This window comes from Diplotaxodon limnothrissa, linkage group LG3, assembly GCF_057381915.1.
Source record: "Diplotaxodon limnothrissa isolate DT_005_m linkage group LG3, D_limnothrissa_male_GT1.1, whole genome shotgun sequence".
Lineage (NCBI taxonomy): Eukaryota > Metazoa > Chordata > Actinopteri > Cichliformes > Cichlidae > Diplotaxodon > Diplotaxodon limnothrissa.
The window spans coordinates 33,374,653-33,446,000 of NC_140598.1; the positions used below are offsets into that span (position 1 = coordinate 33,374,653).

General features: G+C 40.5%; 3 protein-coding genes, 1 long non-coding RNA gene and 6 other non-coding genes across 11 annotated transcripts; 1 reads left to right on the plus strand and 9 right to left on the minus strand.

Annotated features, from left to right (window-relative positions):
- Positions 1-25,838: 25,838 nt before the first annotated feature.
- On the minus strand, positions 25,839-28,152 carry LOC146635458 (serine protease FAM111A-like). Its single transcript, XM_085350566.1, has 3 exons — positions 28,096-28,152; positions 27,675-27,728; positions 25,839-27,587 (listed from the first exon to the last, which is right to left on the minus strand). The coding sequence occupies exons 1-3, from the start codon at positions 28,123-28,125 to the stop codon at positions 25,839-25,841; spliced, it is 1,833 nt and encodes a 610-aa protein (XP_085206692.1). The 5' UTR covers positions 28,126-28,152.
- Positions 28,153-32,702: 4,550 nt separating this feature from the next.
- Positions 32,703-38,943, minus strand: LOC146635459 (RING finger protein 175-like). Of its 2 annotated transcripts, none has more exons than XM_085350573.1 (9): positions 38,864-38,943; positions 38,494-38,531; positions 38,169-38,310; positions 37,366-37,520; positions 35,807-35,914; positions 34,384-34,504; positions 33,949-34,082; positions 33,384-33,485; positions 32,703-33,054 (listed from the first exon to the last, which is right to left on the minus strand). In XM_085350573.1, exons 1-9 carry the CDS (start codon positions 38,882-38,884, stop codon positions 32,979-32,981), a joined length of 897 nt encoding a protein of 298 aa, XP_085206699.1. In that variant the 5' UTR covers positions 38,885-38,943; the 3' UTR covers positions 32,703-32,978. The 2 variants fall into 2 exon arrangements, with proteins under 2 accessions (XP_085206699.1, XP_085206698.1); XM_085350572.1 differs by having other exon boundaries at positions 32,703-33,064.
- A 1,189-nt stretch (positions 38,944-40,132) lies between these two features.
- Positions 40,133-43,823, minus strand: LOC146635460 (uncharacterized). Its single transcript, XR_014905474.1, has 8 exons — positions 43,788-43,823; positions 42,579-42,654; positions 42,259-42,369; positions 41,560-41,683; positions 41,245-41,306; positions 40,960-41,037; positions 40,408-40,466; positions 40,133-40,195 (listed from the first exon to the last, which is right to left on the minus strand). It is a non-coding gene; the product is annotated as an uncharacterized LOC146635460 (long non-coding RNA).
- Positions 40,270-40,362, minus strand: LOC146635461 (small nucleolar RNA SNORD14). The gene has a single exon (XR_014905854.1). It is a non-coding gene; the product is annotated as a small nucleolar RNA SNORD14 (small nucleolar RNA).
- Positions 40,537-40,628, minus strand: LOC146635462 (small nucleolar RNA SNORD14). The gene has a single exon (XR_014906076.1). It is a non-coding gene; the product is annotated as a small nucleolar RNA SNORD14 (small nucleolar RNA).
- Positions 41,108-41,200, minus strand: LOC146635463 (small nucleolar RNA SNORD14). Its single transcript, XR_014905743.1, has one exon. It is a non-coding gene; the product is annotated as a small nucleolar RNA SNORD14 (small nucleolar RNA).
- Positions 41,413-41,504, minus strand: LOC146635464 (small nucleolar RNA SNORD14). Its single transcript, XR_014905641.1, has one exon. It is a non-coding gene; the product is annotated as a small nucleolar RNA SNORD14 (small nucleolar RNA).
- On the minus strand, positions 41,855-41,947 carry LOC146635465 (small nucleolar RNA SNORD14). The gene has a single exon (XR_014905965.1). It is a non-coding gene; the product is annotated as a small nucleolar RNA SNORD14 (small nucleolar RNA).
- On the minus strand, positions 42,439-42,531 carry LOC146635466 (small nucleolar RNA SNORD14). Its single transcript, XR_014905545.1, has one exon. It is a non-coding gene; the product is annotated as a small nucleolar RNA SNORD14 (small nucleolar RNA).
- A 16,350-nt stretch (positions 43,824-60,173) lies between the features above and the next one.
- LOC146635467 (tripartite motif-containing protein 2-like) lies at positions 60,174-69,682 on the plus strand. The gene is made up of 13 exons (XM_085350567.1): positions 60,174-60,272; positions 62,468-62,616; positions 63,727-63,907; positions 64,051-64,310; positions 65,474-65,612; positions 65,708-65,893; positions 66,482-66,677; positions 67,540-67,643; positions 67,724-67,891; positions 68,015-68,183; positions 69,069-69,139; positions 69,277-69,417; positions 69,530-69,682. Exons 1-13 carry the CDS (start codon positions 60,174-60,176, stop codon positions 69,680-69,682), a joined length of 2,016 nt encoding a protein of 671 aa, XP_085206693.1.
- Positions 69,683-71,348: the final 1,666 nt, after the last annotated feature.

The window sequence follows — 71,348 nt, forward strand, 5'->3', positions numbered from 1 at the left end:
GGTTGGGGACTCCTGCTGTACAGTACAGAATGCGTTTAGCTTGTCGAATTTACATAAATCTTCGATCACTAGCAGTGTAACTCTGAAGTGCTGTACTGTATGTTTGGAAGTTTTCTCCCAAACAAACACAACAATGCCGACGAAACGTTTTGCACCCTCAAATGCACCTTTAGGTTTCATTCCATAATACTGGACTTATGTTTCTACGAAGGTTTGAACTCTAAGAGCGTTTAAACAAAAGAGAAAAGTGTGAAAATGTTCATGCCTGTCTGAGAAAAGTGTATAAAGCATGTAGTGAGGGGTTTTACAGTCTTAACATCTATAATAATTGTAAAAAATAAAGTTGGCTACTTCATGGATTTCACCTACCGCGAGTTATTTTTAGAATGTAACACCAGCGATAAACGAGGGGCTGCTGTATTATTAATAGTAGAGTCTGGGACATCTAATTGATTAACATCAACATTGATTATTATGCACTAATATTTTTGTTCAAGGAGAGCTAAAAATATAAAACTCTCTCAGCTTGTTTGTTGCCAAAAATGGCCACTTTTTGTGTATGTTCACAAAATGCTATAAAATGTAGATTTCTTAAAACATTTTTCTACTTTTAACGACGTGACTCTTTAAAATAGCACCAGTCCTTTTCATCAAAATCAAAACTGTATCTAAATGTTTTACTCTTTATAGCCAGTTAGGTTATATATTACCATTAACTTTTCAGATAAAACGGTGATAAAGTTCTAATGTTTTCATGAAACTTCCTTTTTTTCCCCCATCTGAACATCGGGGAAAAGGCTGTCTTGCAATTGTTGAGGTCACTAGTGTGTGCCCCATTTCTTCCAGGATCACTCTCTTTATAGGTTTTAGTGGACTCCTAGTACTGCGAAGTGGTTTCATGGTACAAAGGGATTGTATTCCAAGATTTGGGAGACTGTAGAACTGAGCAGTGATGCCTTTCCTACCATCTTTCCAGAAAAATAAGTGATCTGGAAGCTGTTAGGCTTATTTACAGCAGCAGCACTTTCTGCACCTGCAGAAACTCCAGGACACATTTACTAACGGTGTTTGTTGCTGTATGTGCAGCTTTGAATTTTTTAATAATATATATTTTGTTAATATTTTGGCTATGGTGTCTTGTTATGAAATGTAAAAGAGTAAAAGTGTTGTTAGCAGGTGCTTCAAAGCTAAGTTTGACTGGGAAACTCAAAGCTCAATAGTCTGTATCAACAGAAATTCACTGCAGCCTATGTAATATTTCATGCGTCATAATTTATTCTACTCTATCTTGCAAATACATATTTGTGTGGCAATGTAATGCACAACACACACAACTATTAGATCCTTAAGATCAAACACGTGTCATTGTTTTGGTCCACTGCAGTGCAGTAGTCAAAAAAAAGAATAAGTGAAGTGTCCACAAATGGCCAGGATAGAGCCCAGAGTGTTAATGTTTAAAATGTATAAAAATATTATTGATTACAATTCTTTACTGCTAATATCAACAATAAGCTTTTTATTTTGAAATTACAAGTTCAAAAAAAATGCTGTTACATTTACATTTAATGCTGTTTCACTGTAATCCTTTATTATAAGTATGGACACAGAATAAAGTGAACAACATTTTGAAATAAGTTTAATTGGAATTTTGTACTATGTAAAAAACAAAACAAAAAAACAACAACAACGACATATTAAACAAACAAACAAACACAGCCAGTGCCTTCATTTGTCCATTACATGTCATAGCACTGACCCTTAGTCCCTGCTCATCAGCACATGCTTTCAAAAAGAGCTCCATGTCCTCTGCAAACTGAAAAACAAAGAGGAACAAGTCCCTTGCTCCAGTGTCTTCTTCCTCTGACATGTCTCTTAAGACCCTCTGCTGGTCCCCTTGATTTAAGGACAGATATTTGGGCATTGTTACGTGTAATTTAAATGTAGTTGTATAGAATGCAATCAATTTGTCTAGCAATCAGATTGTACATGTTAACAAAAACATCCAAGCCAACCTCAATAATGAATTCAAATTCAAATTCAAATTTTTATTTGTCACGTACACAGTCATACACAGTACGATATGTAGTGAAATGCTTTGACAACTGCTCGTGACCTAAAGAAAACAAAAAAGGAAAAGGCTATGAATAAGATAGAAATAAATATGAAAAATTAAAAAGGGTAAATTTAACTAGGAAGGAATAAAATATAAATTAAGGTTAAAAATGAAATAACTGTACAACACACTGGGAAAGAATAAGATAAAATATATAAATTAAATTGAAAATAAAATAACTGTACAACAAAATACACAATATAGAACTATATAAGAATGTATGAACAAAATACACAAGAAGTATAAATAAATATATACACAATAACAGCAGCAGTGATTTAAGTGATGAAGTGAAACCAAAGTCCAGAATGTCCAGTGTGTGTGTAACAACTGTATGTGTGGGTCAGTACTGTGTGGTGGTGTGATTGTGATTGAGAGACCGTATCGCCTGCGGGAAGAAGCTCCTCCTCAGTCTCTCTGTGTTGGTCTTCAGGGAGCGGAATCGCTTTCCTGACCTCAGCAGAGAGAACAGTCTGTTGTTGGGATGGCTGAGGTCTTTCACGATCTTCCTGGCCTTGGTCCAGCACCGCCTGCTGTAGACTGAGTGCAGGTCAGGGAGCTTGGAGCGGATGGTGCGCTCAGCTGATCGCACAACCCTCTGTAGAGCTCGTCTGTCCTGCATGGTGCTGTTCCCGAACCAGGTTAAGATGTTTCCCGTCAGGATGCTCTCTATGGTGCACGAGTAAAAGTTCCTGAGCACCTTGGAGGGCAGTTGGAAGTCTCTCAAGCGTCTGAGGTGGTAGAGACGCTGACGGGCCTTTTTCACCACGGTGTTGATGTGACAGGACCATGACAGGTCCTGCGTGATGTGAACTCCAAGGTATTTGAAGCTGTCCACTCTCTCCACTGGGCACTCGTTGATGACGGGGGTCTGGTAGTTCCTCTCCTGCTTAGTGCTGAAGTCCACTATCAGCTCCTTTGTCTTACTGACGTTTAGAAGGAGGTTGTTCCTCTGGCACCAGTTCTCCAGATTCCTAATCTCCTTCAGGTAGGCCGTCTCGTTGTTATCAGAGATCAGGCCCACCACGACGGTGTCGTCAGCAAACTTGATGATGGTGGTGGAGCTGGTAGTGGCCACACAGTCATATGTGTACAAAGAGTACAGCAGGGGGCTCAGAACACACCCCTGGGGGGCTCCAGTGCTGAGAGCTGAGCTGAAAGCAAAATGGTATGGATCACAAAAGTTATGTCAAGAAAAGTGGTGAAAAGTAAATAAAAATATATTTTATAAAAACACTATTTTTGTTGCAGATGAATGCACTGAACTGTACAATATCAACAGCAACTTTTAAGTCAACAAAGATACTGCAGAAGTGCTTAAAAAAGTGCATATTTATAACTATAAAGTATATTTAATACAAACATACCTTTGAAAGGCAAAGCATTTTTTATATGCACACTTAGATGCTCCTCAATCTTTGCCCTGACAGTAGGGCTGAAAGTGGGGCACAGAGGGCAGTGAAAGAGTCCTCTGCAACACGTGTTGCATTCCTGCAATTCTGGCTTTAAGCCCGAATTCCAGATTGATATGTGCATCTAAAACAGAGAGAGAAACAGATAGACATATAACAGTCAATTGAACAGGGGCTAACTAAAATCTGGGCAATAAAAAAGCTGTACAGAATAGAATGACGAATAGAAGTATTGATAAATATATAAATCTGTTTGTGACGAAATTTACAGTGTTGACGCTAACCAAAGGTGTCACAAGTACACACGTTCCTTACTACAGTTTAGATACCTCTGTTTAAAAAGCACTGACTCGACTTTTTAGTTAAGTCGAAGTAAGAAGTACAGGGTCTAAAATATAATTTATGTACAAAATTTTGAAGTAATCTTACGTCCAAAGCACGCGTGCTGATTTACAAATGTACGGATTACAAAGTACAGATACGCGTGCTAAAATGTGAGAAGTAGAAGTATAAAGAAGTATACAGTAGGCACAAAAAAGTACAGCAGTAAAGTAAAGATACCAGAAAATTCTACGTAAGTACAGTATTGAAGTATTCGTTATTTTGCATCTCTGACGCCAACAATAAATCATACTCTAATGCAAAATGTGTTTTTTGCTTCTTCTCGCCCACAGAAGCCGTTAATCCAGCTCTCTTACTTAAACCAGGCCCAGGAAAAAGCATATCTGTGTGTTTCTCTGCCATGGAGCACGATGAAAAAACATTAAAATAAGGAGGAATGTTGTTGTAACGCAAAAAAGTGGCAACATGATCATTGTAAGAAAACTAGACGATTCCTAGAATTATGAAATCACTAACGGAAAATTTATTTAAGAAAGACTTAACCAACCTTTGCGATCAACTTGCAAGACTTCCACGGTATCCATGCGTGTTTACGGCTAGTGTGGAGGTCACGTGCTTCCGGCTACTGTGGAGGTCACGTGCTTCCGGCTACTGTGGAGGTCACGTGTTTCCGGTTAGTGTGGAGGTCACGTGCTTCCGGCTACTGTGGAGGTCACGTGTTTCCGGTTAGTGTGGAGGTCACGTGTATCCGGTTACTGTGGAGCTCCACAGTGGCTGCAGCCAGACCCTTCTCGTCCTAGCGCACTGGTTAGCATGTTTTGGTTCGTGCAGCTGGTCCGTAGGGTTATTGTCTCCCCAGGAACATTTCCGTTGTCTTTTTTCCTATTTCTGTTGTGCTTTGTGTGCAAAATGAAGCAAAATGTGTTAAAGGAAAAAGAAATAAACTGGCGTTTACTGGAACTGTGCTGATGTTGCTCTAAGAAAGGTGTGGTTGACGTTGTTGCTGTAGGTGTAGCTGTGAAACCTCTTTCAGGAACTGGGTTTTTAGCTGTGTAACTGGGTTTACATTGCATATTTTTGTAATTTAACTGGTGGTACAAGGCCAGACACCAGCAGGGATTTGACTAAGATGCTGGTTGGGGAGATGTATACTGGTTCCCTCCTCACTTTGTGGGTTGTAAAGAGTAGGTTCTTTGTGTGCTGTGTTACTATTTGCATGTATTTGTTTTGCATTGCATATATTCCTTTGGGGTGTGGTGTGTAGTTTATACTGTATGACTGGTATGGACAGACTTGTCATCTTCCAGGCATTACAGGTTGCCCTGAATCTCTATTCAAAATCCATATTTTAAAATGTTTGTTGTAAAATAAAGTTAAGCTGATCTGTGTTTTCTGCAACACTGTGTTATTTTCTGTTGTCTAACATGTCTCATCATCATTATTACTTTTTGTTCGATATGACATTGCTAATTGCATTATGTGTTCATGTTATAGATAGTAGCTGTAGCTATAAGAGTATCTGAGCATCGCTCACTTGCTTACCTATAGCTTACCCGTAGATGTCACAGGTAGGAGTCACCTTTTCTACAGATTGCCTTTGGATTCTTATTATCTCAGGCAAGTGTTGTGTCAGAGGTTTTCCGTCCTTGGATTGCTGATTTGTCATTTAGTCTTTTGAGACTTTTGAGATCTGTACATCATCAGTGTGACACAACCCCCCCCCCCCCCCCCCCCCCACCCCAAAACAAAAAAAACAAAAAACAAAAACAAAGAAAAGATAAATAAATGGATAAATAAATCGGACAATAAATTTATAAGCACTAAAATAATAGAATTAATATATATCAAAGTTATTATTTGAGTTCTCTTTTGTTAAATTAATCGGAAGGTTAAATAAAGACTCCATTTTCAAAACCTTTGAGTTGGCACTAGTTAGTGAGAGATTTGCTACCTCATTTTGCTCTGCTCTGCCAACTGAAGAACCTGACACCAACTCATTTGCATACTAACTGCCGAGTGCTGTGTGAGCCTGTGCACAAACAGAGCACAGAGGGAAAGAGTGAACGAGAGGTGAAACCATCTCATTTGTTCCTTTTCAGCTACTGTAGAATACGTACAGTAAACTGTCCATATTCAGTTTGTGGGTAATCTATTATTATCTTTCTCTACGTCTTCAAGTTTGACTTAAGGGGGCAGGATATTTATTTAAGGAGATGCTGCCCCCTCTTGCACCAGCGTAGAGCCGGCCTCGTTTTGTATAAAAGTATTGTAATGGTTAAACACAGAATCATAATTCATATGTAATTTTTTTTGATGGTTTATTATTATTAACACCGATGAGTATAGAATGTGATGCATTAAAAATAAGTATGTTTAAGTTTAACCTGTATTACAATTACAAAAGTATAATCTATGAAAGGATTCTAATAACAGGACTCACTGAGAGTTTGACATTGGTATGTATGAACGTATTTGTGTTGTGTTATTTATATAGCGCTTTACTAGTCCCTACGGACCCCAAAGCGCTTTACATATCCAGTCATCGACCCATTCACACACACATTCACACACTGGTGATGGCAAGCTACATTGTAGCCACAGCCACCCTGGGGCGCACTGACAGAGGCGAGGCTGCCGGACACTCCCACTGCTCCTTATTGGGAGCAGTGGGAGTGGATTTAGTTTGAAACAGAAGCATGGAAGTAACAAAGCATGGCAATACAGAGGACCAAACTAATATTTTAGGCATTTTTCAGATATCATGCTATTTAAATAAAGACATTTTGCCCAGTTAATTCAGCGCTTCCCTGGATGTGAATTACAGCGATTCCTCATTTACCATATTCACCATATTTGAATATAAAACCAGCTTTATCATAAAATAGAAATTTGGCCTCTAAGTAAGGAAAAGGATAAAATAAGAAAGTGATTCAGACTATAAAAACAGCAGTGACACTTTCGTGTTTTCTTCTGAGGTTGTTGCTGGAATGAACGCCTCCTCTGGCTGTAAACAATACACCACCGGCTCCCCCTGGTGACCATTTCTCCACACTACAAGCAACAACCCTCATAATAAAACAATAAAATCTGATGTCTTGATGCATTCTCAATCGTCCAGGAAAAATCTTTTAGAGAATAAAATCAGATCTTTTTGGGGTTCATTGCCATCAAAACTTAAACCCCAGATCTAAGCAGTACCTACTGACCAATCTGTTCTCTTTTCTTTGATCTTGGATCATCTGTGGTTAATGAAAGGACTTAATGCTTTTGGATATTCACTCGAAAAAATGTTCTCATTGTAAGCAATCAAAGCTATTTCACTGCCCTCTGTGCCTTTATATTGTTACATAATACTAAAAGAGAAAGCACGAAAACATTGTAAATTTATTTTTTTATTAAATACTAAATATTATAAATAATATTAAATACATTCTAACAACAGCTGATCAAGCTTAAACGTGCTGCTGTTGTTTAACGTGACATCAGCTGGTTTCCTCTTTCTGGTGCAAAATGGGCGATAAACAAACAAGAGAGACAAGACTTGCATCAGAAAAGCTGATCAGCTGATCATTGATCAGTTTCATGATTGAAGTAGCAACAGGAGAGAGAGGGGGAGAGAATGAGACAAGAAGAGACAGCTGTGCAGTGTAATGACAGAATAACTCCAGCTTTGTGTCTTTTTGAGACTTGACGCTGAGGTGCGGGACAAACTGTGTTCCTTTTCAGCTCAATACAAAACACGTAAAATTTTCTCTGAATACGGAATGATTCCACTTTTTACGGGAAGGTTGGCATCTCTGCTAACTAACCTTATGAATAAAATAAAGTTCATTATCAGTAACATCATAGCACCCAACCAGCTGCATAGAAACTCTGTTATGCTAGCTAATACAAGTTATTGTAACTGACTGTAAAAAGTCAGCACACGAAAATAAACCACACCTTAACTTGGTTTATATCTGACTCAGACAGACTGCAGTCATAACTTCTTACCTGAAGTTCAGTTCACCTGACACTCGGACCGGTGGCCAACTCGGGTCTCTCCTCCTCCTGCCTCCCCTTTGCCTCATCCACCTGCTGCTTTGTGTGGAACCACCAAACAAAGAAGTTAATTTGAAACATCTGGCCAATCCACTACCTTTCACTGTTTATTCCCTTACAAGGAAAAAACAAAAAAAAAAAAAAAAAAAAAAAAAAAACCCATCGGCCCACCAGGAAAATGCCCAGTATGCCTGATGGCCAGTCCAGCTATGGTCGTGCCGTCAGTTATCCCTTCATGTGCCATCTGTGGCACACGTGCCCACGGTTGCTGACCACTGTTCTTTAGAGATGTTATGTGTTTGTATACTTTCTGCCCAGTTTGACCCATTTAGCAGAAGTCAGCCTGTTTAAGGCTCTGATATCTATTCTGTGTGACTTAAAGCAGTTATGACATGGTCTGATTTTCTCACCCAATAAAGGAATATTTCATATATCAGTCTACTTTTCATTTTATCAGAAACAGTTATCACAGCTCGTACATTTTTTTAAACATATATGTAAGGACTGAGACAAATTTAGTAATGGCAACATAATAAAAGAACAATATTAGTCTCTTATATATAATACATCTACATATACACTGTAATACTTATTTTTGAGTGAAGATTTAAGGTGATAGGAAATATAAATAAATGCAACTTGAATCTTTATTGAAGCTCGAGTTCACTGCTGTAATAGCTAATACTTAGTAATATAATAATAACTTTAATATTGGCCATAATATATTTACATTACCCAAGTGAGAGGATTTTAGTCGCACTGTGACAGAGTTTCTAGAGACAGAGCTGGGTGTTGTAACTGTGCAAGGGAGCAAGTAGTACATTTTGTTCTTTTCCTATTAAGAGTAAAATATGAACATATACTTTAATGCAACATAAAACTCATAAAAGCGTTTCTTCCTTAACATTCCCTCCTGTTGTTAATATTTTACACTTAATCATACTTTATTATCAGCCAACAATCACTTGCTTATAACATTTTCAATTGTAGCATCATTCAGTATGTGTATCATATCCTATACTAAATCTTCTTCCTCGTATTCCTCTTCATGTGGCAATCCAACATAGGTAATCACCGTGGTTTGTACCATTTTGTCAATCATTGATCTGATACAGGGTAAAATGCAAGTTGAGAACATGCAAAGCAATAAAAGAAGAACTCCTATCAAGACAAGTCCTTTGATCACGAGGGTCTTCCAGCTGCCGTTTAACAGCCACGTCAGCCAGTCTTCAGTGGTGTTAGCGTAGTCCTGTTGTTGAGCGTCTCTGAGTTGTCTCAGGATATTTAGGGCAGTGGTCATGTTAAGTGAGTGTACATTGTCTGGGATGTATGTGCAACATGTCGCATTAAACAGTACACACAAACCTCCTTTTTCGGCTAGGGATCATGTCCAGAGCAACCCTGTGTTGCATTACTGCAATGCGCAGAGCATCAATTTCTTGATTCTGTTCGTTATTTATTTTGTGTGATATTTTGTGCACCTGGGAGGCCGGCAGAATAAACTATCCACACTGAATCCTTCCTGACTACGCCTGCACCTGTTCGGGAGAAGTTTAGGAGAGGACCCCGCAACACCAACACTCACGAACAACATTAACTAATTGTTATTTACTTGCTAATTTTGAAATGACTGTTCAGTACAGAAAGGAAGCCCAACTATCATGTTTTTACAATCCTGTCGTCTCAGCCTCAAATGCTAATCAAATCAAACAAAGCTCATATAAAAACAAACAAATGAACAAAGAAATCCTCCTTCATTTCTCATCTGAAATGATGGAGTACTGAGTTTGTACATTGTATTTGTGTAACTGTAGTCAAGTGGAACAATCATGCAATTTTTGTTAGGAACACTTGAAGTCAACAATTGATAGTTATTTACAATCTATATAAGCTTGATGAATGTAACAAACATTTGTGGGTTTTATGAGGAGATTGCAGTTAGCCAGTGGACTTCCTGATGCGCACTTACAAAGGAACCTTCTGACCAACTTTACACAAACATCACATTGGGGAGACATGTCAGAAAGGTAGGCTGACAGGAAAAAAACAACGAAAATACATAACATGAGGTAAGAGGAGGAGAAAAAAATCTCCACTCAGACTGAGCTCCTAGTGGGAGAACAGTTTGATAACAGAAAAAACACCTCAGCACAAAAAGCACATGACTATCAATACACCATAGAAACACAAGACAAGCAACAGGGGCGGGTAAAGGGTAAGAGAGAGCCGGCGTAGACAGCGCATCCGGTTCTGCAGCATGTCTGCGCTGGTCCAGTTGACTGCCATCTTCCCCGGAAGGGCACAAGCATCGAAGGCGTTTGGAAAGGGAGGGGGGATCAGTGTGTGCATATCAGTGTGTTTGTGTGTCCAGAGTTCAGCTGAGACAGTGCCCTTCGCCCCACCAGGCTAAGTAAACAGTCTTCCAGCCAACCCAGGTGGCCTTGCATGGAATGGGGGGAACAGTCTAAACACAGTCGTTATCAGGGTGTTTTGTTCAGCTCCAGCCTTGAGGCCGCAGCTGGTGCCAAAGGGGGTATCCGCATGAAGTGATGATGGTTTTTACTTTAGTACCTGTACAACTCATATGAATTTCAAAGCTGTTCTAACAGTCCAACACTGGTCTCTCAATCTCCCGTTGGAGAGCCGTAAGCTTCTCCATGATGTTATCCAAACTTACGTTCCGTGATGTTGTCATTCTTTTTGCTCAAAGAGCAGGTTCTAATAACTCACGACCGCAGTGCACTTCCCCAAGATGTGATCGAATTTGCGCTCAAAGGTGTTCTCTCTGTCAATTCTCTACAGACCTAGAGCAGAAACACTGGCCGCTGGAGATATCTAGTTTTTGAGTTTCTATACAGCATATTTGAAATAATGACACTCTTACAAATCAAATATTTCTTTGGATTTAGTTTGAAACAGAGGCCAGAAGCATGGAAGTAGCAAAGGATATTAAAATGATAAGAATTTTTATGAATATTGCTCCTAAATTTAATTGCTAAAGCATATAGTTGGAGCTGGACCAGGTGACCCTGAATCCTCCCTTAGTTATGCTACAATAGACGAAGGCTGCCGGAGACTCCCATGATGCATTGAGTTTTTCCTTTCCAGTCACCTTCTATGTGTTAATAGACCTCTGTGCATTGAATCATATTTGTTATTAATCTCTTTCTCTCTTCCACAGCATCCTGTTTTCCTGCTCTCACCCCAACCGGTCGCAGCAGGTGGCTGCCCCTCCCTGAGCCTGGTTCTGCCGGAGGTTTCTTCCTGTTAATGTATCTTTAGTTTTTCTTTTTGCACCCAATACCATTTGAAAGCGTCTGATTTGCAACAGCATTGTTCTTCAGTGTGACAAAAAATCTGTTGGGTCAGTAAAAAATACCCACAATGGGAAAGCAACAGTCCCCATACCTTACCGTTACTCCTCTAAGGGTCATGAGAACAAGATATTCCATGAGTTAAAGTTGTTGTTATTATTTATTATTTATTTATTATTTATTAAAGCTGGCTCTTTTTTGTGTGTAATTAAGTTTGTTGTAAAATAAAAGGTCAGCAATGATAAGAAAGTCTCAGAAAACCATCAAGGCTACTTTACAATAATACTTCAATACTTTATGTCAATACTCGATTGACCTTTATATACCTTGTTGCTAAGATGTTGCTCTAAGAAAGGTGTGGTTGGTGTTGTTGCTGTAGGTGTAGCTGTGAAACCTCTTTCAGGGTTTTTAGCTATGTAGCTGGGTTTACATTAGATATATTTGTAATTTAACTGGTGGTACAAGGCCAGACACCAGCAGGGATTTGACTAAGATCCTGGTAGGGGAGATGTACACTGGTTCCCTCCTCACTTTGTGGGTTGTAAAGAGTAGGTTCTTTGTGTGCTGTGTTACTATTTGCATGTATTTGTTTTGCATTGGGTATATTCCTTGGGGTGTGGTGTGTAGTTTATACTGTATGACTGGTATGGACAGACTAGTCATCTTCCAGGCATTACAGGTTGCCCTGAATTTTGTGGGATTATAATATTATTTTATGCCATGTTGGTTGTGAGATAAAGTTTACCTGATCTGTATTTTCTGCGACACTGTGTTGTTTTCTGTTGTCTGACATGTCTCATCATTGATCATTACATTTTGTTCGATATGACATTGCTAATTGCATTATGTGTTCATGTTATAGATAGTAGCTGTAGCTATAAGAGTATGTGAGCATCGCTCACTTGCTTACCTATAGCTTACCCGTAGATGTCACAGGTAGGAGTCACCTTTTCTACAGATTGCCTTTGGATTCTTATTTTCTCAGGCAAGTGTTGTCTCAGAGGTTTTTATAAGCACTAAAATAATAAAATTAATATTTATCAAAGTTATTATTTGAGTTCTCTTTTTTTAAATTAATCAGAAGGTTAAATAAAGACTCCATTTTCAAAACCTTTGAGTTGGCATTAGTTAGTGAGAGATTTGCTACTTCATTTTGCTCTGCTCTGCCAACTGAAGAACCTGACACCAACTCATTTGCATACTAACTGCCGAGTGCTGTGTGAGCCTGTGCACAAACAGAGCACAGAGGGAAAGAGTGAATGAGAGGTGAAACCATCTCATTCAGCTACTGTTGTTATGTGACAGCTGGGTGCAGGCAGGAATAGGACCCAAAGTGCAGACAGTCAGAGACAAAAGGCGAACTTAAATACAGCTAATAATAATGCTGAACTCAAAAGGGCAAAAAAACTAGGAATTAGTGAGGTAGTGATGGCCCGCTTGAAGCTGGCGCTCCGGAGCGTGTGTCGAAAAAAACAACACACTGGTTCAGAAGCACTGTGTCGAGGCTTGCTTCGTTTGGCAAAAGTCACGTGACCAGTGACGTCCGAAGCTTCATTACGCACGTAACTGCTTCGGTACCTGATTCAAACGGATATAAGGAAGTGAATCATCCACGGGATTCGTGGAGTGTGCTGATGGTGACAGATAGCGATGAGGTGATCATTCCACTGACAGATATGGAGCCAGCGAGGAAGAGAGGACGTTCTGGCGTGTGGGAATATTTTGAGTTGATTTTGCTCAATTCATTTTATCTGCCGAAGTGAAAAACCTGAAATGTCCAAAATCATGTTTTCATAATGTAAATCTCATTACAGCATATGACTTTAGGAACACTTCCATGTGAATTAAAGCTAATGAAGACTACAAAAATGTATTTGACACTATACGTACATTACATTGCTACACAGTTTAGAAAATCATTTTGTTTATTGTTTTTCTCACCAGGACCCAGGAATACCTGCATATCTACACTTGCAGTGTAATTCCTGCACTCCACAGCCTCTTCTGTTCCATGCAGGTGGATTTTCTCCAGGGCAGGAGAAACTATTTCTAAGAAAAGAAACAGACTCAGCCAGCGCACAGTAACACTAATCCTCTTTTTAAATGTAAATAACAAAAGGGCTACCTGACATAGATCATGTTTTTACTTTGCAAGTTCTTGATTAGGGGTGGGTTTTGATTATCGCCTTTCTGATTACAATCCATGCTAAATTGAATAAAGTGATATTGATTCATTACAATCCTGTGTCGATTTGTAAATTAACGTTATTATGCCTGAAACGCCAGCATCTCAGGTTAAACCTCACAACATGTCGTCAAACACCATACAGCTAAAACAGTAACTGGGAGCAGGTTTACGGATTCTGCATACAAACGTAAACACAGAGCGCGGACCCGACGCGTCAGAGTCAGATTTTGATGTGTCGTCGGGTCCGCGCTGTGTTTGCCTCTTTTTTTTTCGCTGGCTTCTGCAGCTGCAGGTTTCATAACTCTCTGTTTACATCTCTAATTAAGTCTCACATGTGTCAGCTTTCTTTTAATAGATACGAAATTATGGATATATACTGATACATGACCAGAATTGTAATATTTCTGACTGAGGCAAAACTTTCCAGATTCCAATCAAATTGAATCGGATCCTGTATCGAATCAAAATGATTCTACAAATCGGTAACGATGCAGCCGTACTCAGCTTCCTAAGCATTTTCCCTTTCCAGTTCACAATCAATCCTACCCCTAGGTCAAAAATATGTATAGGACAATTGGCCTCATCTAATATTTTGTATGAACCTGTCCAGCTGTCCAGTGATTAAATGACAAGTAGATGGAGGCAGGACTCCACAGCAGGGGCATACTGCATAATGTGCTGTGCGTTATCATATGTATATTGTATATATTGCTCACTTATTGTATTTACCAACATCAAGGAGTTATGAGCAAAGAAAGGCCACCATAGTGCATGTTTAAATAGGGAAAGTTTATTGATCAAAATGTATTACGCAAATACGCATTACATTTTTCAGCCCCCCAATCGAGAAAACAAAACCAATTACATGTTCAAAGCAACGGAACGGTGGCCCAATATCAGAGAGGACTCCACTCTTGAGTGAGCAGTGATGATTGAGCAGTCCGTTTTATTTTGCAGATTCAAGCTGCTCTTCAAAATATTCGCCACCAGATGTCACCGGAGAGGACTGTGTTGAAAAGCTTCGAGTAATGAACCGTTTTTCAATACAAGCTTCAGTGCTTCGGAAAGCTTCATTTGGCCATCACTACTAGGAATACAAAATACACTTACGCAGACGGAACACACAGCTAGATAAGGGTAGATCGCGACACGGACACAGAGAAACAGAGAAACTAAAATACACAGGGAGAAATCAGGGAATGGGTAACAGGAGGGAAACACAGCTGGGGCAAATCAGGCCTAACGAGACAAAGGAAGCAAAACCAGACACATTTACATGAGACAAGGACTTTCAAAGTATAACAGGAAACATAACACAGAGACGCGAACTTGACAAGGGGATACGGCTGACAGGGGAGACAAAGCAACTAGAGAACACAGAGACATAAACCATAAGACAGAACTCTTAACAAAGAAACCAAAGACTAGAAATGATAAATAATATAATAAACTCAAAACCCTGGGTCAACGACTCAGGCATCCTAACAACTGTAAAATGTGGACAGTTAACTGAGTAGTGTCACTCATCTGAAGGCATGTTTGACTTCTAAAACATTTGATTTAGTAAAAAGAATTTGCTTTCGGTAAATTGTGATTGACAAACAGGAGACCTGCATGCACACTTATTCCTCCAGACTGGCCCACAATGATGTCATTTTGAACGAAAGGCAAAGATTTTCTTTTGTATGTTATGATGGTCACTGTCTCATATTAGGCCATAGAGTCAGAAAAACAAATTACCCTAGTCATTTTGAAACATGTTGTCATGGTAGCCTTAGTCATCTTCTCCCAATATATGTAGTAGTACATCTGAGAGTTGGTAATGTATTAGAATTTGATGTATTTATGTATTGTCTTAGTAACAATTCTTTTGTGTCACTGACTTAACATGTCTATTTTCACACCTTATTCCCACTGTTAGACAGATGGTGGGGCCTGGTGATTCTATCTTGAGAAATGGGAAGCAGACTTCCACCAGTGTTGGGAAAGATTCTACAGGTGGTGAAGTCTTTTGTTTCTCTTTGAGGATGAGGGGAAGAGACAAGGAGATCAACCTCTGCAAGAGTTGATCAGGGACTGTGAAGTGTTTCTTTGGGGGAGATCAAACAACAGCTGTGTAATGCCTTTTGTTTTGGGGCTGTTTTTAAACCCAGGGCTGTTCTGGGTTTGGGGGAGAGACTGCTGGTCAGTGCCCCGTAATGGCTGCTTTTTCTCATTTGTCATATCATGTAGATCAGAAAAGGTTGAAGGTAAACTTCAAGATTTCAAAATAGTGTAAAAATAGTGCATCCCAAAGAGTTCTATTCTGTCTTCTATCTAGACACACTTTTTTTAAAAATAATGATGTAAAACAGTTCAAGAACCTCTGTGTTTATGGAGAAAAGGGAACAACTGTGGCTGAGGCTCTGAAGAGAGACGGTCGCTTCATTGATGACCTTGGCAACTTTGAGCTGTCTAACAATCGGGATCCAAAACGCATCCCTGTATGCGCACAAAAGGTAGGAAGAAACTACACCAGAAACAATTCAAGATTCACCTTCCAAAAGATAAAAGAAGAACACAATGGAAATTCACAAGAAAGCCCAACAAATAATTCTCAAAGTAAATGTGAAAGAAGATCAGGGTCAGAGATCGTAGTTTAGCACAACAGGAGGGAATCTTTGTAAAAACCGCAGTGATGTTGATACAAACAAGATTTTTGAACTACTGCTTGAGCAGTTTCCAGATCTGAAGCGATGAATGGAGAGTAGATTCCCTGTTGAAGGAGAACTTTGTGAACTTCACTGAAGGACTGTTGGATCTTTCCAGAGTCAGGAAGCTGCTAAAACTGGGAAAGTCAGTTTGCAAAATCAGTGTGGATGTTTGTGTGGGAACAGTCTTTGTGCTGTTTGATACTTTGATGCTGACTAGCGCACATTTGTTTAAAAGTTACGTTGAAGGAAAGAAGCTGCAGCAGGATGTAGTGACATGCAGACCGAGGCTCTGTGTCACCCACAGCGATGGAACACAGACAACACCTGATAAAACAGTCAGGCAGTTTTGCCTATAAGTTCAGTGTGTTTTGAGTTAAGGTGGTCGTCGGTGTGACTTTTCTAATTGCTTCACAAATTGTGAACGTTTACAAAAATGTGTATTGCTGAGTTTCAAACTTTTCTGTATTGCTGATCTGATTAAAAGTAAATAGTGTAAACAGAGTATGCAAATTTCACAGCCATTTGACAAACAATTACTTGTGCACACTCTGCATGGCAGCACTACTGCTTTGTAGGGCGATGCCAGTTCCTGACACGTAAGAAAGCTGTGCATTAGATCCTGACTGCCACAGTAAATATATCAACAACCGTTTGTTAAACAGTACGCTCCTTTGACATTTCTAATTTGCCCAGACACATTATCTGTCATCCTAAATATGATTTTGGGGTCATTATACTTTATTAAGGTATTTTACTAGACCTGAAACATGCTTTGAGCGTATAGAGAATGAATTTGTTCTTTCAGAGCTAAATGTGACTGATTGTTTTGTTTTCCCCAATGACATCACTGATGTGGTGACAGTAAAGATATTGTAAATCCCTTTAGGATGTTTTAAACTGTTGTAAACAAATTGATTACTTTACAACAAAGATCAAAAAGCACTGAGTCGATAGAAAATGCTGATCTTTCAATCTGCTGTAAAATTTAGATCAGAAGTGGGGGGTAAATTATTAGAAAAAGCTGTTTTGTTATTTTAACATATACACAATGCAAATGTGCTCATAACTGAGTTGGCACTCAAAGTACAAGTGTGTAAACAAAGATGGGGAAACATGATGTGTTTGTCCGCTGGAGCTCTCTGCAGAACACAGTCACATGGTTAACTAGTGGAGTGCTTTGATCCCACTCTGTCATCTTGTTGTGTTTTGTGGTTTGAGCATTTGAGATGAAGCACAACAGCTGTTGTTTAAACATCATATATGGAAAATAAACTTAGCTCAACACAAAGACAGTAGATTGACATCAACATGTAGTAGATGTCTGATACCACTGGAGTGGAACCTGCCTCTCATCATATAACAGCTGGGATAAACTCCAGTGCCCCTGTGACCCTGATAAGGATAAGTGAAAGAGAATGAATAGAGAGATGGATGTAAGCACATTGCATCAGGCTCCCTCGTGTGGCCATTTAAAAACACTGCAAGCAACATCCTCCATTAAAAGATAAAGCATGAAATGACAAGATGGGACTACACAGAATGATAACCAAACTGTTTACATTGTGTGGATACAATGTAGGGATGTAAGAAAATATCGATACAACGAAATATCACGATATTTCGTGCAATGATACTGAATTGATATTTAAAATCAGTGCTATCGATTTTTTTTAATTGAAAAATGACATGCATTTACTGTTTATTTCTTTTGTATGTTGGAATTCAAACTCCGGCCACTGGTTTGCAGTTTTCACCGCCTTTACTATGACGTAAAAATGAGGTCTTGCGATAACTGTAGAAGCGTCTAGTTTGCCAAAAGAACGAAGTAGAACAGTGGACGTGTGTGGTTTTAGCTAACTGATGACTGATACAGCCGGCCCCCGCAGCTTTCAAAGCTGATGTGTGGACTCATTTTGGATTTAGGACAAAAGAAGGCAGTAAAGACTATGACAAGAGCTATGCAGTCTGTAAAATCTGCACCACCAGAGTCAAATATTCCGGTAACACAACAAACACGTGTCTAGACACCATAGCGACGTAGCATCAAATGCTAATTTTAAAACGAAACGAGGTGATCCCTCTCAACGGACAATTAAAGAAGTTAACTTTTCGAAACTGCCAGCAACTTCAACTCGTGCAACAAAAATAACGCAGTCAGTACTTGTTTTTATTTGCAAAGACATGCGCCCTCTGAGTGTTGTGGAGAATAAAGGATTTCGTAATATGATTAAAACGCTGGAGCCCCATTACACCGTTCCTTCCTTCCTTTCTCTCCTATCTCAAGACCCTCACGGCCCCCCTCTTGGATCCCCTGCAGTTTGCATACAGAGCCAACAGGTCTGTAGATGACGCCATCAACATGGCCCTACACTTCATCCTGCAGCATCTGGACTCCCCAGGAACCTACGCCAGGATCCTGTTTGTGGACTTCAGCTCAGCCTTCAACACCATCCTTCCAGACCATCTCCGAGGCAAGCTTTCCCAGATGAATGTGCCTGATCCCATCTGCCGGTGGATCACTAACTTCCTGACGGACAGGAAGCAGCACGTGAGGCTGGGAAAGAATGTCTCGGACTCCCGGACCATCAGCACCGGCTCCCCTCAGGGCTGTGTTCTTTCTCCCCTGCTCTTCTCCCTGTACACCAACTGCTGCACCTCCACCCACCAGTCTGTCAAGCTAATCAAGTTTGCAGATGACACCACCGTTATTGGACTCATCTCGGACGGGGATGAGTCTGCCTACAGGAGGGAGGTTGAACGTCTGGTGTCCTGGTGCAGCCACAACAACCTGGTGCTGAATGCCCAGAAGACAGTGGAGATTATTGTGGACTTCAGGAAGCACACAGCTCCACTCCCCCCCATCATCCTGTCTGACACCCCCATCACCTCTGTGGACTCATTCCGCTTCCTGGGTACCACCATCACCCAGGACCTGAAGTGGGAGCCCACCATCACCTCCGTCATTAAGAAAGCCCAGCAGAGGATGTACTTCCTGAGGCAGCTGAAGAAATTCAACCTGCCAACACGGACGATGATGCAATTCTACACCGCAATCATCGAGTCCATCCTCACCTCCTCCATCACCGTGTGGTACGCTGGAGCCACTATTAGGGACAAACAGAGACTGCAGCGTGTTGTGCGCTCTGCTGAGAAGGTGATTGGCTGCAGACTCCCAGCTCTGCAGGACCTGTACACCTCCAGGACACTGGGGCGTGCAGCTCGGATCTCAGCTGACCCTTCTCACCCTGGACACAGTCTGTTTGACCTGCTCTCCTCAGGCAGGAGGCTCCGGTCCATTCGCACCAGAACCTCTCGCCATAAGAACAGTTTCTTCCCCTCTGCTGTCGGACACATGAACAATAACCGTATGACTGTTCCCACCCCTGGCACATGACCCTACGCTGTGTTCACTGCATCATTCCATGTTTGGCACTGATCACCACCTGCACTCATGTATATATCATGTATATATCTATCTACTTAGCACTTTTAATTCTTATTCTTATTTTTATTTTTCTATGACAGTATGTTTGCACTGAAGCACCGCAGCAATTTCCTAATGTTGTAAACCTGCTCAACATTTGGCAATAAAACCCTTTCTGATTCTGATTCTGATTCTGATTCTCGACAACACATCACGGACATCGTTCTGCCAAAGTTGTACCAAGAAGTCAAAGCGACAGTGCTGGACTCTCTCAGCTCGGCTGAGACAGTTGCTCTGACATGCGACGCTTGGACTTCGAGAGCCACTGAATCGTACGTAACTGTTACAGCACATCACATAACGGACCAGTGGAACCTTCAGTCTCATGTACTACAAACCCGAGCCATGCATGACAGTCACACAGGTGAGCACATTGCAGCGTTACTAACTGACGCTGTGGCTGAATGGGGATTGAACGCAAAGGACCTTGTTGTTGTTACCGATAATGCACCAAACATGGCTCTCGCGGCTAGACTTGCAGGCATGACACACATACAATGTTTTGCACACAGTCTGAATCTCGCCTCACAGAAAGCACTGAAAATACAATCCGTGGTGCAACTTCTCGGGAGGATCCGACGTGTAACAGCCTTTTTCAGGCGCAGCACCACAGCCAGCAACCAGTTGAAGCAGAAACAGTGCCTCCTTCAGCTACCAGCTCACAGATTGATCACGGACGTAATTACAAGATGGAACAGCTCCTATGATATGATAGAACAATTTTTAGAACAGCAACCAGCCATCTGTGCGGCTCTGCTTTCTGCAGAAGTTAGGAAGAGTGAAAAAGAAATTTTCACATTAAGTGACTCTGACATCACATGTGCAGAAGAAGTTGTCAGGGCACTCAAGCCTATGAAAGACGCCACCCTGGTGATGTCAGAGGAGAGTATGCCAACCCTGTCCATCATTGCTCCTCTTCATGCCAAGCTTGTGATGGGTGCACAAGAAAGTGTTGATGATACACCGACAGTAAGGGACATTAAGACTGCCATAGCAGAAGATCTGGGAAAGAGATATGTAAATGAGAGGGAGACACTATGGATGGCATCAACTGTTGATCCTCGATTTAAGGACCTGCCCTTCCTGTCTGAAGCAGAGACCAGTGAGACCTATTCCAGACTGTTGGACACTGTGGTGACTGTGATAAAGAAGGAAGAAAATGTAAGTAAATAAATAAATTTATTTGGAAAAATTCAACTGAAGTTATAAGCAAGTGAATAAAGTAAAAAGCAAAAAAAAAAAGCATATTGATGACATTTGTCATCAAATATTAGTGAAAAACAGGGTGAATCTTGGATTTGAATTTTGACTTTCTGACATTAATACTATTTGAATTTAATGTTTTTCAGCAGCAAAAGAATGAGGAGACTGACAAACAGGTGGAGGAAGAGAATGCCACAGAGGAGGCTCATCACCCACATATCAAAGACAACTTTGACTCCATCCCTCGTGGATGATGAGCGGCGATAAACTTGCGAAAAGCAAGTTATGCCCAACTCCACCAGTGGATTCTGACAGCGTGGAAAACAGAGGCGGAGCCAGACATTTGAAACACCCGGGGCTTAGCCCAAAGAGTAGTATGCATGTGGGATTTTTTTTTTCTTTTTTTTTTTTTGGGGGGGGGGGGGGGGGGGGGGGGATAGAAATGACTGAAAGATTAATAGGCTCTGTTTTGAGTTTTGTTCAAAAAAGAATGACTTCATATAGGGAAAAATATATATCACACATGCAGGACACCTTAAACTAGTTTTTTAATTAAGCAGCAAGGCAGAACAAGGTCAGGACTGTATCAAGACACGAGGACTAAACCCCAATTCAACCAGACGCAGAACTGATCCAGAATTAAAACAGGACTACAACAGTTCAAAATCAGGACTACTGAGGACTTAACCAAGACAGAACCACAATCAGAACTAGATGATAGCACTAAAAATCATCATAGACCTGCACTACACTTGTTTTTTAATTCTACCAAAGTCCACTATTTAGATTGAGAAAAGTTTATATAATTATTTATCCTTGTTGTGCAAACAAGCCTGCAGAACTTAATAAATATAGAATTTGAAAAATAACAAACCTAAAAAGAAACACTAGGTACGAGATACATGAGGACCTATGATATGGTGATACTTTTGGTAAACAACCATTTGACTAACATGTGTGTCTCACCTGCTCTTGTTCATCTGTTCTGTCCTCGTTCTCCATCTCCCTCTCTGTTCCTCTTTGTGTTGACAATCATCAAATATACAGTTGAAACCAGATATTTACTCTTCAGATAAAAACACTTTTTTAATTGTAACATCAAATCAGACTAAATGTTTATTTTTTTTAGATTGATAAATATAAAAACATATTTGTTAACTTTGAGAGTAAAGAGAGAAACTATCTGTATTTCTTAATTGCAAATGGCACCAAATTGTATTCAAACTGAGCCACACTTATGGAGCTCCACAGTTCTTTTCCTGGTGTTTTGGTTGACATCTCTTGATTTTCCCATGTCACAGAAACAGGCTCTGTGTTTTGCCTTATATGCATCCACAGCTGTGCCACCAATTTACTCACATGGACTCTACTAACCAATCAGAAGCTTCTTCAGCTCAGAATGGAATCGTCTGGAGTTTTCTTATTAATTAACAATAAACTTAGTGTATATGTACTCCTTAATATGATGAAAGTGATAATAAATAGAAGCTCTGTCTCTCTTTATTCTGACATTAACTAATTCAAAATATATTTCAATATTTATCTAAAACAAAAGTTTACTCTAAATTGATGTTGTACAGTAAAAATGTTTTTTATGTTTTCTCCCTAAAGTGTATGTAAATATCTGGTTACAAATGTAAATATCCTGCTGTGTACTGAAATCCCTCTTGTTTTGCATAGAAATTTATTGAACAACATACAAAGCATAATATATAAAATAACATTTACCTGAGTTTTTTCTTTGAAAGAAGCCTCTAATGTCCATTCTTATATTTCAGTACATAACTTAAACCGATTTAGTCGGGGAGGGTAAGAACTGAAAATATGAAATAAACACAGGTAAGCTAAGACTCTCTAAAAAAAAATAGCATTTGTTCGGCTTTTCATTTCGCCATTTGTTGATTCACTCGAAGAGCAAGTAATGTAATATTGGTCAAGTGATCAGTTTGATATCAATCTTTCGTGATGCACCATCATATTTACATTATTTGTACGGTACGAATGATTTTCTTTGGTACCTGGTCGAACTTAAGCTCTCCTTAGTATGGCTGGCTCCGTTTCTCCAACAGCGCACTCACAGGCGGCAGCTGCCCCGCCCCCTCGCTCAGTCGCTTAGTGCCTGAGCTCGGATCATACCAATATCAGGGGGGATTCACGCACAGTCGTAAATTCCCACAGTGTGCACTATGTGCTTCGAATATTGTGTGTACTTTTTGTTTTATACAGTTGTCAGCCAGGCATCTAACTATGAAAAAATTACACTCCAAAAGAGCCCGGGCTTCTGACAAAACAACACGGGCTTAAGCCCAGTAAGCCACCCCCACGCTCCGCCCCTGGTGGAAAAGTGTGAAAACATCCACGATCACCAACGGATTTCAAAGGGCTGGACTGCTGCATGATGGAGAGGAGTACACCGCCACGGCCCTTCTGAGGGTGTTCGACTCTGACACTGACAACGGGGATTTAGTAAACATACAAGATGTTTGCTTGGATTTAGTTTGAAACAGATTTAGTCGGTGTATCATAGTATTTAGTCAGCCACCGATTGTGCAAGTTCCCCCACTTAAAATGATGACAGAGGTCAGTAATTTGCACCAGAGGTACACTTCAACCGTGAGAGACAGAATGTGAAAAAATAAATCCATGAATTCACATGGTAGGATTTGTAAAGAATTTATCCGTAAATTAGGGTGGAAAATAGGTCACCTCAAACATGGAAAATCTCTGGCTCTCACAGACCTGTAACGTCTTCTGTAAGACGCTTTTCTGTCCCCCACTCGTTACCTGTATGAATGGCACCTGTTTGAACTCATCATCTGTATAAAAGACACCTGTCCACAGCCTCAAACAGTCAGACTCCAAACTCCGCCATGGCCAAGACCAAAGAGCTTTCGAAGGACACCAGGAAAAGTTTTGTAGACCTGCTTGGTGTGAAAAAATCAACTGTGGGAGCAATCATCAGAAAATGGAAGACATACAAGACCACTGATAATCTCCCACGATCTGGGGCTCCACGCAAGATCTCATCCCGTGGGGTCAAAATGATCATGAGAACGGTGAGCAAAGATCCCAGAACCACACGGGGGGACCTGGTGAATGACCTGCAGAGAGCTGGGACCAAAGTAACAAAGGTCACCATCAGTAACACACTACAACGGCAGGGAATCAAATCCCGCAGTGCCAGACGTGTTCCGCTGCTGAAGCCAGTGCATGTCCAGGCCCGTCTGAAGTTTGCCAGAGAGCACATGGATGATACAGCAGAGGATTGGGAGAATGTCATGTGGTCAGATGAAACCAAAGTAGAACTTTTTGGTATAAACTCAACTCGTCGTGTTTGGAGGACGAAGAATACTGAGTTGCATCCCAAGAACACCATACCTACTGTGAAGCATGGGGGTGGAAACATCATGCTATGGAGCTGTTTTTCTGCCAAGGGGACAGGACGACTGATCCGTGTTAAGGACAGAATGAATGGGGCCATGTATCGTGAGATTTTGAGCCAAAACCTCCTTCCATCAGTGAGAACTTTGAAGATGAAACGCGGCTGGGTCTTCCAACATGACAATGATCCAAAACACACCGCCCGGGCAACAAAGGAGTGGCTCCGTAAGAAGCATTTGAAAGTCCTGGAGTGGCCTAGCCAGTCTCCAGACCTCAACCCCATAGAAAATCTGTGGCGGGAGTTGAAAGTCCGTGTTGCTCGGCGACAGCCCCAAAACATCACTGCTCTCGAGAAGATCTGCATGGAGGAATGGGCCAAAATACCAGCTACTGTGTGTGCAAACCTGGTAAAGACCTATAGTAAACGTTTGACCTCTGTTATTGCCAACAAAGGTTATGTTACAAAGTATTGAGTTGTATTTTTGTTTTTGACCAAATACTTATTATCCACCCTGATTTACGAATAAATTCTTTACAAATCCTACCATGTGAATTCATGGATTTTTTTTTTTCACATTCTGTCTCTCACAGTTGAAGTGTACCTCTGGTGCAAATTACTGACCTCTGTCATCATTTTAGGTGGGGGAACTTGCACAATCGGTGGCTGACTAAATACTTTTTTGCCCCACTGTATAAGTATATTCTTATACACTCTAGACCGAAGAAGTCACTTGGATGAAACAAAACGTTTCTCCCACCAGTTTTGAAAAATTGAACCACTCTAACATGAAGGTGAGTTTAGCATTTTTTTTTTAATTTTATTCAGAACTGAAATAATAACAGGAGAAAAGGATTGGTGTTACTCACTATGACACGTTTTATCTTTGGGAAGTTTTGCCAAAAAGACACGTACACCAAACCTCAAAAAATGTGTCTGACAGAAAATCTTTTCCTGTGTGGGTTTTTCAAGAATAGAGTGTAAAGAATCTTGACTTGAAATAAACAAATTTCCTTTTTCAACAGGAAGGAAAGTTTAAAACAAAGAAACATTATAGTTCATAATGACAACACTAAACATGTCACAAACAGGTTAACAGCATATGGTTTGTATTACATTGTACTAAACATACACAGCAATGTTAAAACACAAGGGGTAAAAAACATGATTTTCAAAGGATGGTTTTCATTCCACCAGTAGTTATAAAACAAAAAAGAACAGACATAATAAAAACCCTGGGTAATACATCTGAACAGACAGCTACACACCCACTAAGTAGAAACTTCTACTAAAATCTAAACATTAAACTAAGGCCAGCTACGAGCTTGGTTTTAAAACATCACTTCTATATCATTGTAGTGTGCCTTTAAGGGTAAATACACAGTATCTGTGTTTTTCAGTCGCAAAGTCAGAAATTTTCTTATTATATAAATTATTTTACTCAGCATGAGGTTATGTCTGCAGTATAAGCTTTGACTGTAATCTCTCTCAGTATAGGGCTACAGTAACTTCACTAAGCTTCAAATCCTCCTGTGCCTTATACCACAGGTCCCCAGAGGCACAGGTTCAGGTTACATCTTATGTGTTCAATTCTTTGAAGAATAATGCATTAGAAAAAAAGGAATCTCTGAAATCAGAAATAGTTTGCAACTTGCCCTAATCTGTATACCTAACTGACTTCCATTGGCTCCTCAGCATTGAGTATCTCTTTCAGGTGTGGGTTTCTTTTTGCTGCCTTCTCAACTTTCTTCAACAGCTCCTCATTTTCACTTTCCTTCAGATTTTCCACAAAGTTTTTAAATATAGTAAGAAGAGGAATGGCATATTCAATGACGCTCTCATCACTGTTGACTGAATCACAGACATAACCTGCAGTGTGCAAACCAAAAACTCTGCCAAGTCCATCAAACACTGGAGAACCAGAGGCACCGTGATACATGAAAGTGTGGTAGGTCGCTACCTTTCCTGCTTTACATCCACCTATCAATATGTCATTAATGCCATGCTCTTTGAGCCAATCACTGATTGTTTTGATGATGAGCAGGTTTTTGTACTGATACAAATGTTCATCAATAGCCTGCCCTCTCTTATCTGTCTCAATGATACATGTAGGATCCATTTCTTTCACTCGCCCTGCTGGGTGTCCAATGATGCAGGCTTCACCATTGGCAGGCAGTGGTCCAAACTCACTGAGCAGCCCTGGTGGTACCTTTATGTTCTGTGCTCTTGTTTGCTGGTTTGGTTTTGAGCCTTCAGGGTTGAGCTCCAGAACTGCATAATCTAGATCAGCATCAAAGTCAGTGAATGTATTCTCTGCTCTAAAGTAGTAGACATTTGTTTCTGGCTCAGACTTCTCGTAGTCAAATACAGCAAACACTTCTACATCCTGCTGCAGCGCCTTTCCTTCAACGTAACCATCAAACAAATGTGCGCTAGTCAGGATGAAAGTATCAAACAGCACGAAGCCTGTTCCCATTGAAACATCCTTAACAATGACTTTGCAAACTGACTTTCCCAGTTCTAGCAGCTTCCTGACTCTGTGAACTTCACTGAAGGACTGCTGGATCTTTCCAAAGTTTTCCTTCCTGAGATTCAGTGCTTCCTGATACAAATCACCAGGGAATCTACTCTCCATCCATCGTTTCAGATCTGGAAACTGCTCACGCAGTAGTTCATAAATCTTGTTTCTATCAACATCACTGCTGGTTTCTTTCACTGCGGTTTTTACACGGATTCCCTCCTGTTGTGCTAAATAGACGATCTCTGACCCTGATCTTCTTTCACAATTACTTTGAGAATTATTTGTTGGGCTTTCTTGTGACTTTCCATTGTTTTCTTTTTTATCTTTTGGAAGGCGTATCTTGAATTGTTTCTGGTGTAGTTTTTCTACCTTTTGTGTGCATACAGTGAGGCGTTTGGGATCCTGATTGTTGGACAGCTCAAAGTTACCAAGGTCATCAATGAAGCGACCGTCTCTCTTCAGAGCCTCAGCCACAGTTATTCCCTTTTCTCCATAAACACAGAGGTTCTTGAACTGTTTTACATCATTATTTTTAAAAAGTTCCTTTGTTTTAGTGTGTAGCCCACCAACTGTGTCTATATAGAAGACAGAATAGTGCCCTTTTGGATGCACTATTTTGGAATGTTGGACTTTACCTTCAACTTTTTCTGCTCTACATGATATGATCAGACACTCACCATCATCAATACAAGAACAGGGGAAATGTGTTGCAACAATTGACTTCTTATCCTCTTTACCTAGCTGAATGATAATGTTCTCATCTGCACACTTAATCTTCTCGTTGCATTTCTCATTTGATTTTATGGCTTCCAGCACTGTGCAAAGCTGATTACACTGAACAGTATATTCATAACTAGCTTGATTGAATTTCACCGTAAATTCATGGGAATGTTGAACCTAGAGGAAATTAGAGCGAGATGGTTAGAAGCACAGTGGTACTAAAGAAGCAGAGCAGTATTTTGGTCATGTAATGTAACACGGTACACTTAAAGTGAAATCACTGTCATTTTCCTCCTTTAGTCGAGTTGGCGTAAATCCCTGCAGAAATAACAGATATTAAAATAAAATATATAAATACATATCAAATTATTCAAGATTCAAAGTGTTTATTGTCATGTGTCCAAAGAAAAAAAAAAGCATTTCTCTATGCAATGAAATTCTTTCTTTGCTGTCCACCCTCAGATGCCGGTTAATATATACAATAGAAATAGAACAGAAAAAATACAAATAGTGCAAATAAATAAATGAAGACAGAAAAGGAGACAAAATATTGAATTGTGAAACAGAGATGTGTGCAAAAGACCTGTGGCTGTAATATTAAACATATTAAAAACTTAAAAATGTAACTATATTAAAAAAAAAAAGTTTAACAATTAGCTCCTTTCACACCAACATAAGACGTCACCTGAGAGGGTGTAGCTCCCTGTGGCTCCATGCTCGCACTGATGCTGCTACCACCAGGGCTGTCCTGATTTTAAAAAAACAACAACAAACCCACCACACACACACAAACGCACATACAACAAAATTTTTGGCGACAAGTGATATAGATATCCATATTATAAATGGGGAAGGATGGACACAGCACTTTTATTAGCATTTTACTCACAGTTTGCCTTGCTAAAAAGCGCCTGATGTCCCCCATTTTCTATTGTCGTTTGGGAGGCATTTTCTCCTGAAATTAAAAATAGGGTATGTGCTTGTTTTTGTTGGGGTTAAAGGTGGGGAAGTCTTCACCAGATGCCTCACACCAGCAGGCTCAGTTTTTTTTACTCAAATCCTCATCAGATAGATAATTAATGTCTAAAAATGTCCACACAAAAAAATCCCCATTGATTGTTGGCTTGTTGCCATTATCCAACACCACAATTATAACACATATTCTAATATTATTAAAAATGCCAAAAAGTTTAAACACTCCCTTTCAAACTAATCCTTTTTAGCACAGTTATTTAATCATCTGCCTGAGCATCATATACAATGGTGATTTCACATACGCTGAGCAACCAGAAAGCTCAGACTTGGCTGCACAAGTAGGAACAAATTTGCCCACCAAAAGTCAAGAATGTGGCTTGTCCTTGTACTTGTCCTTTAGAGCAGCAGTCCCCAACCCCCGGGCCTCGGACCGGTACTGGGCTGCGAGAGTTGAGGCTCAGGTGTGAAATGTATGGTTTTCAGGGTTTTTATCGGTTTTCAGCGTTATTTTGTTATCGTTTTTATCGTTAACTCAGTTTTCCTGGGTCTTTTCACGTGTGTTATGAATAAATCTTTTTTTCGGTACCGGTACTAGTTTTATTTTGTTGTATTTATCCGCGACACCTTAAAGGCCGGTCCGTGAAAATATTGTCGGGCATAAACTGGTCCGTGGCGCAAAAAAGGTTGGAGACCGCTGCTTTAGAGTCATGCCTTTTAACCAACCAGTATGGAGCCTGCTCATCAGCATTTTAAGTCTGTTTTGAAATACCTACTACATTTTTTGACCTATTACATGAGCAGTTGCTCCTGGAGGAAACCAAAAGCTGGCACCATCATGCTTTACTGTTTTGTGGTTGTGATTTGTTTGAATCTATATTGTAACAAATTAGAAATTGTTGTAGCTTGTCTGTGTAGGGTAATTTAGTCAAATCTGAGATTTTCAAAGTAAAACTGTCTGCCTGATCCCTCTGTCCTGTGGTCAGCATGTGTTGCCATATTAAGACAGCCTGTTTAAATAGCGGTTTGAAACCGATGTCCTTGATGAGTGCCTGCTGCAAGCGAAACAAAGGCTGAAGGAAGCACTTTGTTCTTTGTAGCCTGAACAGCTTGTCATTAAATAAAAAAAAAAACAATATATTCTTACTTGCTTTTATTTCCCTCGCTTTTTCCAGTGTAACAAAAGTAGTTGGAACCTGCTCTTACACCATTAAAAACATCAACACTTTCATTCCTGTGAATTATTTGGATTAAAAGGTGATTATGTAAACACATTTGTTTAATAATTAAGCTGAAAGACAATAAAAGAGCTGTTAGAATGCACTCCAGAATAAAGTGTATTTCTGCAGTGAACATTAACTTACCTGTTAGTGATGAACTTTTTCTTCAGAATCCAAAAAAAGAGAGAAAGAAATAGGTCTTCAGTTTCTCCTCATGGCATTTCAGCTTACAAAAGCAGACAAAGTGTGGATCTGTGAAGTCTGAGAAAGCTTTGAGGTATCAGTATATTAGCGTAATAACCGTCAATGGCTTACACGTGTCCTAATCTGAGAACGTCACAAACTTTGCTCCGGGCAGGAGCTGTGTGATTGGTTTAATTAAAATTTTGAATTTCAAATTTGGGCGGGTAGCAAGATTCACTGACTAAGGACTTCAACAAAGAACGGAAATGATTCACAGCAGGAAAAATGTGATGTAACTAACACGGAAAAACCCCAGAAGGAATTTTAACCGTATTTTGACCAGTGAAAAAGCCTTTGTCAGTATGACTTAAAATGTATGCTTTGGGCTTTTTTAAAGTTGTAAATTTCTTGAAGCTTTGCTTTGTAACTTCTAGATATCCTCTTTTGTTGCCATGCACTGCTGATAATGCAACTGCAGTCATCATTGTTGCTCATGTTTGTACGTAGCTTGTGCTGACACCCTGTGTCTGTCCTCCATTTTTCCATATTAATATATGTACTTTACATCAAGCTTATTGCTGACTTCGCTCCAACACAACCAACACTATGGAAACCACATTTTTATTAAAATGAAGAGAGCCACATAACCTTAAGCACCTTTTTTAACGACTTTGTATTTAATAAATGAAAGATTAAAGTAATCAGCAGCAGTTGTGATAAGAAAGCAGTCTGACTTGGCAAAGGAAAGCTTTCTACCTGATGCACATATAACTTCCAATCTTCAAACTGTTCACATGAAACTGATGCCCAGTCCCAAACCATTCCTTACACATTCCCATACCCACAGACTGGAATTATCACATTAGCTTCTGTGGATGGATAGACTTACCTTTAAAGCCAGCTTTAACCAGCCATTAAAGGAGTCACAGTTTTTGGCACTTAGGCTACATCCACACGTACACGGGTATTTTTGAAAACTGAGATTTTCTGTTTTGTTTTTTTATTTATTTTTTTTATCCCTTCCACACGTGCAGTTTTGAAAAAAATATCTCTATCCACATGTAAACGCTAAAAATGAAGTCAAACGCTGTCAAGAACATGCCAAATCCAAACGGTGTAGCAATGTTGGCCAATCAGAAGTCTAGAAGCCCAGGAGGAAAAAGAGTAAACAGGGTATTGTACCCTCACAAAACCTAAAGCCACGTCCAAAGTTCGCTCTGATGCCTCTGTCTTTCTAAATGGAGGGACAGTAACTGCGTGTGTATATGCAAGCGTGTAAAAACGGCAGATAGTAAAATTAATAGCAACAGTAAATTTTTTTTTTTTTTTTTTTAAATGGTAAAAATTTATCTCATGTAAACAATAACGTGGCACACAGCATGACATCTCAGTTTTCAGTGACTCAAAATGCTGTTTATGCCGAAAAGCACAAATGCATAGAAAAAAATTAGCATTTTCAAAAATAGCTGTGTACATGTTGATGTGGCCCTATTTAAGCCTTGGAGATTGCTGCTTGTGCACATATCAAAAACACCTAAGACTCTACAATCTCTGGCAAAAACCATGTATTTATAGATATCTGCAGTGAATGAAAGCAGAGTCTCTTTCCATTTTCATTAAAAAAAAATAAAAAATGAAAATGTAAACATGAAGTTCTGAATGGCCCTCTAAAGTAATAGAATGAATGTGAATAAGTACTGGATTGGAACTGGGCCTTTAAATGGTCCTACTCTAATAAGTCTATGAAAACTCATTAATAAACACAAATCTGACATATTGACATCTACTGCTACATTAGGCTGACCATTAACCATCAACTTCAACATTAACATCAGCTTCATATAAATTAAAACATAATGGGGAAAAAAAAGTACATTAAATGTAAACAGTTGTACAAAACTGTTTAGACTGGACTGAGTAACACTTGTCTTAGTTTGATTCAAACTTTTCTTGAGATTTTCAGTAGATGCACCTATGGCATCCATTTCAAAATCCTATGTTGCTTCTTATCCACAAACTACCTGCCCACTCAGCAGGGTGACAATACATCAGCTTCTTACAGCCGGGAGTGTGCTAATTCATGTATTATACCAGATATATTCTTTGACTGGAACCACCAACACCAACAATTTGAGATTTCTGTGAAAGAGAAATCCCAATATTTAAGTTTACATGTGAATGTCGAGGCATGAAACAACAGGAAAAACATGTCAGAAATTCAGGCTGTAGCTGCAGATTCAAGGCAAAAACTAAATTTTTCATCAAACCTGAACTGCGACTATGATAAACATGTACTCATCACCATTCAGTTATTATAAGTCGAATCCCGGTTGTGACCCGTTTAAACTTGCAATTGCATTCATATGATTTAATATGCTCGAGAGCTAGCATGTCAGAGTAGACTTGGGTTTCACTTTCATTCTCACGGGAGGAGAAAGTACAACACCTTTTGAACTCTGTGAAAACTGTACAACAAATTGGTACCGAGAGTTACACCAGACTTCTGAGTTTTATCAATGCTGTGGGAGACGTATGCCAAACTGTAACAGAAACAGAAGAACAGCAAACAGAATCAAGATTACACATAATACACAGCATGCTTCAGTACTTTGCATTGGCACACTCAAATACTGTCATGTTACAATTATAAGTGTAAGTGTAACCCAGAGCTGTCATTTTTAAAACAATGTGCAAAGAGCTGCAACGATCCAAATACACATGAAGTCTAATGGGAAGGAGAAATATTATATAATATATTATTATTATATTTAAAAAACAAAAACAAAAAAACACTGAAGGAGTGTGCAAATTAATCACTAAATCTGTAAGATGGAAAAAAGTAAAGCACCTTTCAGGTAAACAGAAATAGCATGAATGACAGCAACACTTCCAGAAGGACCAAACTAGATTCATCTTCCAAAATACTGGCTCTGCACTCCAATCGTTTTATTTGGGTTGGCAGCAGTTTTGGGGTCGTGTTGAGACTCTGACGTTTTCCATTTACTCTGCAGTAAACCGTGCAAGAGTTCAGTCCGAGAACACGAAACGAAATGCTTTGAAAGCAGCTGCAATCGGTTCCTTGTGTGACAGTTTGCTACCACACCTGTCCTGAGTGTAACTCAACTCCAGCCGTACTTATGGCGGTGTTCCTCTGGGCTTTACTCGAGGCCCAGGGAGAAATTAATGCCGTGAACTATACCAATGATGATGGGTTGCCAAGCAACCAGGTATCTGAGCCAGTCGAGAAGCTGCCCATAAAGGACATGCGTCTTCTCCCAGCTGGAAATTGAGGCATTAAGGACAAACATCATGTTTTTTAGACAAACTTTGGGGGTGCACTGTATTAATAAAGAGCAGTGAAATCAAATAAGTAAAAGAACATAATGTTGACTGTTACAAGGACAATGTTAATAGTCTACGCTTTTTTTCAGTTATTTGGAGATGACTTGCTTCATAGAAATCACTTTCTATGAAGATCTGAAGAAGTTTCTACTTATTTATTCATTAATTCAATGTTATCTTCTTTTTTTAAAGAAAAAAAAACCAACAACAACAAATAACAAACAACCCACCAAAACTTCAATCAGCAAAAGGATACGGGTTGTTCATCATCCTCTTCAAGTCAACCTTCTCATTGCAGTATGGACATGTCTGCTTCTTGCCAACAATGCACCAGCCACGGATGCAGAACTCGTGGAATCTGTTGGTTCAGCATTGAGTTAAGGCAGAAAGAGCAACCTGTTTACAGAAAACTCATCATCATCATAACTCCGAGAGCCATTTTGATTTACAGGTGGCTCCCTGACATAGGTGGCTGTAGCTGTTACTTTCCTGCTAAGCTTGGCTAACTAAAGTCACTGAACCAGACCTTGAGTGTTTTTTTCCACTTTTGGAGGAATTTAATGCAATCGTACGGTTCAGAGGCCATCCAAGAAACTCTCCAGGAAGTTGTACTATTGCCTCATGTGCCCTAACAATTCAAATGTTGATGAGGTGGGTTAGGGTCTCTCAGGGACACCTCCAAGGTAGTAATCATATGGATGGTTAAATAACTGGGACTCCCTGTCAGCTGTTGGAACTGAAGAAGGCTTTCAGACGAGAGGTTAAATGTCTTCAAGAACCTTAAAAGAAGTTGAGCTGCATTTAAGAGGGCTTTAGGATACAAGTGTCCACAGGAGAGCTGGTAGGTGTCTTCTATAAATCCTTCCTCCTCCACGTTCACCAGGATCCTCTGACCACAGACCGCACAGATATCATTGGTTAGGTTCCTGCTGGGCATGCCACCCTTGTTGTAGTACTGGAAACACAAAAGTGCTACATCAGCAGAGCATAGAATTACAGGTCATCATTATTTTACTTTTATGGATTTATATACAAAAACAATTTTCTTTCAAAACTGTTTTTGATCGTGTTTGTGTTAAACTTCAAAAATGATGACAGCCTCCAAGACTATTTGTACTGTTTGCAAGCACTTAAGCTTAATTTAATTGTAGTTCAAAACACTGTTAGCTTTATTTATTCACAAACTAGCTGAAGGCTGTTATGTTGACCTGGGAGGGCAAAAAAAAAGAAAAAAAAAAAGAAGAAGAACGTTTTACCCCGATTGTAGAAGCCATGCAGTCCGAACAGATTTCAGCAAAGTCTCTGCCCATGACGCCGTAGTAAAGTCCATAAAACAGCATAATCACACCAACATCCATCGAGTCCTCTGCTTTGATCCTGTACAAAGAGAAAAAGGAATAACTCTGTTATGTAGCTGTAATCATGTCAGTACAGCTAATTTAACTGTGCTCAATGGAACTGAGAGGTGTTTAAATGGAGTTATGTAACTACCACTTAGCATCTAAAAAGCCACTAAAGAGGCGTTACACTGTATCTGAAGGTAGTCTGTCCTGTAAAAGGTGAAAGGACTACTGTTTGATAGCTGTTTTTAATTATAGTTCCTGTATCCTTAAGCCTGGTGTATATCCTAAGCAAGGAGAAAACCACATCTGGACTGAAAATATGTTTAAGGTCTGTTAAAAACCACAAGCACATCAATTTTATAACCTCTCCAACTGCAAAATCTGGTTTGTATCAGGATCAATGGATGCTCTCTTCATGTCTTGTAGTTTACCTGCCTGTTCAACTTGTGATAAATGTATGGGGACATGAAGGGACATTCATGTCCACTGTATCGTCCTCATATACTGGCTCAGAACTGATTTTTCATGGAGTGACTCTTAACGAAAACTTTTCAATACTTCCACTGAAAGAGGTTTATTTGTGTTTTGTCTCACTATCTTAAACTCTTCCAGGCAATTGAAACCTCAAATAAAACAGAACTCAGTGATGGCCGTAAACTCAACCAGAAGTCAACACGTTAGCACCATCTACAGTTCACTGCTACACTTGAGTGGCACTGGTAACTTTCTGCATGTTTAGTCCGTTCTGGAAATGAAACTTAGTGGAAATGAAACTTATCGAAGTGAAACTAAGTGTAAACGAAACTCAGTGAAAACAGAAAGCAGAAAATAAAAAAATTCATTACAAAGTACACAACTCCAATAACCTGGGTTTCTGACAGTGACTGAAGCAGACTGTGTGTCTACATTTTGATTTCTGAATACTTTTCGTTTGAATACTTTCAGTGTTTAACAGCCACTATTGTATGAACAGTGGCTCCATTGTGTAACATGGTTTTGTCAGGAAAGGCTCTCAATTCTATTTTATTTATATAGTCCCAAGTTACACACAACAGTTGCCTCAAGGCACTTAATATAGTAAAGTAAAGATCCTACAAGAATACAAAAACCGGGAAAAAAGCCCTGCAATTATATGACCCCCTATTAGCAAGCGTTGGCGACAGTCGGAAGGAAAAACTCCCTCTGTATCTGGTGAAAAAAATCTGCCAATAGAAATATGCAGATCGACTTACTGTGGTAACTGCTTGTGAATAAGGGAACAGCCCAAATTAGCTTTGAATCACCTCTGTGTGATTAAACAAGCTCATTAAGAGCTGAGCTGTCAGCACTGACTCACCTGAAGAAGACGTTGAAGCCGAACATGGTGAACATGATGGCCATGTAGCCCAGAACCCCGACTGCATAACTCAGCTTGTAGATGAGCAGAAACCACTTGTAGACCATCCTGAAAATTCAAAGAGACAAAGACCACATCACTCCCATCCCTGCCCTGGAGTCCTGCTGAATGTAAACGCAATCAGATTTTGTTAATTATTAATTACTTTATAAGCTTTACATCGATCACTTTGCTCCTACTTACATTTTGAAACTGCCTCCAACTGTTCATACATTGCGATTAGCTGTAAATGATCTTCTTTCCTTACTTTGTACACATTTATCAGTTTAGTTAAATACATGTATAATGAAAAATTATTCAGGTAATTACACACTTATTTAAGTACTTTTTGTTGACTTCACACTCAATTTTTTTTGCCTAATTTTAAGAGCTTCTTTATTTATTAATGGGCTCATTTAAATTAACAAATACTGACATACTTATTTAAGGCCCTGTATGTTTATCAATGTACTTGTTCAACTGTCTGGGAAGTTGTTTGCGTAATTATTTATTCACTTAGCTGCTTTTTACGCACTTTATTTACATAAATAAGCCACGGGGCGACCGTGGCTCAGGGGGTTGGGAATCGCATCTGTAATCGGAAGGTCGCCGGCTCGATCCCCGGGCTCTCTGTCCTGGTCGTTGTGTCCTTGGGCAAGACACTTTACCCTACCGCCTACTGGTGTTGGCCAGAGGGGCCAATGGCGCGATATGGCAGCCTCGCTTCTGTCAAGCTACAGTTGTGGCTACAACTGTAGCTTGTCTCCACCAGTGTGTGAATGTGAGAGTGAATGAATAGTGGTATTGTAAAGCGCTATATAAATCCAATCCATTATTATTATTATTATAAGTTAAGCACTATACATACTACTGCTTTATTTACTACCTTATTTAAAGGCTCATTTAACAAGGCTCAAAACACTTGTGTGTCTTGCTCATCTTGGTGTTAGGAAAACCTCCCATATTAGTCCTGTTAGTTATCACTCAACATGATACAATGTCACTGGACACATCTGCTTTGAATTAAAGGGTTTTGAAATTAGGAGCTAAAGTTCAGAAATAAATTGTATCTTGTGCACAAATCGTTTAATATCTTTAAAAACAAATTGATTTAAAAGTATTTTGTGGGATTTGGTTTTGCTTTTTCTTTTTTGTAGTTTTGTTGGTTTTATCACTTTCATCCCATTATATAAACTTTAGGAAGGCCAAAAAACGCTCAGAAGTATATAAACATACAGAAAATCCTTAATCCTAAAGCTTCATTTATACTATTGTTATGCCCGATCAATAAAGCATAATGACACATGTCAACAACTGTTACGGGTCTCTCTTTGTAAACTGTATAATGACTATCAAAAGGATAAAACAGGGTGTAATTGTATGTATGTGATGCCATAACTCAGATAATCTATTCTGAAATCTTCAGTCTTTCTATTTCAGTAAAAGAAAGTCAGTCTTTAGTTTGCCTTCATCTCCATCAACACAGTGGTTTTAAGAGCCAGCAGGATCGTTCCCCTTACCTCGGCGTCCTGCAGGACAGCGGTTTGCGGGTGGCTCTGAAGATGACGTAGCTAGTGATGACGGAGAACATCCCCCACATGGACAGAAAACGCCACCAGTACAGTTTGATGGTGAAGTAAAGAGGAACCACCCACATCTGGACCAGAGTCACCAGCTGTTGAGGACAGAGACAGTCCGTATTCAGTATCAGACTAAGCCAGCTGCATACAGTGGCGTGAATGGAAAATAGCACGTTTCTTCTCTCCCAGAGGACCAAGTCCTTTATACAACATCCTCCATTTACCCAGTCACACAAACTAAACTTTAGCTACTTTTTCACTAACATTCACAGCAATGACCAGCTCATTCAGTATTATTTCACTCACAGAAAAACTGCCTGCAGGTACAGGACCATGAAGGTGCATTTTGTGGACATTGCGACAACAAATGCATTCACCTCGCATCATGAGATATGCAGTGCCAACCAGGTTCAGCCCATAGCGCACAAAGATTCCATAGTGTTTGTCAGCTTTGTGGGATGGACAAGACAGGTGTTCCCCACAGCAGGAGTCACTGACACAGACGCTGACCAAAAAGCCACTAAGGCAGACTCAAATGTAAGCGCTGTCTCCAGGAGGACAACAGGTGGAGTGACACACCCTGAAAGTGTCAAGCCTGTGGTGTGCCCCTGTGTCTTGTGGTGAAGAGTTGTTTTTAAAATTTACTTTTTATATTAAACATAATTTGTTAAACATGTTTGTGGTTTTTACCATAAAAAAAGGGACAAATCAGTGCCTTTAGCCTCCCTGCTGGCAGCACTCACATTGTAGGAGCGGTGGTGCCTCTGCTTCCACTGCACCAGGACTATCTGAGCCACCACCAGCGTGGCGATGAGGATCAGCACCATCTCTGCGTGCATGGCCTCGTGTCCTCTGTGCTTCATGTGCAGGCGCTCGTGTTGCACCCTGTAAAGATGAAGAGGAGGATTAAGAAAGGAGTGAAGCATGTGCCGGAGAGTCAGGACTAAACATGAATTTGTGGGGGGCAAAAGCTGCATTTATTTTCATATTTGTTAAAAAAAAACAAACTAAAAAGCAGATGTTTTTGGATGTAACGTGTAAAGAAAATACAGAAGAGGGTGTACTCACTTCCAGTTTTCTCTGTGTGTCATTTTCAGCAGGTCGTCCTGGAATGAGGGACAGAAATAGCAGCTGGGAGCTTTGTGGGTCTCACTGGACACTAATGTAGGTTAACACAACTTCCTAAACTGAGAGACAAGCTATTTGATGAACTGTGTTTCCCGCCTCTACCATAACAACATAAGACCTAATGTTTCTGTAATAAGAAAGGCGTTTCCTTAAACATGCCTCTGTTGTGCCACGTCGAAGCCACAGTATTCACAGCTCACCTGAACTACGGAGCTAATTAGCCTCAGTTAGCTGTTTTCTTCACTTGCCACGGACAGTAACGGTCTTTAAAGTTTATAAACAGCTAGACTGAAGAGTTTAGTTCACTCACCTGGGGATGTACACCCGCCATCGTCTTGCTTTCTGTGCGCTTCTGGTGCAAGCTATCCGGCAGCCAGCAGCTAGCTTAGCCCGGTCCCTACTGACCGAGTAAGGAAGGCCAAGCGTGCCAAAATTAAACGCGATTCAGAGCGACCCCTCCTTGTCAGCTATGAACAAAGCTATCATAGTTTCATTTTTAAATCAGATATTATTTGACACTCTTCCAATTCAGTTTAGCGTGAGTTAGTTTCCAGAGAGGGTGAAGTTACTAAATTGTGAGAATTATTTTTCTGTCAATCCTAATTTCAATTATTTGCCTGTATGTATCAGGACATTTTGTTAAACTGATTGTTTTTCCCAAGGTAACATCTCTCTGAGTGAGACAAGGCTCAACACGGTTGGTTTATGCTTGAAGTACCCAGAGTTGTGTTCAATTTTGTATCCATAACAAGTCCTTAATTGGGGTGGCATAAGGAGGACCCACAAATACGAAACCCACGAAAAATACAGTAAAGCAAAACTGTCATTAAAAAAAATAAATAAAAGCTTTTAATAGTATTATTAATAGTAACCCATTAGTATTATATGAAAACGTGGTACTGCATAACAGTGTAAAAGTCAGTTGCTTAGAAATATGTAACTGTTTTACCAAGTAGAAAATCAGGTACACCCATTTACCTACTTAATCTGACTAACTTCTCAGCCAACACCAACTCAACATTTCATGTATAGCCTGATTTATTCCCAAAATAGTCCTCGACACACTGGGTTTTCACAGTATAGTGAACTAATATAGTTGTTCAATGTCTGAAAACATTTCACAAATGTTATTCTGTAGTGTTAAAATTTACATGATGCAATTTATGTTCTCTGGGATTCTTCTTCATGTCACTGAGTTAGATGTTGAATAGTTTTCATCAGTTACAATCTATCAAATATTTAAGCATTTGCCCAAGCAATGCAGCCCAACGAGAAGCAACAGTGTACAGTCTAAAACCCCTTATTTGAATGAATGAATTTCAGCAAGAGAAGACAGATTAAAAACAAAATCTTTCGACACCTATTGGATCTTTATTACTTTAAAAATTATGTACAAGTAAAAATACAAAAAACTAACTTTGCAGCATGCATGGAAAATAAAAAACAGTTATTTCAAAACTAAGAACATCTCATTTATAGTCACAAAACTGCTAGCTTGTTTTCTGTTTAAGATTCATTTTATTTTTAAGATTAGATGACAGCCATCTTTCAAACTTCAACCTACAACAAAAAAAAAAAAAAAAAAAAACCCTACACAGCTGACTCATGTTTGATTGCAGGTCCATCAATGTTGACGTCCAGCCTGAAAGTGAGATAAATTGAGATAAAGTTAGATCTGGAAGAGAAGAGTTCACAAGCAAAGCTGCAATCTAATGTTCGCTCAGACATCCAAGGAAGATTTGAACCATCTTTGGTGTTTAAACCTCTGGTGGAAACTACGAATGGCAGGAAAAATCATCATCACAGCGATAAACTCTTCAAAGACGTAAGACTTCAACAAGTAACCGTACATACCAGCTTTAACAGCCTGGAGAATCCACAGATTAGCCTTGGTATCCGTGGCAATTATCTCCCTGAAAGGGAGAATACAATTTAGTTCTTAGAACAAAGACATTCAAAAGTAGAACTACGATCCTCTAATGTTCGCTCAGACATCCAAGGAAGATTTGAACCATCTTCGGTGTTTAAACCTCTGGTGGAAACTACGAATGGCAGGAAAAACATCATCACAGCGAACATTCCCCTTCCACGTTTTAATAAAGACTGTGGCTTCACGGGCATTTAAGGGGGAAAAAAAAAAAAAAAAAAAAAAATCTATACGTGATTGCTATCACATGTACTTTTTTAGGGGGAGAAACTCAAGAGTTAAATGGCTACAGTCAAAGTTAAAGGGGACACATCTACAACACCCCAGGACTTTAAAGCAGAGTACAAACTTACACATATACAAGTAATGTGACCCAAATGTTCAAATGGTGATAATTAGAAAAGAGGATCCAATATCCGTTTTTGTAACTACAGTGTCATACATCTCCATCATAGCCACGAACAGCTTGGAATACCTACCAGCTTCAGGAACTCTGACCACCAACACTTGTGCTGGAGAGTCTGCAGGTTGATCCTTTACAGAAACATCCAGTCAGCCTGAAAGTGAGATCGAGTTTAGGTCAGTACACAAGGCAGAAAGACACAAGATACAACAGGAATTAAATGTTCGCTCAGACATCCAAGGAAGATTTGAACCATCTTTAGTCTGTAGACCTCTGGTGGAAACTACGAATGGCAGGAAAAATCATCATCACAGCGAAACAATTTCAAAAGGTAAAGTCCAAAATATTAACAAATACATACCGGGAACAGCTTTGGTGACACAACAGGTTTACAGCTGGTGGGCATAACTGAAGACGTTCATCCTGAAACAGAGATCGAGGCAGAGTCAGCTCTGAAAGAAGACGTGTCAATAACAAGAGTTGTCTGTGAAGGTTCTCAGTCATCAACAAGAGTTAAACTTCAAAGTGTTCGCTCAGACATCCAAGGAAGACTTGAACCATCTTTGGTGTTTAAACCTCTGGTGGAAACTACGAATGGCAGGAAAAGCGTCATCACAGCGAACTGTAAACTCCTCAGAGCAGCTGTACCGCGATCAAATTACCTTTAATAGCTTACCCAGAATCAGGTGCAGTGATGCTGATCCACATCTGCTCCTCTCTGTCCAGAACTCCCTGAACCCAGCATGCTAACCCAGCTGAACAGCTTCATGACTTTTACTGAAGGCCATTCTCTGCAACGACTGGCAGAAACAGAAAATATGAATGTTAGTGTGAGTGTGTGTGTGTGTGTGTGTGTGTGTGTGTGTATATATATATATATATATATATATATATATATATATATATATATATATATATATATATATATATATATATATATATATATATATATATATAAAAATTCCCTTCAGTCGCTCAGACATCCAAGGAAGACTTGAACCATCTTTGGTGTTTAAACCTCTGGTGGAAACTACGAATGGCAGGAAAAATCATCATCATAGCGACTGACTGGGGGTTTACAGATTTAAGACACTTTTCCAGGGGAAAAAAGATTTAGATTCTCTCGGTATTTCAGAGAAAATATAAAGTAATTAAAATTTGCGTTCTCAATTTGTATGTCTAGAAATTAAAGACGTACACTGTACAGTCTACCCTGGAAAAAGCAGTTCAAAGAAATCCTTAAAAACTGAAAATCACTATGCCCATGATGAGTGGGCTAGAGACCAGGCACAGATTTAACTGGTCAGCAAGTATTTTCTTACACTGTACAAGTTTTAGTTAATGCATCAGTGGGTAACTTAACTGATAAACTCACCTGCAGATTTTAGTTCTTGAGGAATTCACCCCATCTTGCATCCTGATGCACCAGAGCACCTTCCACACAGTGCTGTCCCAGTTAAGCTCATTCTCTGTGGCTGATGGGAACCTGTGGAGACACTTGCTGCATTAGAAAGCCAGCATGTTAGCAGTAGCTGCTAATTAGGAACAGCTAGTAACGCTCAGACATCCAAGGAAGATTTGAACCATCTTTGGTGTTTAAACCTCTGGTGGAAACTACGAATGGCAGGAAAAAACATCATCACAGCGCAGGAAGACGCTTCATATGCATAACAAAAAGCACAAAGGAAAACTTACCTTGACTGTGCTGGAGACAAACTGTTGTGTGTGTCATCCTCGTCAAAAAGAACGCTGTTGAAGCGTCAACATCAAGCTGAAAGAAGAAAACACCATTCAGTTAATAGTTCAAGGCCACAGTGACCAGAGTAACTGGATCTCAAGAGAGTTAAATCAGCACAATTACTACACATTAGCTTTTACACTAGTCTGCCGTTTCATCCAAAGTCTACAGATCTGTGCATCTACAAAAGGGCCAAGATCTTGACATCTTTAGCCTTTGCGATCTTGTTTTACTTAATTTATAAATACAGATTAGGCATAAAATGTTTTCTATGATTTAGTAGTTCCTATGACAATTTAGTAGGTGTGTGCATACCATGTATTTTCTTTTAAAGTAAAGAGTTCTTATTTGATTTTATTCAAGTGGGTATTTTACTGACACTGACAATTTGTAACTTTGCTATGAAAACTACATTTCATTCTTATTAGTCTTAAATAAGCAAGTGATTTCAAATCTGATTGCGGCAGACATTTTTTTTTAAAATTATATCATGTAAATTATTCCTTTAATACAAGTTGGCTCTAAATTCGTACTTTTGCACTTTTTGTAGTTAGGAGGATTTTTAAAAATCATTTTATTTTTCATGCATTTTTAGTAAGTAACCCATTCATTAACCGTATACCTAAAATAACTGAGCTTAATGCTGTTTCACCATATCTGATACCAAAGGTCTATTTCCCTGATTATAATTTGTGCAACACCCCCACCACGTGTTCAGCTGATGGAAATTTCTGGATACTCCTTGCTTATCGTTTTAAATAAAGGGCGCGTTTAAAAAAAATAGTAATAAAATTGTAAAAAATTATAAAACAATTGAGCTACTATTGACATGCCTATTGATAAAACTTAAAATTATTACATCTTCAGTCACATTTTAGACCCTCTTCATGCCACCATATAGTTTTAATTTATATATCACTTGTATGTATGACTAACGCAGCGGTGTAACTCTAACTGAAGTGTAATTAACTGAATAAACTCTACAGACGTGATGTTACGAGAAAACCACGTGACAAGTTTACAACGACTCACACACAATCTGCCGCCATCCGTGAAATAAACGCCTCATCGCTGGTAAATATCGGCACGTTGCATCTCAACACAAAGTAATTAATAAATACAACGTTACATTTATTAACTAATATAAAGATTAAACGCATATTTACCCAGATGCAGACCAACACTCTCCACCTCGACTGCAGGCTCAAATGACGGAACACAGAGTTCCTCACCCTTTTATCTACAGGCGGCGACTAAATGGTGTAATTCAGTTTTACCGCCGCCTGCTGGACCGGAGGCTGAACTGTTAGTGCCTTCTTTTTAAAATGTTATGTATTCATTTGACGTAAATAAATAACTAAGGCATTTCATATAAATAATAATTTCATATTATATTTCTATTTATTGATATAATGCATGGCACATGGTTTCAAAAATATTTAACTCTGGTTAAATGGTGACATGGTGCGTTATCCTGCTGGAAACAGCCATCAGAAAATGGGTACACTGTAGTCATAAAGGGATGGACAGGGTCAGCACAGGCCTGTGGTGTTTAAATGATGTTCAGGTTGTATTAACACCATACTTGCACCACCTGCAGCAGCCTGAACCATTGATATGAGACAAGATAGAACCATGCTTTCATATTCCGGCCCTACCGTCACAGCAGAGATTGAGACTCATCACACCAGAAAAGTTTTCTCTCTCACTTTTCTCATGTGAATTTAGCCTCAGTTTCCACCGAGTGTGGCCTTCTGCTGCCTTCCTATCAGATTGAAGCAGTCTGACCACTCTCCTCTGACCTGGATATTTTTCTCTTTTTCAAACCCTATCGATGAGTGTTGAGGAAAATCCCAGATCAGCCATTTCTGAAATACTCAGACCAGTCTGTCTGGCAACAACAACCATGCTCAAAGTCACTTTAATCACATTTTTTCCTCATTTTGATGTTTGGATTGAACTTCAGCAGGACATCGTGACTATGTCTTCGTAGCTAAATCATTGCGTTGCTGCTGTGTGATTGACTCATTAGATATTTGCATTAAGGCAGAAACTTATATCATGAACCAGACAGAAATAAACACATAAAAAACATAATAATTAGAATATATGATGAATAAATAAAACCAGCAAAACTTGACTTCTCTTTAATTTAATATTAGATTAAAAACACAATTCTGTTAAACGTATTTTTCTAAAACAATTTTGAGTGGATTAAAGGTTGATCAGAGGGAGAGAGACAGAGATAAAGAGAGAGAGAGAGCCTCCCTCACTGTCACTGAATAACTGACTAACAGAACAGCCAATCACCTCTGCCCTGTACTCTCCATCTCGCTCCTGATTGGTGGATGCTGCAAAGATGACTGTTTGGTGCGTTCCTTCTCTTCCCCTCCTCTTCATCCCCTCCCTCCTCCGTGTGGTGGTGGTGCTGCTGCTGCAAGCTGCTGGTGTTGCCGTGACGATGATATCCTCCCCCTCCCACACACACACACACACACTAACAGGCAGCAAACAAGACGCTCTCGTGACGCGATGGCTTCAGGCTGGAGAACAGACAGCAGTGATCGGCTGCGTCTGAGGAAAACATGGTGAGTGCTCTCTTTAATTTCCAAGATGAGAGGACAGACGGACGACTGCGTGGACAGATGGATGGCTGGATGATTGATGGGTGGAGGAATGTGTGAGGATGACAGCAGCAGCAGCTGTAGCATGCTGTGTTTTCTTGATAGGGAGAGAGAGGGAAGAGGGGAGGATGGACAGACTGCAGATGGATGAAGGTGGAGGACTGAATGAATGAATGAATGCAGGAAGAAACTGATCAGCTTTAAAGCACATACAAGCCTGTGTGTGTGTGTGTGTGTGTGTGAGTGTATGTGTGTTTGTGTGTGTGTGTGTGTGTGTGTGCTGCCAGGCCTGTAAATGCAGGTTAGCATCCTGAGTGCTAACAGTAACAGTAGGTACGTCACTCCTGTGAACCAAAACTGGGCTGATCTGCTTTCATTTCTACAGCCACATATAAACAGACAAACACATACAGATATGGATGGATTAGCAAACAGACAGCAGGGGCAGGGAGCAGCAGGTCAGAGCTTGTTTGATGTTTGAAGTTAATGCTTCTTCATTTAAAGTCAGTCGAGTGACTACAAAAAATAAACTGACCACAGAGATGAAGAGAAGATGTTGAAATTACTGAAAAGATGCCAAATAAGCAATAATGATACAGAAAAAAAGCCAGAAGACATGAAAAACATCTACAAGAACAAGCAAAAATGACTAAAGAAGATATGAAAAAGTCACAAAATCGCTGCAAAGAGACCCAAAACTGAAAGTTAAAAGCATAAAAAAATAACAGAGAAAAAAACACAAAGACACAAAACTACAAAGAAAATCAAACCGACTGCAAAAGAAATGCAACAGTTAAAAATGTGCAAAATCTCCCCAAAGACGCATCGAGTCACCACAAAGCGAAGCAAAGCAATCAAAAATGCAAAAAAAACATATGCAAAGCCATAAAAAAAGTACTCCGAAAGAAGAAAAACAACTGAAAAAAATCACTAAAGAGATGCTAAATAACTTTTAACAGATGCAAACATTCAACAAACAAATAACAAATGTAAAGAGATACTAAATTAAAAAGACAAGACACATCTGACTATTCTCTTCTGCTTATCCAACACCAAGATAAAAATCTAACATCATAAAAAACACAAAGATTTATAAAATGAAAATAAAAGAAACATTGTAAAATTACAATAAAGAGACACAAAATTAGCATGAAAAGATGCAAAACAGCTACAATGACACACAAAACGACCACAACAGATTTCACACACACAAAAATCATCTCCACACAGAAAAAAACCCTGAATAGGAAACAAAAACTGTAAATCACTACACAGACACACCAGCAACCAGAACAGAGGCAAAATGCTACAAAGACGAGCATTAAAAGATGCAAAATCACTGCGAAGGCGAACAAAATAAATAAGAGTCACAAAACATTAAGGATGGACCAGGACTTCATTATCATCACAGTTATTGTGTTACATTTAAGTTTGTAACTAAATAGTTAGAGGTTTTGTAAATGGTCGTATCCAGGACAATCTAACCCTGATAACTGAGCTTAAGTGTTTGAGTTCAAGTATGTTATGACCACATGGTCAGTAGTGACAAGCATGAAAATATATGTCTGCAGGATGAACTGGATGAACTACAAATTACTCAAGAAGGAGCAAAGCTACTAGAAAACACATCAAAAAGATTACTAATCATCCATTTACTTAACAGCTCATCCAATATAGTCTATCCTAGGTGAGTGCAGAGTGACAAGCTGGGTCACAGAAAAGACTTTAAAGAAAAACAAGATGAGAGAAGGAGCCAGAAAACTAAGAAACAAAAACAGAAATTTGACTATAAAAAGAAAAAAAATATGCACGAAGAAGTGCAAATTGCAAACAAGCATAAAGATAGTGAAAAAGAGGTGCTTTGATGAAATCTGTAAACTGGGCATAAAATTAAAAAGCCTACAAAGACAAATAAATAGATGAAGTGATGAAACATTTTCAATAGAAACCATGGAGAAAGAAAAAGGTAATTACAACTTATAGAAGAGAGACAGAGGAGTGATTAAAACAAAGAGAAAAACAGAAACATTCCCACGGGAATACAAAGGGAGACAGATCAGATTACCTGACTCTGTGTGTATGTGTGTGATGCCACACTGTATATTTACTGGCAAGCTCTTCAGAAACTGGTTCCACTGGTACGTTTCTCAGGCTGCAGGCAGGATGTTTTGTTTTTTTTTCTTTTGACTTCTAAAGAAATCTCACAATCCTCTAATGGACGCTGCTCTGCTGAGCCAACATGATGTAAGTCTCTCTCTAATTAAATCAAAGTATTTCGTTTGTAATAACCAGCCTTTTGTTTAACCGGCATTCAAAATCAAGTGAAATTAATGTATTACTATGTCAGGTGCCCGTGATGTCTATCTTTTAATGAATACAACAACTTTGATTATTTACTATTTCTGATTTAAATGATGACTTTCCATTCAGCGCGTGCTGTTAGCTTATAAAATGTTCATATATATGTAATTAGTTAAGAGTTTCACTTTCTTCCTTTGGAGTTACTGCACTGAATCATTCACTTCCATCCTTCTATGTCCTCCATATTTCTTGAATGCCAAGCAGTAACTTAGAGTTGCCTTACTTCTAACTTTAAGCCTCAACAAAATCCAAACAAATAAGCTATTAAAAAAAAACAAACTTGCAAACAAAGGTTTATGGAAGCTGTACAAAATTTGTACAGCTTCCATAAAGAGAGAAACTAGAGAAACACACAGACCAAAAGCATTCTTTGTAGCAGGCTGTAAATATTTCTGATGTACACATGGGATTTTAACAGAGCTGTGTATGGAGATCTACTCATGTTTGGAGCCTCTAGTGGTCCATAGAGGAACTGCAGTTTTTTGGACTTGAGCATGACCTTTTAACCCCAGACACTGTAGATGCTTTATGAGCATATTTAGTTTATAGACAGTGAGCGGCCCAAGTTGATCACAATTTATCTTTAAATGGTAAGACTGTGAATGCAGATGAGTTAACAGCAGTTTGAGCTCATCTGGCCAAAGAACCATTGAGGTGAGGCATCCGTCCTTCCACAGTTCACAAGAATCATTCTTCCTCCTACAGTATTTGTCAGATTTTGGTGAAACTTGCACACAATGATCACCTAATAGGTCTTCACCCAAAGCCAAGGTCAAAGTTAAGGTAATAACCTGTGAATAGTGATGAACTGTGAGATCGATGAACTACTACATTGTTGATGTTACTGTTTATAATCTTTTTGAAGAGAGCAAAGTGACTCCTACAGAATTACTTTTACAATGAAACTGTCCATGATAGATATATTTTGGGTTTTTAGTTAGTGCTGTACCTCTACTAAAGTGGGGAACGACGAGAAAATATCTCAGTTCAAGACCACTGTGATCAAAAGATGACGATCATTTTCTTCTGCAGTAATTTACATTTGCTGGGAGTTCCCGGTCCATTCATTAAGATACAGGGAAAAGCAGAAGCAGGGAGATGAGCAGCATGACAAAACATGAACACTAGGAGCTGAAATGGAGGTGGGTTGAAAGCAGCTTGCAGATGTGCACCAACAGCAACTATGGGCAGGTTAAAGCAACTTTTAAAGCGTCCTGTGTGAAATTTACCAGCTGGAATTGTGGATGGGTTTGACTTGTAGCTGATATAGATCTGAGCAATATAGTGTAGCTATTCCTCAAAATAGTGTGAGAAGATTAAACACAGACATCAGTGTGAACCCGTGTATGGGAGAACATGCAGATACATGCAAAGCATTGATGAATCGCTGACTCTTCTTTATGAATCTGTGAGGAAAGAAAACAAAACAGAGAGAAAGGGTTCGATTGTCTCTTTGCACTGTGGCAGTTACAGGCAGCCACCACACACAAGTGCACACAAACACAGCAAAAGCATTGTAGAGCAAAGAAGGACTGAGAAGAAAGAAGAGTGGAAAGAAGGGAAATGTCAGAAAAATAATTTCCTTCAATGTGCCACGTTTGTGTGTGTGTGTTTCAGACAGACATAAAGTGTGAGCTTGTCTGTGTAAGGTTGCTTTCACGTCAGTCGAGGTCGTGTTTTCTGGGGGAGGAGGTGTTAAAACAGGATTATATACAAGATCACAGAGAACTCGTAACCATAATCCCTCCTCTTTATGAATTATTCATGAAAATATTCCTTTTTATATTTTACCCACAGATATGGGAGTGTATATGCTTTGGCTGAGCAAAGTGACAATGAAAAATAAACGTAGACTCCAGACACAAAGAGAGAAGGAAAACAGTCAGGCTTCCAAAAACAGCACTGCTCATAACCTTGTTTTGTCAACTAGTTAAAATTTACATGGATTTACAGCAAAAGAAAAGCAGCCAATTACTTAAAACTGAAAACATGAAAACAACATTTTCTCTTATAAAAATGATATTATTTATGGCTTTTACACTTGCCAGTTTTTATTTACATACATGTTAATTCATAGTAATATGGTAATTTAACTTACTTTTATTAAAAAGTCAAGTGAGTTTATTTTCTTTAATTCTTCTAGCAATTAAATAAAAATGTTAAATTTACAAGAAAGAGAAAAAAAGAAAAATCAAAAACATTTGCAAACCATAATTAAGAACACAATTATTCATGCAAAAACAACATTTACTGTTCACAAAAGCACACAGTTAGTCATTCGTCACATGTGTAATAAAATATGACATTCATTTTATTTTTTATTGTATTTTGATTCATTTGCAGTGGTGTAGAGTGTACACATAGTAGTTAGTATTAAATGTTCGTAAATGTAAAGTTATTTTAATCCTTGCATATGAAACACGTAACATGTTTCATTAGATGCATGTCCCCCCTTAACCCACAGGCAGTGATCCTGCATCTGTTATGGGGTTTCCTGCTTTATGTGTACAGTGCACTGTACACTGGTAGTGTGCATTTAGTTAAAGTGTTGTTGTTTTTAAAGAACTGACAGATTAATGTTTTTTTCTCCATTTTCAGTGGAACAAATTGAGCTTTTTTCTATCATGTGCTGTGGGACCATAGCTAAAAGTCTATTTTTAGGCGTTCACACTGATTCAGCATTATTACCACCATCTCTGTGACTTTAACATGATAGTAAAAAGAAAAAGCAAAAAAAAAAATTAACCAAAAAAACAGACCTGGAACACTTTGTGAACCGAGCCATAATCATTGCAGCTCTCAGCACACTGCCAGCTAAATTTAGACTAAATTTCTGGGATTATAGAGGACATGATTGCTTCACTTTTTGGTGTATTTCCTTCTAGCTTGTGAACCCCCTCACCCCAGTCCTATGCAGTCTGTTACTATGGAAACCAGAACCTCCCTCCCCACCCGGCTCCCTCTCTGTTCTCCATCACTTTGAAGACATTTTGTTGACCTACATTACTGCTTCCAGAAGCTCTTCATAGTATTTTACTCCACATTTGCTGTTCCTGGTGGTCCAACAAGCAACAACATGCAGTCATCCCCCTGTTTGTGGCATCTGTCCATGGGCTTCCTATACAGGTTAAGCTTGATGTATCGTACCACTTGGGAGGCTATCCAGTCAGGTGAAATATTAAACCCACCTTTAATGCATTATGTTTACATGATAGAGGGTGAGTAGCAACCAGGTGCAGCCAATTAAATGCATGTGGTTAACTGCTTATCAACACCTCTATAAAACTGAAATTTTGATAGTCGTCAAATGTGAAGCCATCTATGCAACAGCATAAAGTTGGTCCAAATTGGGTCATGCAAAAGGAAAATTATCCCAAGCACACAAGTGAATGTTTAACAGAATGGCTGAAAAAGAAAAGAACCAAGATGCTGCAACGGCCCACTCAAGTCCAGATGTCACCCTGACTGAAATGCAGTGGTGGGACATTAAGGGAGCTGTGCATAGATGAACTCTAGCAAACCTCAAACAGCTGAGGCAATGTTGTAAAGACATAAAACGTGTAAAGAAGAGTGGCCATAATCCCTCCACAACAATGTGAGAGACTGATAAAGTCATGGTTCTTTAATGTGCTGAATCATGCAGTGTCGTTTTAAAAGAGTTTTTCACCAGACAACATAGAGTCCTGTGAAAAAAACCCTCTTTTTCATGTGAATATATCAACATTTGTGTATTTTTTCCAGCTAGTACACATAGTACTATAAACACACGTTTATATTGGCAACTGGAAAAACTTTGTCGATATTAATTAGCAGTTCCCGGGAAAGTTGGAAGAGTTTTTAGAGGCAAATAGTCGCATTTTAACAATAAACCAGTGGACATGTATGTTACCTCTCGTAAAACCTCTCAAACGCAGCATTAATTAAATGCATTTGAACTATGGAATCCAATCCAATTTAAGAGCAACTTAAAGCCAGGAAATATTAACATAAATCAAACAGCGTCATATCAAAATATTAAAGTGAGACTATGCCAAACAAAGCCGACAGTACTAAAGCTTGATTCATTAGCTAACATTAAGAAAGGCCAGAAAGAGGACCAGGCTGGCTAGACAAGACAATTTAAACCACTTTTATCTACATTTAAATCAAATATGTCAAATTTGATTTACATGTAGAAATAATTTTACAGTTTGCCAATATTTGTTTTTCCTAAAAAACATTATACAATCTATCTGTAACCAGTGTTACAGAGTAACGGAATACATGTACCGCCGTTACGTATTTAAAATACAAATTATGAGTAACTGTATTCCGTTACAGTTACCGTTTAAAAAGAATACAGTTACTTTGTTGATATAAATGGATTACACTGCGGTACTTTCCTGTTTCATATTGTCGCGGGTCAGGACTGTTTGGGTTTTGTTTGACAGCTACGCTCTTTGTTCCAGGCGGCAGCGTTACGGTTGCCATGGTTACAGGGCGACGCTCTCTCTCTCTCTGCGACTGTGTGTTTCCTGGGTGAGAGAGCGCCTTTTCGTTGTTGTTGTTGTTGTGGTAAGCTAACAGGCAGAACGCTACAAGCATAGCTCTAAAGAATGTAGCATCATGGGCAGTGTAGTCCGTGTTGCAGGGAGAATGGACCGCCATACACGTTATGGGTCTGTGAGCGCGAGGAGGGAGAAAAAGGGGAGTGGAAAGGTGCGAGTTGTCATCGAGGAAAAACGGGAGCTGGAAGCATGTAAATATAATAATAACCACTTCAGCCAAGAAGAGTGCCTGACGAGCCCAGTTGTAAGTAAGCTATTAAGACTCGACTGTACACCGTGTTCGTGTTTTCCTCCGAAAACAATAAGTTCCGTTGCAGCAGTCTTTCAACGCATCTCTCTGTCTCTCGCAAGAAAAGTTGACCCACACAACAAAGTAAAGCTATTTTTCGGCTACGAGCCGACAGGGACCCCGCCGTATTAGTCAGAGGTCCCTTTACTACAGTTCGGAGTCGCGGACCTTCAGTAACAGTAATAAATCACACAGCAATAGTACTACATTCACGTTGTTGTAAAAAGCATGATAATATATTGTAACGTTCACAAGAACCAGACGGTTGGGGTCTCAGTTTGTCCGTTTATTCGGCACATAAGCCAGCGGGTTGTTAACTCAGGGGGAAGCGCTCTCGAACTACACCTCTCTTCAGCCTGGCACACACACAGAACAACCAGGTCCCCCCACCCCTTCCTGTACACCACCCTCACTACTTCCTGCAGCCCAACCAAACATGAATCTTAAAGGAACAACAACAGTGTGCAGAGAAAACCAACATGTCACTGTCCAGTAACACTTAACCATCGTTACACTGCCCCCCCAGCAATAAGTTCCTCGTCCCCGAGGGAACGACACAGTCTCTGAGGTGGGGCGGTAGCCTACGTTCCCTCCTTGACCTCCTGAGCCCCTGAGGAGGACACGGAGCTTTGGGGCTTTGGGGTGAAGAGTCCGAGGGGGGGGGAACGCAGCCCCGGTCGGGGGCCCCTCTGAGCAGGGTCATGGACGCTCTGTACACGTCCCTCTGGAAAGGAGGGGAGGGACTGTCCTCTGTAGGGGGCCATCCGGTCTCTGTGCAGCGCTACTATCCTCCCCCTAGGAGGCAACTGCACCCTGTAAACAACCTCCCCCACTCGCTCTAGGACGCTGCAAGGCCCCACCCAGCTGCTATCCAGTTTAGGACACCGTCCCTTCTTCCTCTTTGGGCTGTAGACCCACACCAGCTCCCCAGCACGGAAGTGCCTCCCTTTAGTGGTGATGTCGTAATTCCTCTTTTGGCGCAGGCCTGCCTTCGCCAGCTGCTCTCGGGCGTAGGAATGTGCAGAATCCAGCCGGTCCTGCAGCTTCCTTGCGTAGTCCCGGCCCGGTGGTGCCTCTGGCGCGTCCGGGGGTTTCCCAAAAGCCAACTCTGCAGGAGTTCTCAGCTCTCTCCCTAACATGAGCAGGGCAGGCGTACATTGGGTGGAGTCCTGCACTGCCGACCTGTAGGCCATGAGGGTAAGGGGAAGATGGTAATCCCAGTCCCGTTGGTGTTCTGAGGTAAGGATGGCTAGCTGCTGGGCCAGCGTCCTGTTAAACCTTTCCACCAGCCCATCGCTTTGGGGGTGAAGTGGGGTGGTGCGGGTTTTCTTAGTCCCAAGGCGTTCACACATGGCAGCAAATACCTTGGACTCAAAGTTACGCCCCTGGTCACTGTGGAGGGTCTCTGCTGTTCCAAAGCGGCTGAACATCCCCTCCACTAATACATCAGCGACCGTCTCAGCCTCCTGATCTGGGATGGCGTATGCTTCCGGCCACTTGGTAAAATAGTCCATGGCCACAAGAACATAGCGGTTTCCTCTGTCTGTGCGAGGAAATGGGCCCATGACGTCCACAGCTACTCGCTCCATTGGGGCTCCTGCTGGTTGCTGCTGAAGCTGAGCCCGGGACTGGTCTTGTGGCCCTTTGTGTGAGGAACATGCATCACAGCTGCGGCAAAAGTCCTCCACATCCCTCCGCTGTTGACCCCAGTAATAGCCCTGGCGGAGGCGGCGAAGAGTCTTGGAGACCCCAAAGTGGCCAGAGCCAGTGTTCCCATGGCAGGCTCCCAGCACAGCTGACCTCAGCGACCTTGGCACCACAACCTGCCACCTCTCCTCCCCCGTGGCAGGATCCTTCCAGGCACGCTCCAACACCCCCTCCTTCAGCCTGAGAGCTGCAAACTTGGCCCACAGCCCCCTGGTACAGATGGAAAACCCAGTGACCTCATCCCAAAGGGGTTGCTCCCCCTTCTCCAGCCACTGCAGGACCGGCAGCAGGTCTGTGTCTTGTTCCTGCCGTGCCCTCCACTCCGCTGCATCCACCACCAGAAGAACCCTGCAGGCGAGCTGTGCTGCTCCGTCTATTGTCGTGAGTTCCCGCTCTATTTCCTCTCGCTTCTCACAGTAACGGCAGCCAGCTGCAGCACATGGGCGGCGAGAGAGGGCGTCTGCGTTAGAATGGTGCGTCCCTGCTCTGTGCTCCACGGTGAAATTGAAGGCTTGGAGCTCCTCCAGCCAGCGAGCCACCTGTCCCTCTGGCTCCCTGAAAGACATCAGCCACTGAAGGGCAGCATGATCAGTTCTGACAACAAATGCTGTGCCGCACAGGTAGTATTTAAAGTGTCTCACCCCCGCCACCACAGCCAACAGCTCTCGTCGTGTGACACAGTAGCGCCGCTCGCTCCTGTTCAGGACCCGGCTGAAGTACGCCACCACCTTCTCCCCTTCCGGTCCAACCTGCGACAACACCGCTCCCAGCCCCACATTACTTGCGTCAGTGTCCAGAACAAAAGGCAGGGCGGGGTCAGGGGGGGCAAGGACTGGGGACTCTGTCAGCGATCTGCGGAGGGTGTCGAACGCCTGCTGACAGTCCTGGGTCCAGATGAAGTCACGGTCCTTCTGCAGCAGGTGGAAGAGTGGTGCGGCTATGGAGGAAAAGCCCTTCACAAACCTCCTGTAATAAGACGCCAGTCCTAGGAAGCTTTTGAGCTGTTTCTGGTCTGCTGGTGTGGGCCACTCGGTAATGGTGTGAATTTTTTCCTCCAAAGTGCTGATGCCCTCACGACCCAGCTTGTGGCCCAGAAACTCCACCTCCCTCCTCATGAAGTGGCACTTGTCGGGATGCAGCTTCAGGCCTGCAGCCGCCACCCTCTCCAACACTTGTCTCAGGGCATCCAGGGCAGCATCAAAGGAGCTCCCGTGCACTAGAAGATCATCCAGGTAAACCAGACACCGTTGCCGTGGGACGCCAGCCAGCACACTGTCCATGAGCCTCTCGAAGGTCGCAGGAGCGTTGCAAAGGCCAAAACTCAGGACTTTGAACTGCCATAGTCCCCTGTTAGTGCAGAAGGCTGTCTTCGGTCTGGATTCCGGGGACAGTGGCACCTGCCAGTAGCCACTCCGCAGGTCCAGGGTGGAAAACCAGGAGGACCCGGCTACTAAGTCGAGGGACTCATCAATCCTGGGAAGGGGGTAAGAGTCTTTCTTCGTCACTTTGTTGAGTGGTCTGTAGTCCACACAGAAACGCATCCTAGGACTTTTTTTCTTAGGCACCATCACCACCGCGGAGGCCCACGGGCTATCAGATGGTTCTATGATGCCCGCCTTCATCATTTCACACAGCTCCCTGTCTGCAGCCTCCTGATGAGCCAGGGGCAGGCGGCGGGGGCGCACTTTAATAGGCTGGGCATCCCCGGTCTCAATGACGTGCTCTACCAAGTGTGTCAAGCCAACATCACTTTCTTTCAGGGCAAAAATGTCACTAAACTCTTTTAGTACCTGCCATAGACTCTCTTGCTGCTGTGGAGTCAGCCCCTCACAGTTCTTTGACCAGATACTCCTCACTGCTGAGAGCCTCTCCTCCTCCTCCTCCTCCTCCGCTCGCTGTTCTGCTGGCGGGTCTGCAGGGGTCTCTGCGGTGGAGGTGGACGCCGCGGCAGATGCTGTGCAGACCGGGGGAGGAATAAGCGGCACCTTCTTCCCATCAGGGAGTACGAGGAGGCCTTTGCCTAAGTCCAGTACACCACCAATGGCTCGTAAAAAATCCAGCCCAAGGATGCAGGCGTCCTGCACGTCAGCCACCCAGGCAGCATAAGACACACCGAGGTCCCCCACCTTGAACTGGAACACTCCCTTCCCTCTCATTGGGGCCAGATCACCGGTCACAGTCTTAAGTTGCACATTAGTCGGTTGTACAGCAGCTCCGGTTGGGACAATATCGGGTCGGACCAGCGTTGCATTGGATCCCGTGTCCAGCAGGGCCGTACAGGACACCCCCGCAATCGTCACTGGAACATGGCAAAAGCCGCCAACCTGGGTCCAGCCCACAGTGATGGCCGCACCGGGTGGAGGTGGCGGTGGTGTGGGGATGTCGTTCTCCCAGGCCCGTGTACTCCCGCCTACACGGGCCCGTGGGCGTTTCCCTGAACCGCTGCAAGCTTGGGGCACTGCCTGATGAGGTGTCCGACTTGTCCACATCCCCAGCAGCTCTGAGGTCGGCGGTGTGGGCCAGCCCGAGGGGAAGGCGACTGCAGCGAAGCTGTCTGCACCAAACTGCACAGGCCCGCTGGCGTCTCCATCTGTTCCACAGGTGCTGACACAGCCCTCACCACGTGTGCGTCGTCAGCGCCCCCAGAGGATCCTGCAAGCATCTCCCTCTCCAACGCTAGCTCCAGGGCTGCACTGAGTGTGGCCGGCCGAGCAAGCTGAGTTTGCATGCGGAGCTCTTTAGGGCTCAGGGCCTGCAGGAACTGGTCCCGAGCTAACTCCGCCTGCACTGATGGTGGCATGCTGTCATACGCCCTCCGGCAAAGGCACTCGACTTCATGGGCCAAAATGCGGAGGGGCTCACCTGGCAATCTGCGTCTGTTGTGGAACTCCGACCTCAGCAGCACTGGTTGGTTATACTGCCCGAAGCGCCTCTGAAGTGCTCCGACCAGAGCATTATAATCTCCCCTCTGCTCCTCGGTCAGCAGCAGCAGGCATGCAGCTGCATCCTCACACAGGCACAAAGCCAATTGGAGAGCTTTATGTTCCTCAGACCAGCCAGCTGCAACAGCTAACAGCTCGAACTGTGCGATAAACACTTCCCATGGCGTCTTGCCGCTGAACTTAGGCGTTTTTATATTCGCTGCAGCTTGCTGGGCGCCGCCATGTTTGTTTACATCACGTGACGGCGCGCCAAGCGAGGTCGACTCCTTCCCGCCGGAATCGCGGCCGCTGTGCGAACAGTTCCCGAGCCTAGTCAAACCTGGAGAAAATCCAGCCTCGGCAGACAGCCGCAGCGCCGTTTCCCTCACTCCATGGGCGGGCGAGCGCGGACGAACCTCCCTCTCCTCCGTCTCCTTCTTAATCCTGCCCGGCAACATCCTCGTCTCGTAACGGCAAGCGTCGCCGGCAACAGGGTCTCGGGCGTTCTGGGGTTCTTTTTTTCTTTCTTCACTTCTGACACCAATGTAACGTTCACAAGAACCAGACGGTTGGGGTCTCAGTTTGTCCGTTTATTCGGCACATAAGCCAGCGGGTTGTTAACTCAGGGGGAAGCGCTCTCGAACTACACCTCTCTTCAGCCTGGCACACACACAGAACAACCAGGTCCCCCCACCCCTTCCTGTACACCACCCTCACTACTTCCTGCAGCCCAACCAAACATGAATCTTAAAGGAACAACAACAGTGTGCAGAGAAAACCAACATGTCACTGTCCAGTAACACTTAACCATCGTTACAATATTAAGTAATCCAAAGTATTCAGAATACGTTACTGTCATTGAGTAACGTAACGGAATAGGTTACAGAATACATTCTGGGGCATGTATTCTGTATTCTGTAATGGAATACATTTTAAAAGTAACCTTCCCAACACTGTCTGTAACACAAATCTAAGAAATTAAGTAAAACAAAGAAAAAAGAAATGTTATCAGATCCAACGAATAATGAATTTTATAAGTTACAAACACAGTTATGAAGTCTAGTTCAGTGAATATAATGGAATAACATATGCCAAGTTTCACTGACTACAAACTCACTAGCCTGGATAATTGTCAGTCAGCTAGCCAAAACTGATTGGAAACGTGGTTCCTCACAACAAGTATTATTTGTCAGATAATAGCATTAAAAATGCTTTGAAAGGGACCAATGGCTCAAACATGGTTGAGAAGTCAAATTCAGTGACTCAGCTCAGAGCAGGTGAAACTGAGCAGAGAACTATCTGCTCTGGCTGATACTTACTTTATAAGTAAGTTGGCCCTTACTTTATACCATCAACAGGCTAAACTGCTGAGTTATATATAAATTTTATCTTTTAGTTGTCATAAAGGGGGAATTAGCTACAGAGACCAATGATGTATTTCTACCAGACGTTTTAATGGAATAAAATGGTAATTTAGCTCACATCATTGAGACAGGCTCCAGTGGCCACTGGAGGAACTGCAGTTTTTGGAACTTATGTTTCATTTTTTAACTGGTGACATTGCTGCTTGGTGCTCTTTAAAAGAAAAGCACTCTATACTATTGCTTGTGATTAGATAAAATATCTGAAATGAAAATATAGAAAAGAAACTTTGGGAGCATGAGAAATAACATTTTTTTTTTAAAATTACTTTCATTCTGACCGAATTTGCTTTGTCCTATAGCGTGTTTGCAGACTGTAACCAAGACAACTCAGCTCCACTTTATGGCCAGTAAAAGCAGATCCCTGGCTGGTTCATTCAGAGGGAAACTCATACATGACACTTGGTCAAGTAACTGCAGGATTTTGTGATTCCGTGAATGCCTGAAAAGATAAAAGGCATTGCACACTCATTACCCATGGAAATACAGTTTTCCCAATGCCATAAAGGTTTTTCATTTAGTGGCAGCGAGAAGAACAACAGTTTGAGGTACTTTAACCCATCCATCCATTCGCTTCCATTTATCCTTTTCAGGGTGACATTGGAGCCTATCCCAGCAGTCATAGGGCGAGAGGCAGGGTACACCTTGGACAGGTCGCCAGTTTGTCGCAGGGCTAACACACAGAGACAGACAACCATTCGCACTCACATTCACACTTATGGGCAATTTAGATCGATCAATTAACCTATCCACATTAACTGCATATCTTTGGACTGTGGGAGGGTGTCGGAGTACCCAGGGAGAACCCACGCAAGCACGGGGAGAACATGCAAACTCCACACAGAACTCATTGAACTCAGGACCTTCTTGCTGTGAGGCAACAGTGCTAACCGCTGTGCCACCGTGCTGCCATTATAACCCACATTTATTAATCAGATTTAATCTACCTGATTCAATCTTAAGACTGAGACAAAAGCAAAATGAAAAAGTATAAAGGAACACAGTCAAGAGTTCGAAGCTTAAGTAAATAATCTCTCTTGTCTCTCTGTGTTTATCTGCTTTTCCAACTAATCCTCATCCCTCTCTCTGTCTCGTTTCTGCAGGACACAGTGTGATCTGCCCACAGCTTGAACCCTATGTGAATCAAATTAACACCATAGTTCATTGCTTTTCACCCAATAAGACCTAAAGAGGATTGACTACTTTCATTCACTCGGTTTATGTGCTTGAAGAAACAACACATGGAAGCAGAAAGATGTTTTAAATGGGATATGTACCTAAATGTGGACACCTGGACACTCTTTCCCCCCATAGTGGAATAACCTATGCCAAGTTTCATTGACTACAAGCTCACAAGCCTGGATTACTGTGCCCTGAAATTACAGAAAAACCAAACCTGCATCTGGATTTCTGGCATTCTTCTTTGTGTGTGAAATGTTGATGTGCTTTTCCAGAGATCTAGCATCCGCCAAGAGTTATCACAAGGAGTTCATATGAACATTTGATCCTTTTTATGTTGAATACACAATGGAATAAAAGGGTGAGACAAGGAGCTTACAAAAACAAACAGTACAAAAATACATCTGGAACCTTGTATCTAAACATAAAGCCCCTTCCCCTGGCTGCAGAGTGGAAAAAGGGGTGTGTTTGGAGGTTTACCCTCACCAGGCTGCCACTTGCAGATGGAGGCCCACCAACACTCCCCAGATAGCAGCAGTGAGGAGTGCACCGTCCTGGAGGCTCCACCTGGCAAAAACGCCTGCCCACAACATGCAGGGAAGGTAGGTATTCAATAGGTGTGCAAATGTCCTGAACTACATATGAAAAGTGACATGAAAGCAAGCAAAAACGTGTCCACATATCGCACAAAGCCAAAATCAGCTTAAACCTTGGAGGTTAATTTCAGTTGGCTAAGAATAAACGTTTCTGTTAAACATCAGTGGTACAAAAGGAAACCAGAAGTCTTCCAATACCATACAAAGTTATGCCTCGCCTGTAATTCTGTTCATATCCATTCATGTTTATGCTTAACCTCCATATTATAATCCTTATTTATTTTTATATTCAATCCATATTTATTTATTTATTTATTTTATATGGTAAATGGCCTGTATTTATATAGCGCTTTACTAGTCCCTAAGGACCCCAAAGCGCTTTACATATCCAGTCATCCACCCATTCACGCACACATTCACACACTCCAATATTACCTCCAATATAGACTGTCCCTGCCAGCTAAACTGAAACTGAAGCCAAAGATAGGACATCTACCTACAACACATGACAAGCGTCTCAAGTTTTACACAAACAAACGATAACTCTTTGATTTTTTCTGACTTGGGTTTGGTAGTATATGCCTATATGAACAAAATGAGAATAATTCAAACGCCATTTAACTTAAATGGCGTTTGAATTATTCTCATATCGGATGTTTTCACAGATTATGTGTGCTGATGACATCAGGAGTTTTTATAGATCATTTATGCTGATGTTAGCATTATTCATATGGCAATTTAGTAAAGCGTATTAATCTTTTGTGTCATTGTGAATTCAAGTAATATTGTATTTTTTTTTAAAGAGCTCAAACAAAGAAAGTTTCTAGCTCCCCCAAGGTTTTTCTTGATTCGTGTGACCCAGACCTTTGACCTATGGCCTTGAAGCATTTCATACTAAAATGGTGTATTTAACATATATTTTACGCAGTTCGTGATTCTACAAAACTCTATGGTTTCATTGTAATATCGTATGGAATAGTATTGCAAAATACGGTTATGGTTCTCAACAGTAAATTCTGAATTCACATTTCACATATTATTGGCCTTGAAGCATTGCATACTAAAACAGTGTATTTTACTACCTTTGCCTACATGGTGGGAGCAGAATCTGCAAAAATCATTGGTTCTTATCATGTAAAAACTTGAGATTTTAACATATATTTTTACGCAGTTCGTGATTCTACAAATATGGTTTCATTGTAATATCGTATCGTATCGTATTGCAAAAAAAGTGCATGGTACAGCACACTCTGTGCCCTTTCATAGTGTATATATCACACTCAATATGGTTTCTTTAAATCTTGTCTTCTATGTCAACTTTGTCCTTTGGCACTAACAATGAAGGTCTAAGTCAAATGCTTAGCCATCCTAGGTACTCATGTCGCCCAAGGCCTTGTATATACCTGTAACGTTTAAAGATGAGCCATAAAAAATTGGGGTAATATAACATTTTTACTGATTTTCACTTTTGGTGTGACCTTGAACTGATTTTCAGCAAAAATAAAATCAGCTTGAGCCTTTATTGGTATCTACCATCAGACTAAATTTGAACATGATATCTTGAAAACTGTGGCAACTAGCCTGCTAAAACATGGCCAGATAAACAGACAAATGGAACCAATTACATACTTGTAATTAAAGTAAAGACTGGACTCTAAAAGACTGGATGGCTGTAGCTCATTAAGTAGAGCAGGTTGTCTACAAACTAGAAGGTTTAAAAAGTTGCAGTTTTATAGGAGGTATGTGTGCTGCTATTTCTTGGACAGTTTAAGTGACTATAACAGAAAATAAAACTGTGCCCTGTTAAGAAATATGATGCAAAAACAAAGTTTATAGGACAGATATGAGCAAGTTATGGTTCTCAACAGTAAATTTTGAATTCACATTAGAGATTAGATAAAACTTTATTAATCCCTCGGGTGGGTTCCTCCAGGAATTTCTGTAACATGTATTTTCAGATTCAGATTCAGTCATACATATAGAAATGACTGAATCATGTACTGCAAAGTGTAAGCCCAAAGCCTAATCCATGTTATCTATATGTTGTTCCTATTTAATCCAGTTACTGATTAGCAACTGTACAACAATGAGACTAAACTAAAGACAAACAATATATCTAGGCTATCATGGGGCATTCAATTCTTAATAGTGTAGCTTCTCTCTCCTCTTTCCTCCCTTCATGTAATCCTTTCAATTTGCAGGTTGCTGACTTGTACTGCTCTGCCTGCAAGTGCGCTCTGTGTGAGGACTGTCTTCCCAACCATGCAGAACACCCTAAGGTGGCCCTCAGCCAGGCCCTCGAGCAGCACCGCAACAACCTGCAGGAAAGACTGGGCACTGTTCAGGACAGGTACAGGGTGAAATACTTGATACAACATTAAGAAACTTTATTCAGTCCATTAATCTGTGCCCCCAACAAACCCTTATGTTAAACTGTTGTGCAGTGGTGCTAGTTTCCATTTATCAACAAAAACACACACAAACCCCCCCAAAAATTTTAATGCTGAATTACTTTTTTTAAATATGTATTATAAACTGCAGAAGTAAGCCAATGATAAACATCAGCTGGAGTTTATTAGGATTTTATTATTTTTATATATTGTATATTTTTTAGTAATTCCCAGAGACCAGGAGAGGGCTCTCTCATTAAGCAAGATTCATTTAAGAGTCACTTGGGCAATGCTCATTGATTGTTTTTTGCAGCAAAACACAGATGTTCCCTAAATGCCTCACATTTGTTAAGAAAAAAAAAAGATAGAAGAATAAAATAGAAGAGTGACAGTGTTCTGGGCCAAGGACTTTTCTCAAGAAAGACAAATAATCTCTGGAATTTAATTTAAATGCTACTGTGGGAATGAGATAGTCAAAAGATTTCTTAAAAGACATACGGGCTTGGGTAGAAAGTTAAAGAAGTTACTAAGTATTTATATTGAAAATACCCATCCATTCATGTAGGGAATTATTAGTAAACAGGGAGTAGTAAATGTAGGTCCCACATTCAAATCGCACTTAAAATACTAAAAGTCACATTTTTTCGTTTGCAAAATTGGAAAAAAATAAAATACAAATCAGCTGATAGCATTTCATTCTTGTAGCTCCAACAGGTACAAATGTATTTGCTGTGGAGAACAAGTTGCATAACAACTGACATATTCAGTTAAAGTATAATGTAGGCATACTTAATATAACTCAGTCACAAGTAACTATTGACAGACAGTGGATGGAGGAAAGAAGAGATGCTGACATCTAGTGGACAGTGAGCAAAATACAGTACAAATGATTTACCAGGCTATAAAATCTTGACATTAACAATAACATGTTATTAATTTTTCTCAATTAAAGTTACAGGTTGCATATGTAAATATTTAACAACATAAATGTAGCATAAAGAAAGCTTGCTATTGTTGTTTTGCAAATTAGATATGTAACTGCCTTTCTCTTTTGTGCGTGTCCTCTCTAGACTCCCTCAGATTTCAGATGTACTGTCCTTTGTTAAAGAGATCCTCCAGCAGCTGACCAATCAGAGGGCTTCCATTGAAGAGGACATTCAATCGAGCTTCGAGGACTTACACAAGCAGCTGGATGTTCGAAAGAGTGTACTGCTGATGGAGCTGGAAGTTACATACGGACTCAAACAGAAGGTGAACAGAGTTTGTTTAATTTTTCCTTTGATTCTTTGGTAAAAGTACAACCTCCTCAGTCACTGGTATACTTCTTTAAATAAAACAAATCAAATGAAAAAGTCTGAAACAGTCTAATGAAACTTTTCTTTTTCTGTCTCCAGGTTCTCCAAGCCCAGATAGACAGCCTTCTACGGGGAGAGGGGGACATGACAGCCACCTGTACCCAGGCAGAGGAGGCTCTGGCTGGAGATCCCTGTGTGGCGAGCCTGCAGGTGGAACGAGAGCTGTGGGAGAGGCTGGGTGAGCTTGCTGGTCTTGGTTTGCCATGCCAGCCGGAAGAGAACGACCAGCTGGATCTGGTGATGGAGACAGATGGGTTAAGGAAGTCCATACACAACCTGGGGACTATTGTTACAACCAGGTGAGACAATTCAAATCAATTTCAACTCAGTTTTACTTATTTAATGCCAAATCACAACAACAACTGCCTCAAAGCAATTTATATTGTAAAGTAAAGATCCTACAATAGTACAGAAAAACAGAATAAACCCAAAAGTCAGCCAACCCTGTATGAGCAAGCATAGGGGAAGGAAATGGAAAAGAAAAACTCCCTTTCAACAGGAAGAAACCTCTGGCAGAAGCAGGCTTAAGGAGGGTCAGCCATCTGCCACAACTGGTTTAAAGTGAAAGGGGAAAGACAAAAGACTGTGGAAGAGAGCCAGAGATTAATACTAACTAATGATTACATGCAGAGTGGTGTGTAAACACATAGTGAATAAAAAAGGTGAAAAAAAAAACAAAAACAGAAACACTCAGTGCATCATGGGAACACCCCAGCAGCCTAGACCTACTGCAGTGTAAAGATTAAAAAGTTTTAAGCCTAATCCTAAAATCAGAGAAGCTCATTGTTTGTATCATTTATGCGCAGCTCCCTATAAGGTCCCACCACAGCATTTCAGTCAGGCTGAAGACTGGAACGGGCCATTGCATCACCTTGATCCTTTTCATTTCCAGCCATTCTGTTGTACATTTGCTGCTGTGCTTGGGAACATGACTCTGACTCTGAAGAAAATAAGAGCAATCTATAAAATCCGCTGTATACCAAAGTATTCCAATCAGTGATAAATAGCGAGATGTTTTAGCTGTATTTTATTTTTAGAGAACAACAAACTGTTTTTCCAGGCTAAATTGTCATCTTCTAAATTATTAAAGATTATTAAGCACCCCAGCTTATCAGCTATCTGCTTTAAGGTGCATCTTTGAAAGTTATACCAGGAAGGCAATAAATTCTGATTTAAGTCTTTCTTTGTCAGAGGAGCTACAGTATCCAGAGTCGTACGCAGTGACGATATAAAACTATTAACAAGATAACAAACTCTGTAAAAGCAGCGTTCAGGTAACTGCTCTGCACTGTGTTGGTATAAGGCACTGAAGAAGATGCAGCTGAGGAATTATATCCATGGCCGACACAGTCTCTAAGGGGATGGGGTTTTGGGGCATTTCAATGATGATGAAACATATTGAACCATGTGGTTTTGGATTTAATGCCATTTCATTAACACTCGTCTTTGTTCTCGTCCTCAGTGCGGTTGCAAGCCAGAGCGAAGCCATGGGTGCAGGTCTTGAGCAATGCATTGTTGGGCATCCTGCCTCTGTTACCATTGTAACAAGAGACAAGTCAGGGGGAGCCTGCAAGAGTGGAAATGCGATCCTCTCTGCTGAGGTTCATTCTACACCTAAACTCCATAAAATTAAGTTCTACTCTGTGTTCACACTTCAATGCAAACAGTGACAAAACATTATGATGTGTCGATGTAGGTATTCACACCAGACGGCAGCATAGTAGATGGTGAGATAGTGGACCACAAGAACGGGACATATGAATTTGTGTACACGGTGCCAAAGGAGGGTGACTTCTCACTGGCTCTCCGTTTGTATGACCAGCACATCAAAGGAAGTCCCTTCAAACTGACTGTCACCAAGACTCTAGAGGCTGAACTAGACGTAGGTGGATCTTTCTTTCAATATTAGTACATTTCTACTATCCATTTGGCAAATAATGTCTAAATTCCTTTAATAGCAACTGTAATATACACCAACAGCCTATGTACGGCTCATTCATGTCCAGTGTCCTTTAGCATCTGTGCTGAAGGACACTGGACATCAGGACCTGAAACATCAGCTTATGACATTACTGTCTGACACTCACTTTATAATTATTGTTATGAAGGCCTAGTCAAGTAGTTTTACCTAAACCTAAGAGGTTGTTAATCCTCTTCCCATCAAACGAAACTTGCATCCAAGTATGTCCAATCTCACTGCAAAACTTTGTGCTAATGTCCTCACACAACACAGAAAAGCTCGTATTGTTGACCACGTCGTGCTTGTCTCTTGAAGTTCAGAGTTCTTGAGCAACAATGATTCAAGCAACATGACTTAAGCAATTATAAAACCTAAATTTATTTGATTGAGCTTACCCTAAATTCATCGATACATTGACTTTGGCAAAGGATGTAGGAAGCTTTCCAAACAAAAACCATATAACCTTCATAGTTACTGTGTATTGTGTTTCCCTTTTTGCTCTCTCTCCAGGTTTCTCCCTCTACAACAACGGCAACCAACTCAGCAGCCAATGCTACGCCATCGACTGGCTCATCTGAAGGAGCAAAGAGACGAGGAAAGTCACCTGGTCAGAAGAAGAAAGGCTCAAAGAGGGCCAGCAGTGCCCTTGGTACCCCACGGCGCAAAACTCAGAACCCCATTGAGGACGACCTCATTTTTAGGATCGGTGAGACATTTAGCTGGAAGAAACGAATCGTATAGACAGACTAGGATATTGTACACTTGCTTTTTTAAAGCTAATATATCCTCATTTTTGTGACACTGAAAGGCCCTTTTAATGGTTCAATTAATTTGGGCTTATTTCTCCCCATCATATGCATCACTTTTTCCAACATGGTGGAATTTTCATCTGGCTGATTCCAGTGTCTGTTACCTGTTTCATGTTACAGTTTATGAAGGGACTAAAGTAATGTCATTGTGAATTTTAAAAGCTCAGATTCACCAAATTGTCAGTATTGTAGTATTGTTGTTGTTTTTTTTGTTTTGTTTGTTTTTATCTTAGCACACAAGTATGATAGGACTGTCAGAATAATTCTAGTATTGACATCATAGCTAATCTTCTCCTACCTTAAACACTTCATAAATTTGTCCTGGAACAAAAATGTTCGTATGTATGGTGCACCACACATACGAACATTTTGTGTGGAATGGTGAAATGCCCAGTTTTAGTCTTGATAATAATATTCCACTCAAATGTCTTTTAGACCTCGCTTCAATTCATTCAAAACTTAGGTAAATGTGAAATGGTCTTCCCATAGAAAGCCTTTCTTTAAAGTCAGTAACACAAAAAGAAAACATAAATATTCACCTTTTACTTTCAACAAAATTTACACAAATGAGCCTTCTTTTTAAAATAGAAAACACAATCCATGGGTATTTTGTGTTTGAGGGGGTAGGTCTAGTCCAAATGTATGTTCAAGGAAAATTGAACTCAAATTGAAGCTTCATGCAAAAGGTTAGTGTCTCAGTTGTTTATGAAAACATTTTTATGTATAATGGAATTTAAAATCATATTTTGCACTATTCAGGAACAAAGGGAAGGAATAAAGGAGAGTTCACCAATCTTCAAGGAGTAGCTGCCTCTTCCAATGGTAGGATACTGATCGCTGACAGCAACAATCAGTGTGTCCAGGTATGGCCTTCGAAAAGCTGCAGGGTTCATATAAAAACCTCAAATTTATATCGAAAGTTAAACAATGTATATATGTCCAGATTTTCAGCAATGAGGGAGAATTTAAGAGTCGTTTTGGAGTGCGGGGACGATCGCCAGGTCAGCTACAGCGTCCGACTGGTGTAGCCGTGCACCCCAGTGGTGACATCATTATTGCTGACTACGACAATAAGTGGGTCAGCATTTTCTCCTGTGAGGGCAAATTCAAGGTATGTGTGCTGATATGTCAGGGTTGAAGGGGTATTGTACTTTATTGCAAGCAAACCCTCATTCTAATGTTTTCAGTGTTGATTTATGCAGCAATCTTATTGTTTGTATTTGTTGTTCACCAGGCAAAACTTGGCTCTGGCAGACTCATGGGACCAAAGGGTGTGTCTGTGGACCAAAACGGACATGTTATTGTGGTTGACAACAAAGCTTGTACTGTCTTCATCTTTCAGCTGACTGGAAAGCTTATTACCAAGTTTGGAAGCAGGGGCAATGGTGACAAGCAGTTTGCAGGTAATGTGGACTAAATTATATTATTTCACGTAATTTAATTCCCAAAAATGTACTATGGGCTGTAAAGAATAAATATACATAAAGAAGAAAAGGCAAATATATGAAGAGAAAATGTTTGATTCTGGATTGTCTTGAGATTAACGGCTCTTTAAAAAGTTAGTACTATATAGAAACCATTGATGTTTTTAACCCCATGAGGTCTGAGTCATCACTGGTAATGAAAGCAGTGCTAGCTGCCCTGACCCCATTTTTTGGTGACCAGCACAAAGTATAAGAAATATAAATAGTCAGTTAGAGCAATTAGATTGCGTACCCTTTTGTCCCCTGACTGCCAAAACAATGAAAATGATACGTCCTAAAAGTTAAGGATTGGGACAACTGATGGCTTAGATCTGAGAGGGTTAAAGCATTTACCCCCCAACTTTTGGCAATAAGGGAACAAACAACATTTTAACTTGCATTTCTCTTTTGTCCCAGGTTTTGAGGCTAGGGTTGTAGCTATCACTGATGACCTCAGAAGATTTACGTGCGCTAATAAAAGTATTTAGGTGATGGTTGGCAGTTGCTAAGTCTGAAAATTGATTTAAGAACTGAGTGCACTTGAAATTCTGTTTAAAGTTTAACCCTATGACCTTTAAATCACTTGATGACCCCAACCTTTAACAGTAAAATATTGTACATTTTGTTTTTTCTTTTCTTTTTCCCCCTTTTTCTTTTCATTCTAAGAGACTTCAAAAACTATTCAGATATACAAATACCAGTGTTACCTTTCTCTAAAATACTTGCGAATTGAAAGTGTTAAAAGAGGCTAAAGCTAATTGAAAATACATTGTTCGTTGTACAATGTACAACCTATTTCTTTGTTCCTGTTTTTCTTTCCTAAAGGTCCACACTTTGCAGCAGTGAACAAAAACAATGAAATCATTGTGACAGACTTCCATAATCACTCTGTTAAGGTACAGCATTTTACTGAGCTTAAAGGATAGTTTTAGTGTAATGTTATGGTAAAAAAAAGCTAATATTTCATATCAAGTCCAAGTATGGTTTCAGAGGATTCAAAATAATAAATCTTTATCATTATTTCTCGGATTAGGTTTTCACGCTTGAAGGAGAGCTTGTACTGAAATTTGGTTCAAATGGGGAAGGAAACGGCCAGTTCAATGCTCCCACTGGTGTAGCAGTGGATATTAATGGGAACATCATTGTAGCTGACTGGGGCAATAGCAGAATACAGGTAAAACGTTAACATATGAAAAAACTTTTATATACGGTCAACCTTTTATATATGAAAGCCCTGCTGTGTAAGGTTTTTATATATAAATAATACATATCTTCGACATTTCCAGGTGTTTGATGGCAGTGGCTCCTTCCTGTCCTATATCAACACATCAGCAGACCCTCTTTATGGACCCCAAGGTCTGGCTCTGACTTCAGACGGACACGTTGTAGTGGCTGACTCTGGCAATCATTGCTTTAAAGTCTACCGCTACCTACAATGATGGAGGCTTGGATGATGATGGGGGATGGTGACGTGGACGCGATAGACAAGTTGAGGTTTAAATGAAGCGATAGAGTGAGCACTGTCAAATAATATGAATTACTGCATGAGCCTCTAACTGCTCCCTGTGAATGTTGAAAATGGGATAGAAGGGATGAAAAAGTCAGCGAAAAAGTGTTCAGTTCCCATTCTGGGTTCCAACCAGAACTCATGACGGAAGTACCTAATTTGAATATTTTTGGTGATTATTATTAGGTAAGATCATAAAAAAATAAAATGAAAACAAAACATTGATAGCAGATGAGTCTCAAGAGGGCTTAAGATTGGCTCACGTGAAAATCTCAATAATTTCCAGCTGTCATACAGACATTGCAGAATGGGATGTAGATAAAAGTTATGCAATACTGGTTCAGAGATGTCAAATTTGAGAGGTTCAGTGTCTATAAATGGACTAATGAGGAAAGCTTTGGATAATAAAATGAAAAAAACCAAAACCAAACAAAGGCTGCAAGAGAGATGACAATGATTTCTTCAGAAACAACTGCTTACTAAATTTATGATGTGGTCAATGAGACATAAAAAGGAGCAAAGGCATTAACATGGACATAAAGGGACATAATGGAAATAATGTGGAGAGAATGAAATGAAAGACTGAAAGTTTTCTAATGTTCTGCCTTCTTGTGCTGTATGTAATACACAAAATAATTGATTATGAGCTAAAAGAGACCTATGTCTTCCAATTTCATTACATAATTAGAGACTTCCACTGTGGATTTGGTGCCACACTTTAACATCCCTTGAGCAAAGCACTTAACTTAAAGGTAGCGCAGCTGGAGAGGACAGCAATTGTGCTGAAGCATACAAGATTTTATTTCTAAATATGACAAAAAAATTCCAAATTTATAAGACATAGACCACTTTTAGTCCAAAGTGCATTGTTTGTACATTAGGATTGTTTGAACATGGAATGTTATTTTGATCCCATATAACAGTATTCTTTACAAATCTTAGGTAATAGATTCATTATTAGAAATGATTGCTTGACTCTAATTCTGACTGTCTGAATTAATGACTGATTGACTTGATTTGACAAAAAGCATTGTGTGTCTATGCTTGGTTTGAGTGTTCAGATATTTTTTTCCTGATAAACCTGTTGCAATGAGGAAAAAGTGAAAAATTTATCGTATATATTTGTGAAGATACGTTTAATAATGTTGCATAAGCTGTAATCAACATATTTGGACTCAGTAACAGCAGCCGTCTTTTGCAGGAACATTTACAGGTCTAGTGCCCTCATGAGCCCTTTGAGCCATTTCGTTTCCATTGCATTTTAGGATCAGTTGATTTTATGATGTCAACAAACCAGTTTTACAATGTCAAGGTCTGTGATACCAATTCACAACGCATAAGTTAACAGAACTGATGTCCCATGAAATCAAAACAACAACAACAGTGACAACAATGGAGGGGACCAGGATGGCTGTTGCATTTACATTTGATGTGCTCCCCAGAACTCCTCACTATGTCCTGCAGTTGAAATGCCCTATTTTTACATATTTCTCTATGCTTGTCACCATGGCAACAAAATATCAGAAGGATATTTTGGGGGAAGGAATTCTAGAATGTCTCTATTCATTCTTCCTTATTGACAAGGATACAAGAATGCT

What these genes read in the sequence shown, in the direction of transcription:
- LOC146635458 (XM_085350566.1), bottom strand. Translation starts at nt 28,125, where the DNA reads ATGGAGCCACAGGGAGCTACACCCTCTCAG. An exon ending in AGGGAGCTACACCCTCTCAG is followed by an intron (nt 27,729 to 28,095) that starts GTGACGTCTTAT and finishes TTATTTCTGCAG; the next exon opens with GGATTTACGCCAACTCGACT. An exon ending in ACAGTGATTTCACTTTAAGT is followed by an intron (nt 27,588 to 27,674) that starts GTACCGTGTTAC and finishes AATTTCCTCTAG; the next exon opens with GTTCAACATTCCCATGAATT.
- LOC146635459 (XM_085350572.1), bottom strand. Translation starts at nt 38,884, where the DNA reads ATGGCGGGTGTACATCCCCAG. An exon ending in TGGCGGGTGTACATCCCCAG is followed by an intron (nt 38,532 to 38,863) that starts GTGAGTGAACTA and finishes CCCTCATTCCAG; the next exon opens with GACGACCTGCTGAAAATGAC. An exon ending in CTGTCCTGCAGGACGCCGAG is followed by an intron (nt 35,915 to 37,365) that starts GTAAGGGGAACG and finishes TTGAATTTTCAG; the next exon opens with GATGGTCTACAAGTGGTTTC.
- LOC146635467 (XM_085350567.1), top strand. Translation starts at nt 60,174, where the DNA reads ATGGAGGCCCACCAACACTCCCCAGATAGCAGCAGTGAGGAGTGCACC. An exon ending in CGACCTCATTTTTAGGATCG is followed by an intron (nt 66,678 to 67,539) that starts GTGAGACATTTA and finishes TGCACTATTCAG; the next exon opens with GAACAAAGGGAAGGAATAAA. An exon ending in GGGGCAATAGCAGAATACAG is followed by an intron (nt 69,418 to 69,529) that starts GTAAAACGTTAA and finishes CGACATTTCCAG; the next exon opens with GTGTTTGATGGCAGTGGCTC.